The following is a 72,089-nucleotide window of genomic DNA, read 5'->3' on the forward strand; positions in this document are numbered from 1 at the left end:
TGGCTTAATTTACGTTAAGCCGATCAGTTATGATGCTTTAAGCACAGTTTACCTATATGTGAAATCACCGAGTAAGTTAGTTCATTTTTGCTTCTACGATGGTGCGCTGCTTTCTCGCGCATTGAAGTTACTCCTCACCGAAAGAAGCGAAACGTCAAACGCGACTTTGTTTACTTTGTGATTTTTGTGGTCAGCTCAGTAGTAGCAGTTCTAGTCTAGCGTGAAAGTGTCGAAAAATCTTTTGAATAGCAACGAAAGCATGGCAAACGAAAAGGAAAGTGACCAATCGAAAGTGGAGGACATACAAAAAAATCGCAAACTAAACAGAAAGTTGCTGGATTTGAGGGCAAGCTCGAAAGTTGATCAGTAAGTGTTCTTTCGAGAAGTGTGATTCCGAAAAGGTTCTTTAGTTTCCGTAGTAAATGGTAGGCAACTAGTTTCCTTCGGCACAAAACTATGCATTTCTTAATTCCGTATCAAAATGCACCTATTTGACTAGCCGTCGTTCGTGTGTTACACAATCATTGTGTTGTGAAGATGTTACGCGTATTAAAGTCTTTTAACGCGGCCCATACAGTGCAACAAGGGCACGAGCAAATTATGTAGTTGAATACCGGTTTTCCGCTTAGCTACTAGAGATGACATTTACACACAACGAAGCATACTTAGCAGGTTCCCACTGTTGTTATTTTTAGCAATTGGTGGCTTATTTTTGGCGTTATATTGGCGCTAACGTTTGCGACGAGATTCTACAAAGTGACTGTGCCGGATCATGTATGCTGGGATGAAACTCATTTCGGTAAGATGGGCAGCTGGTACATCAACCGGACGTTCTTTTTCGACGTTCACCCTCCGCTGGGAAAGATGTTGATCGGATTGTCCGGCTATCTAACCGGATACGATGGAAAGTATCCATTCGATAAACCTGGTGACAAGTATAATGGGACGCACTACGAGGGTATGAGAATTGTGAGTAACACGGTGTCTCAATCAAAGCATTTGATTTCATCGTGTCTTTTTTTCGTTCCCTTTACAGTTCTGCACCGCCCTAGGTGCAGCCATAGTGCCAATGTCGTTTCATACGGTGTGGGATATGACGGGATCACTGACCGCCTCGGCTTTTGGCGCGGCATACATTTTGTTCGACATCGGTATGCTGATCCTGAATCGTTACATTCTGCTGGATCCACCGCTGATCTTTTTCATGACGGCTTCCGTGATGGGAATGGCTCGTGTAACGAAACTGACACGAACCGAACGGAGCTTCACGCGCGGCTGGTGGGCCTGGTTGAGTTTCACAGGGGCTATGCTGGCCTGTACAATTAGCGTCAAATTTGTGGGATTATTCGTCGTGCTGTTGGTGGGCTTGCATACGGCCAGTGATCTGTGGGATGTACTTGGCGATCTAGCCAAACCAATAACGTACACCGTTAAACAACTATTAGCTCGAACCATAACGTTGATTGTGCTGCCAATTATTTTGTACGCAACCTTTTTCTACATTCATTTGCACGTGTTAAATCGCAGTGGTAGCGGAGATGGATTTTACAGTTCTGGTTTCCAATCCAATCTCGTCGGAAACTCGCTGTACAATGTTTCCATGCCCCGTCAGGTTGCTTACGGTGCGGTAGTCACACTGAAAAATCATAAAACAGGTGGAGGCTATCTGCACTCTCATAACCACCTTTATCCGAAAGGATTCGGCGCCAGACAGCAGCAGGTCACTACATACAGTCACAAGGACGATAACAACAAGTGGTTGCTGAAGCCGTACAACAAACAAAGCTTCGACAATGTTACACTAGTAAAGCACGGTGATCTAGTACGGTTCGAACACATCGCAACGAAACGAAATCTACACTCACATCGGGAACAAGCACCGGTTACGAAAAAGCACTTGCAAGTAACGTGTTATGGTGAGGTAAGTAACGTTTATAGCAAAGACACGAACCACACACGCACTGAGCTTGTTTTCCGCAGGAAGGACAGGGTGACACAAACGATGTCTGGCAAGTGCAAATGATTGGCGGTAAGGATGGAGATACCATCGAAACCGTAACCAGCCGATTGGTTTTCTACCACTACATCGAACGGTGCGTGCTAACGACCACGTCCAAACAGTTGCCAAAGTGGGGCTTCGAGCAACAGGAAGTAACTTGCAATCCAAATATACGTGACCGAAGCGCCGTTTGGAATGTCGAGGATAATCAGTTCGAAAAGCGTAAGTAGGAAAGGGTAAAGCCCAAACTTTCATTGTAGGTGGCGCCATTTTTATTAAGCTTTTTTGTTCGTCTGTCTGCAGTGCCAAGTGTAAACTTTCAAGTGTATGCACCCGGATTTTTGAGTCGCTTTTTCGAATCGCATGCCGTTATGCTGCAGGGAAACTCCGGACTGAAACCGAAAGACGGAGAAGTCACAAGCAGACCGTGGCAGTGGCCGATCAACTATAGGGTAAGTTGATTGTTGAAAAATTGCATATAAAACATCTTGTGCGTATTATGCGTTCACCCTGCACCCCTGCATTTCTCAACTGTGGAAGCTTAGATTAGATCATAATCTTCAAGTTAAAAGCTTTCAGTCTGCAGTTAGTTCGCTTCTTAGTTATGGAAGATTTTTGACGGAGGACTACGTCTTACAGAAACGTAACGAAGGTAGGGTGTTATTCCGAAAAATCTAAAAAAGCGAGCGTCACGAAAAATGATAGGTTTTGAGTGTTAATAACTCGGTTATTTCCCACCCAATTCGAAAGGTGTTTATGTCAGTCGGTCAGAAATCTTTCTACGAATTAGACAAAATAGTAAAAACAATTCATTTTTCACTATTGATAAATGTACATTACGTATATTTAATTTAATTAACCAACCACATGCCAACACATTTTTTCTTTCCAAGTCTGTGTCTACAACCGAAAGGCTCTTAAGCTGAAAGTGCAAAGTTAGCAGAACATAAATTGCACAATTCGGTAGATTGAGGCTCAGTTGATGCTAATTAATGCTCCTAATAATGACATTCTATCAACACCTAAATTAGAGATAGAAATACAAATGTTAACATTTTTCATGTCTTTATCCTAAGTAATCCCCATAACATGAATAGTGTAGAATAAGTGCAGCTCTAAGCTGCAAAGCTTATTACTGCCATGTTTCCCGAATGCAATCGGAACTTATTTGAGTTGATTGGAGCGGCAGCCTAGAAGATGCACTTTGAATCAATTACACATCATGCTTGTTTGACCGTGCTACGAAACTGCGAAACATTTCACTACTGCTTGATCTCTATCTTGATTTCGAACGGCCCGCAGGTCAAGCATTTACATTATTGATAGAGCATACTTTAGCTAGCTAAACTCTCGATGCATCAAACTTCAGTTTGCAGCCGAGAATTGAACAATATCTAAACGTAATACAATTGCACACATCCATAGTCGTAAGGAACTGTATGCATTTTATGTTAGAGTGATCCGAAAAAAAAAAACGATTATTAGATTATTTAAAGTTTAACGACCTAGAAATTGCAGAAAAATTAGTCAGCTCAAACAGTCAAGTTAAATAGTCGGATTGCACTCTAAAACCTTCATCAAAATTAGACCACTCTAGTTCGCTATGCTCCGCATGCAGGATCTCGTAATTGCTATCAACTGCAACTCTTCCTGCTTCACGCCGCCCGGTGATACTGCGAGCATATTATATCACATTATATTATAATCAACATCCTCATCATTCGCTTCGTCGCCATGGCGCTAAAAGGTGCGCCACCCGGTAGTGCGATGCCAGAAGCAGGCGATTAACGATGATTAAGCGCATGATGTTTAACATTGCGATGATGTGAAACATTACCGGTGTCCGTCAGCGTAAAAGCGATGAGCAAGTCTATCCTTAGAGAAACGTCACCGCCGCTTGTGGGAGCCCACTTATATGGTTGAAGTGTGTTAGAATGAGGAAGCACACCGTTGACAGTACTCACCCAGCGAAGAGCATTCTAAACAATGCCACGTTATGCGGATCATAAACAAGCAACGCTTCCAATTAGTCTTACTAGTTTGCTGAATGGTATCGAGCCGCTTTGCTTGTCGAGTAGCATTAACTTTGGAAATAATTATTTAAAAAAATACGTAGAGCTTAAGTGAAAGGACTAATTCCATTCCAAGCGGCTCCATCGTTATTAGTGATAACAGACATCACAACTTCTGAGGATTCTATCCCCTCATGGTGACATATCAATGCAACATTTACCGAAGAATTATTATTCATCATTCATTCTAACCTACTATTATAATTCATTAGAAGATTCATCTAGATTAAATTAGAAATATCCATCTAGCCAATTTTCACATTTTCATATGCGCCAATACACTGCTGGTAGCCTTTTCCAATGAAAAATGAAAATGGGAACCCATCGCATTCCACGCTTAGGAGCAAGGGGTTTCCAGTAAGGCGTATAAGTGCGTAGTAATCAGAGATTACTTTTGTAATAATTTACGAATTAATTAGGTAATCAGTATAGTAATCAATGATAATCTTAAGTAATCATTGGTAATCATGATTAATTTATATTAATCACAAGAGATTGATTACTGGTAATGAGAGGTAATCAGTAAAGTAATCAAAAGTAACTTTTTTTCAAAGATGCGTAGTAATCATTGCTGTTGGAAACCCCTTGCTTAGGAGTTACCGTTTTATCTATCCGGAGAGCTTTCCTACACTCTTAAATGATTCTACCTGTAAATTGGTCGGATTTAGTTAAAGTTAGGTTGAAACTACTCAAAATGCCCTTAAAGTGTACAAACTCAGATTTTGAGTAGTTTTTCAACCAAAAAATTGGTAGTAGGAACTTAAAATTGCGTTATTTGTCATAGAGAATAATTCAATTATCGGTAGCAAGTAGCCAAAATTGGTTGAAATTTTTACCCAAAGTTTGAGTTTGTACACTCTAAGGGCATTTTGAGTAGTTTCAACGTAGCTTTAACTAAATCTGACCTATTTACAGGTAGAATCATTTAAGAGTGTAGGATGTGGTGAAATTGGACAGTGGGCCCTGTGGAATTGCTCTAAATACCACAGTATTGTAGAGCATCTCCGTCAGAGCAGGTTAAAAGTGCCACTTTAAGTTCAGCTCCCTTCCAAAGGGTGTCGCACATTAAATTGCTTCACGGAACAAACACTGTAGAAAATTACCTAGTTGGCCGATCCTTTTCCACCTTGGCTGCAGCCTGCAGCTTCTTCTGTACGGAAATTCATTTTTCTTCATGACTTTCTTAGATTTGACCTCCTTGGAATGCTTCCGTAGTGTCTGCTTCATATTGACCCAGTATTTTTCGATGGGCCTTAGTTCCGGTGCATTGGGGAGTTCATGTCCTTGGGTACGAAAGTGACCCCGTTGGCTTCGTACCACTCCAGGACATCCTTTCAATGGTGATACGAAGCTAGATCCGACTAGAAGATCGTAGGGCCCTTGTGTTGCTTCAACAGAGGAACCTTGATGTAGATCTGCTCGTTTACAGTCCCGGTAATCATGAACGGCGCACTCCGTTTGCCACATGAGCAGCTCACTTGCCAAATCATATATTTCTTGACAAACTTTGGAAGATTCTGCTTCCTTAATTCCTCTGGAACATCAAACTTGTACTGTACGGTGAAGAACAGTAGCCCCGAAAGCTGCCGGAAGTCCGCCTTGACATAACTCTCATCATCCATGTAGAGACAATGAGGCTTCGTCAGCATCCGGGTGAACAGTTTCCGGGCCCGTGACTTACCCAGCGTATTTTGCTGTTCTTTTACGATTTGGAGCTTTTCGCACTTTGTACGTATACAGTCCCTCCCGGTTCTTGGCTCTCTGAACGAAAGACTCTGAACTAAGAACAGATTCAACTTTTTGGCTACATCCCTAACCGAAGCAACGCTTTCACGATACGCTTATAATCGTGATCACTCATAGAACATCAATTCTGACCGCATTTCTCCTTCCGTTGGATGCACACGGACACGAAACGGAACATGGAATATACTGACCCTTGCCCAGCAGGGCAAGCGGGCTCAACTTGCAAGGAAAGCTGGCTGCCTGAAGCTTGAAATCCTGGGACTGAGCGATGCCCGCTGGCCGGGTCTACTCTGGCATCGAGGTGAAAATGCTACTCGAGAAAGAGGAGCTGGACCAGTACATAAAGTCACGTGGGTTTCCCGCGACGGCCGAACAGAAAACCAAATCGACCACATCTGCATCAGCCGAATATGGCGAAGGAGTCTTCTTGATGAACGCAACAAACGTAGCGCTGACATCGCATCCGGCCATCATCTTGTTATCGCTGGAATACGCTTGCGCTTGCTCGCTTTCTACAGCGTATTTTCCGTGGTGCAATTTGATGTGGGACACCCTTAATATTCGAGGAAATGAAGCCACACTTGAAATGGAGTTACAGTCATCAGGATTTAGTGACATACGAGCGCTTGAAGAGGGTCACCTGGCTAAAGTTGGACCTGGAATGGGGAGAAGACCAACGACCCACGGTTGGAAGTTGAAGTGTAAGATCGGGCTTCCGAGCGAGTTTAACCCGAAAAGTCACCGCCACGGTGTTCAAAATACCATTATTAAAAAATAAAATGGGCCATTTAAACGGCAAATGCCAGTTGGTTTGTATTGCCAGCCTACACCTCTGAGCCAATTTTTTAAAAAATCGATCGACGAATTTTCAAGTTACGCCCTTTTAAAACTTTCTCATTTGAAATTTGCTCATTTGAACGTAAATCACAGCCGGTAGAAATTTTTTATGCAACATATGCTCGCCGACCATTTTAGGAGTTTTACGCTGTATTGGGACTAGCCGGAAATGCTCCGGATTAAGTAAGCGCTGTGGGAAATAGCCAGTTTCGTCCATGAACAAAAGCTTATCGTGCGACACCTTAAATCACACTAGAAATTCGTCGATCGTTTTTTTAAATTGGCTCAGAGGTGTAGGATGGTAAAGGCAATACAACGCAACTGGCGTTTGCCGTTTAAATGGCATATTTTTTTTTTAATAACGGTATTTTGAACACCTGACCGCTATATGGAGGAAGTAGCAATGAATACCACTTAAACACCGCTGCACCTGTAACGAATGTCGCGACTCGAAAATTACGTTATTGATAGAGAAAGCCTCCATCCTACCACAAACGACAACGGCTTGAGGCTAACCAACTTCCCTGCAGCCAAAAGAATGGCTTTCTGTAGTACCTTTTTTGCACGACGGACTATTCGCAAGCATACCTGGAAACGCCCCAACGGAAAGGCCTGCTTTCAGATCGACCACGTTCTAGTTGAAAGCCGACACTTTTTGGATCTCGCAGACGTACAATCCTTCCGGGGACCAAACGTCGACTCAGACCTTTGCATATTTCGCAGTAAGCAAGATTCGCATCCTGTTGTCCAACGTATTCGAATCGATACCAACGAGGAAGATACGACTGAATATTCGGCGATTATCAGCGGAAGGCGTTGCTGCAGCGTTACTTTCGGAAAACTGGTGAGCGGTTCGGTGAACAACTTAGAGAGGCCCTAAACGAGCAGGGGAAGCACATCTACGATGCGATCCGTAGTACAGCGAGAAATCTTGAGTAGGGTACGGGTTGGTATTTCCAGCCCATTAAGCGGTAGCCTGAACAATATTCAGGAACTACGTTGAAACTATATTTATTCGAGACAAGATTTTTATACCAGTTGAAAGAATAATATTTACTGAATATCGGCGTGTATTTTGGTCTTAACAAAACGGTATTGAATTTGAGTTATAGTCGCGAGAAATGATGAAGTCGCTGCGACTAAATTGAGCCCATTTTCTATAGTGGTGTCTGTGTTTTTTAAATCCGACAGGCCGAAATAGCTAGCACAGCGATTAAATGCTTTTCAAAAACAGATCAAAAGAGACAAGAAAAGAGAGACCGATGGATAACTTCTCGCTATTGCCCTCATTCCGGGCTCATTGAAGATAATTAGTTTTGCAGTGACAACAGCTTGCTGCTGGCGCTGGTGTATCATTGAATCGTTCATATACACTAGCGCCAGTTGTCACTCAAATACCAGATATGTCAGCACATATATTGGTAGTAGTGAAAATAACGCACCATATGCTGGAATTAAAAACAAAATGCTGCTAATGGCTAGTGAATGAAAATTGATTGAGGAATTTTTGTGTTCTTCCGTGATAAAAAGAAGTAGAATTGTTCTGTGATAGCATATTCATAGCTGTTTAGTTTCTAGAATAAGTAAACGTGATCATAATTGTGTGTTTTCCAAACCATCATCAAGAGCGGATACGCGTAAGCGATTGCTGCTGTTTTTTCAGCTTGGTTACGTGCTAGTGGAAAACCAGTGGTTTTGATGTTTATTGAATAAAATTAAGCAAACTACTTACATTTTTATGAAAATAGTTATAACACATTAAAGCCTATGAGTGCTACATTCGTTTCAGTATTGTTATATAGCGGCAAAGTTTTTATTTGGGAAACTGTAGCCAAAAAAGGTAATGTAGAAATTAGTAGCGTGATGGGAATACCCTCCCATACCCTACTACTGCAGCTCCAGTGAGTGCTTCTACGCAGAGTGCCAACGAGTGACTGACGGGAAGAATCGAGCCAGAACTTACCTTTTGGCTATAAGTGTGATACGCCATATCAGAGAGATACCGAGATGCTAGAGCTGCTGAAAAGAGACTTCACCATCGTAAGCAACGCGAGCACTGGGATCGCGTTCTTGCGGGAGCGGAGAATTGCTTCGAAAGGCACGATACGAGAAACTTTTTTAATACGATAACGGTATCAGGAACCGGATCCTGCCAACTTTTGCTATGTGCAACTACAAAGATCGGATTACTTGATTACCGACAGATCGGAGATGGCTGGACGTTGGAAACAACATTTCGATGTGCTGTTGAATGGTGAACAAGATGAAGCTATCAGCAGAAATAAGATAACGATTGAGCATGATGGACAAGCAATGGACCCACCAATTTTGGACGAGGTTAAGAAACCAGCAAGTGAGTTGAAAAATGGTGAATCTGCTGGAAAGGATGGCAACCTCGCCAAACTTTTGAAAGTCTGGAACGAAGGGCTGTATTGTGCAAGGCATAAACTGTAGAGGAACTACTTACGGATTGGTTGGAAGGTCGCATATGGCTTATTTCCAAAAAGGGCTATCGACTCGAATGCAGCAACCATCGACGCTTAACTCTCCTCAATTCTGCATACAAAATTCTCTTCCGCATTCTGTTTCATAGCCTGAGGCCATTGCAGGAAACCTTTGTTGGTGAATACAAGTGCGGTTTTCGAGAAAGACACTTCACGACGGACGGATTGTCGGCAAAAATAGGCAAATTTAATTTCTTGGTGTTTCAAAAATGCACTGTTTGGATGTAATTGTTCATAATAAACTTATTACCCAGTTGATTTTGATACCTAACTTAGATATGTTTCAATACTTTATTCAGTTGGCATCTCGATCTTACAGTGCAGCAGCAATTTTCAATTTTAGAAGCAGTAAATGAGAGAAAATACAGAGGGAAAGATCCACAGAGACATTAGGCCGTATGAATAAAAGAGTTAGAGCAAAATTTGCTCTATACGATTTAAACGGGAAAATCAAAGTAAACTGTTTTATCCATACGGCCTATTAAAAAATAACAAAGTTCAAATATTCTTGTTTTGTTTTCATCAAGTCAAGCAAATCATTTAAACCGTTACTATAAGCCGATTTCCAGTTCCAGTTATTCAATTTTCTCGTTGTTTTGTCTGTATCCTGTCTGAATGTGAACTTTCACTAAAACCAAACATTTTAGACTGACTGAAGCCATTCACCATTCATTTAATTACTGCATAATTATTTCTTATTTACTGTGACCTGCATACAAAACAAGAAAGCAGCGCTTTCCCTATTCATGCTCTTCGAAATGTTTTCAATATTTTTTTTCCTTAAACACTTTTCCCTGACCTTGGCGCACTCGTCCGGTCGCGGTCGGTGCAAACGCGTCATGCAAAAGCCTTCGATTCACGGTAGAGGTACGTTATGTTGCGTAAAGTAATGAACCGGCTTTTCTCATTCCAGTATTTACCCTCTTGTGTCATTCTTTGGAAACCACTCACTGAGAGAATGTTGAAAATCCATTCCCATTCAAGCAGGCATGGTAGGCAGTCGGCGGCGGCAAAGTGTTGTAAGGCTGAACAGTTCACTGAAGGACCTCTTAATTACTTCTGCTCTCGTTAGCACCACCATAATGGCCGTCATAAGCAGATTCACGTATCCACTGCCAACTTGTTAGCAGCCTGCGTGCCGGTGAAGTCGATGCTGGCTGCAACAAGCGGTTCATTACGCAGCGCGGCTTATCTGGAATTGAAGTAAACTGCCCACTGGCATCCTCGCCACCTGGCGACCTGGCCTGGCGAACCGAATCAACGAGAAATGCAAAACAAAAGTCAACTATGGCAACCAAGCTTGAAGTGTTGTAACTCACTTCTACTATTTAGCCTACGCTGGGATGCCACTGCACCACTGCCGGTGATGGCGAAAGACGCATTTGTACTAATGAAATTAATTTAAAAGCTGCAATCATTTCCATGTTTAATGATTCATTTATAGCAACAGTAGAGGACTGTTAGGTTTTCCGCGTTTTGATATCGAAAGTAATCAATTGCATCAATTTCCAATGTTATAATTGAACTGCTTTTTTCGAAGAATGCATGACTTGAAAATATCACAAAACGAGGTAAATGCAACACACCTGCGTTTCGAATGCAAACTTTGACACTTCTAACCATCTATTTCGATTATATTTCCCTTCAGTAGTGTACACTGATAGTATAAACACTGACGAACTGACATAACACATAGAAGAAAATCCTTTAAAAACCATCGTCCTACACATTTTGCTTGCACACTAGCACCCTCTGTTATGCATATTGCGGATTAGCTTGCATTTACAGGGTTTTATGCTGTAGGATTTTTACATTTGTATGGTTTTATACTGAAAACTCGAAGCAACACTCGCGCGGCGCGGTGTGGCCGTGTTGCGAAACATGCTTTTTTGAAAAATGAGTGGTTTTTTATTGAACGTTGGAATTAACTCGAGTGTCTCGTCTGTTTGTCTGTGGTATAAATTCAATCATTTGAAAAATAACCTAAGCACAAAAGTATAAAGCGGTCTTAATTCAACGCGAAACTACATAAAAAGCACACCATCAGGTTAATTTTTCCCACTTGTTTGGCGTTTAGTTTATTTGCTTTCTTTTGCTTTTATTTTTTGGCTTTCTTCAGGGTCAATTTTTCTCTGGTTCTGAGCACCGCGTTTATCTGCTGGGGAATCCCATCATTTGGTGGAGCAATCTGGTGTTTCTGGCATTGTTTGTCGTCGTGTTCCTGGTGGAGGTAATTAAAAACCAGCGGAATGCAGCATTAACGACTCGAGATGGCGGTGGCGGCGGCGCTTCAATGACAGCAGACGGTAAGTTGGTGAAACTAGATGTTGTCTAGTCAGTGATTTTTCTTTCTTTTCGACCCAGATTTCAAATGGCGTTCGCTGCGGGCATCGGTTTGGCTTTTCGGGGGATGGCTTCTGCACTATTTACCATTCTACGCGATGGGCAGAGTGCTGTACTTTCATCATTATTTCCCAGCGCTGGTGTTCAATTCAATGCTTGCAGGTTAGTTATGTATTATTGAGGTGTATTGGTGTATTTTCTTATTATTTTTTTAGCATTTGGTCAACAATGCTAAAGATTTTCTGATCATTTTATTTTTCGATTGTGGCGCGTTCAATTCAACATATTGCAGGTCAAAAATTTAAAATATCAAAAACACGAAACTGATAATTTTATTGTGGGATGGTTTGCCAAACATGAACGAATAGGGGAAAAACGTGTATAATGAGATAGTTTTTTCCATCAATTTTAATTTTCAGTCGTTTTGGTTTGAGTTTCAGTTGTTTTGGTTATAAGCAAAATTAGTTACAACTACAAATGTGAAGGAGCACTGTCTCAGTGTTACTGCGCCAGTTTGTCTCACTGTTCCGAATAGGAATATTTTATGAAAAAACGTCAGGAGAAATATAAGGGGCGATGACCTGATTTTCGAAGCTAAGGACATACGTACTACGCAGAAATTCTTTGGAAAGTGAGAGAATACCTGAAACTGCGGGAACTAGGGGAGAGTCTGGTGAAGACTAGCTGGGGCCCACAAAAAGGCGAGACGTTCTTCAAGCTGATGAGAAACTCGTTAGTTAAGAGTTCGGCCTTCAAGGAGCTCATCGAGAAGTCCTTGACGAATGAGCTGTTCGAGCCCTATTCCAAAAGACAGTGATCGAATGTAGAAACTTGGATGAGCTCACCACGCAGGAGGAGCTACAGATCGCGCTTAAAGTACAATGCGGGGTGGGAGACGTCCCAATTACAATCCGGATGCGTAGAACACCTAGTGGAATGCAGACTGCATCGATACGATTGTCAACGGCTGTTGCGAACAGGCTGTTAGAGGTGGGCAGCATTAAAATCGACTGGTCAGTGTGCTCCCTGAGAACCACTCAGATGATTCGGTACAGTGTAGGGCAAGATGGAGCCTTAGCAGTAAGAAAGACAAACAGAGTTGGATGGGAATGGAAAACGTAAAACTTCATCGAAGCACTTAGAACGGACGGTGAGCCTCAGAATCGAAGTGCGGCGAGCCTACAAACATGTTGGTAAGGACTGTGACACGTCCATGCCAAGAAATCTGATACGCAGGAAACAACGTCGGTGGAATGAGCAACTTAGCAATCTCTGCAGTAGCTGCCTCAGAGCCAGAAGACGAGTACAGAGAACGATATTTGCGTCAGACGGAGAAGAGAATAGGTTGGTGTTCCAAGCAGCAAAAACCGTACTAAAAAGAGTGATTAAAGCGAGTAAAGCGACCTGCTGCAAAGAGCTGTGACGCTGATACCAACTCCTGGGGCACGGCGTACCGTATTATGATGGCGAAGGTGAAAGGTTCGGCGATAACAGTGGAGTTATGTCCAGAAAAGTAGAAAGTCGTCGTAGAGAGGTTTTTTCCGAGACATCAACACCGTACTTAGGCTTCGAAGACGCCTAAAAGGGTATAACTTTCCAACGAGGAACTTGTCGCAGTGGCAAAAGGACTAAGATAAAGAAAACGCCAAGTCCTGCCGGGATTCCTAATATAACTCTAAACGCCGCAGCTCAGGCATTCCTGGACGTATTTAGGACGATGCTACAGAAATGTCTAATGGAAGGTCGCTTTCCGGGTGTGTGGAAGATGCAGAGTTTTACTACCGAAGCCTGGAAACCCCCTGAAGATTCAGCATCTTACAGACCAATCTGTCTGTTGAACACACTCGGGAAACTTTTAGAAAAGATGATCTTCAATAGACTGACGAATTTTACGGAGAGTGCACACGGTCTGCAATTTGGTTTTCGGAAAGGCAGGTCAACGCTTGATGCCGTAAGTACTGAAATGGAGTAGGCCGAAAAATCGGTCAAACAAACACGAATGAGCGACAGCGATATTGCGTTGTGATAACGATCAATAATGCCTTCAATAACACCAGCTTAGAGGCCATCACCGCATCACTGCACAGAATGAGGGTACCTGTGCAAGATCTTGAAGAGCTCTAGAACAGAGTGTTAGTCTACGTGACTACCAAGGGCAGAGATCGTTGAACATCACGACGCGAGTTCCTCAAGGTTTCATGCTCGGACCTCGAACGCAAAATTTACCCACAGGGTCAGTGATGTTTGGTTTTACCAGCGACATAGTACTGTCGGTAGTAAGAGAGACGTTGGAAGAGATTGCAATGCTGGTCACTGAGATGACCGGAATGATAGAAAATTGGATAGAGAATTAGAGTGAAGCTGCAGTGAACATCACGTTTTATCTTTTGACCATCTTGTCACGACGTTGCAGGTGGACACCAACTGTCCAATGCTCACATTGGGAATTGGTTCTTTCCACTTCGTTCGTTGTTGCAAATGGCTGAGATAGTGTAGACGCCAGCAGTTCCAGAGGGCTTGGACTGCCTTTTTCATCTCCTGTAATCGTGAGAGTCGATGAGGATTGCAACTGATCAAATCAGGTTTTGTTATGGCTATCAGGGATTCGCCCACAAGTAAGTGACCAGGAATGGACCATCTGCAGAATCTAAAAGTGAGGAGAGAGGACGGGAATTGAGGACGGATTCCTTCTGGACAACTATAGTTAGTAGTTGGTCTATGCTGAATGAGCGGTTGCCTATGATACGTTAGAAGTGGAACTTAAACGATTTGATTCCAGCTTCCCAGATTCCGCCGAAATGCCGAGACCGGGCCGAAATATAACGGAACGTGATTCCATTTTCAATGCAGTAGCCTTTCCAGTCCTCGGCATGAAAATGACGGAGAAACTCCTTTCGCATATTTTGAAGGTCGCGATCCGCCCGACGAATGCGGTTGCATTATCGCAATGCAGTTCGAGTACCCGACCGCGACGTGCCACGAATCGCTTTACGGCGTTTATACAAGCAGACGACAACAGATCGGCGATAAGTTCAAAATGCACAGCCTTCACCACTAGACACACGAATAAACCGACGTAAATCTTGAATGGCTAGCCCGTCCACTTAACGGACGCATGAAAACCGGCCCACAGTATTCCAGCCCAGAACACAAAAATGGTCTTAGTAGACCTGACACTCACAGCAGGTAGTGGAGCCATGATTTGCTGTGCTAGCCGTGGTTGACTCCGGAAGCATGTCGTGCAATTGCGCACCACTTGTCGAGCTAGTTGACGACCGCGAAGTGGCCAAACCGCTGACGCATGGCAGCGAGAGTAAGCGAGGGACCTCCAAGTAGAGTGCGGACATGGTTGGACCGAGCTATGAGCTAGCTAAGCTGATGATCGACTGGTAAAATGATCGGGAAACGTGAATCGTAAGGCGCATCCATGTTCGACAACCTTCCGCTGATTCGAAGCAAACCCAACGGGTCCATGAATAAGTTCGAATCCTTGAGTAATGATTTCCACAAGTTTCTGCTAGGCTTCGTTGTCGGGTCGTCCACCTTTTGTCAACTGTGCATACCGAATGAGAACCTTTGTTCCGTTTGTTCTTGGTACTTTTAGCATTGTGCACGAATCGAAAACAGTATGCTACGGTTCTGTTTAATTTGGAAAGAACCGAGAAACGTCCAAACAATGAGTTAATAGTGGTGACAAGAAAAGTTACAGCAGGCTAGATTCAATTTATAGTTCCTCTGCATCCGGAGGTGACATCACACCCTCGGGCCAAGGGTCGATGGATTGTGTCAGAAAACTTGGACCATGCCACCATAAATTGTTTGCCGAGAGCGCAGTCGCCATCATTCCTCGAGATATACAATGAATCGGATTCTCCGTTGATGCGACTTAGTTAAACGTACAATTCTTGGTCAGACGTTGTATTTCTGAGATGTGGTTTGAAACGAACACCTTCCAAATGTTAGATGACGATTTTATCCGCCATCTTTTCACTACACTTCCAATGAAACGGTAAACATACGCATCCATACAGAATTATATTTCTACCGAACATTACAGTTGTAGCGCATTTTTCCAACACAGATATCTAATTCGCCTAGGTTTAATCGTCTCGTCGTAAAGAATTTGCGATCTGTTGATTCAAGCGATTTTTGTCATTTTTTCTGGCACACTTCCCTTACACAGACATCAAATTGGACTATGTTTAATCGCGTTCGTGATTTTTTTGTGGCAACGAGAGGGCTTTGTCACTATTTCTGGCGTACTCGATAGAAGAATCTCAATAGGTGTACTAATAGCGATAAGAAGCCGGCGTGACAATAAAAGCCTGAGAGGGTGACCCAGAAAGTCATGTTGGTCGCCAGTTCTGGATCGGTACACGTTTCGACAGGTATGCGGGGAGCACCCAAGTAACAATCCTATAGCAAATTGGTTTTATTCATTTCTTATAGTAGTTTTATCAGAGCATTGCAAAATCTATCGGACGGAAAATCTATCTATAGCGAAGACTATCAACGCGTTAGCCAAAATTATGCCGTATAGGTATGGACCTAGTACCAGCAATCGACGACTACTGACCAGCGTATCAGCGTCGATACTACGGTATGGAGTCCCAGCCTGGATCGCAGCGTTGCGAACCAAGTGGAATCGCGCAACGCTTATTTGTACCTTCCGGCTCATGGCTGTGAGAGTGACCAATGCTTACAGAACCATATCATCGGAGGCAGCATATGTACTTCCCCTCTGAATCACCCTGGATGATGCAGGATAACCCTGGATAACGAATACTACAGACGAAGACAAATCAGAGGAATTTGGAAGCTGGACTCGGCCATTCCAAGCATACTTCTTATATTATGCTTACTTACCTTACTAAATATTGATCGACGCGCACACACGAGGTTACTAATTATCGTCTGTGCACCGCGAAACTCCTGTGCTCCTGGGTCCTGTGTAAATCATGGCATGCTCACTAATCTTGGTATGCAAAGCACATACAGTAATATCAGTTATGCGAGTTAGCGGTACGGTAACATCCATAATGATTAAATGGTGAGACACATGCCTCACAGAATCTAAATGGCTAGATGGCAGCAAAGTTGGGCTAGGACTGGGAATGATGTTCTATCGACCTAGTTAAACAGGACTCATGGGCAAGGCAACTCTCACTTGAGGCAGTCTCTGTCGGGGCACGACAATACAGGCAATACTTGTGCCGATTCGGACACGCAATGACACCTACCTGTTTAGAATGCGGAGAGGGAGAAGAAACAGCGGCACACGTTGTCTTCGAATGCCCAAGATTTGCCGCAGTGCAAACGTAACAAACAAAATGTGTCACGAAAAGAGTACTTGGAATGCCGTCAACATTACACTGCACAAATAAAAATGGAGAGACAACCAACGGACGAATAACGCTAACTATTAGCTACGGATAGACGTAGTGGAAGCAGAGAGGCAAGAGGTGGCCGTAAAGAATGGAAGTCATATAGGTCGCCATCCCAAGATCGGTACACGTCTCGATAGATGAAGTGGAAGTGAAGTGGCGAACTCGACAGAGGAGTGCAGAGCTTGATAAGAAACCTTGCGAGGGTAGTCGTGAGGAGATGGAAGTCATGACGGTCGCCATCTCTGGATCAATACACGTCTCGACAGGTGCCGAAAGTGGGCGGTTTAGCAACATGGAGTAGCATTTAGCATAAAAAAAAGTCCTGCGAGGGTGGATGTGAATGAAAGGACGTGTCCGGATCGGAACTCCTCTCGACAAGTCTACGGAACAGTATACAAACACAGCCTCCCTCCGAAGTAATATTTTACGGCAGTTCCGGGGGGTTTACCCAAGGAGCAAAACGGCAGCACTTAAAAGAGCAGATGTCGAATAAGAGTTGTGTGGTAGCATCCGGTGCTGAATAAGCGAATTTGCTGAAGTACGTGTTGTTTAAACGTCATATCCCACATTTTTCCTAGCTTCTAATCAACATCTACATGTTGTTATGTAAGTGTGGAATGAGAGTCGAATAGGCATTGTGCAAACGTATCAGTAGCACAGCTAAGAGCAGGTGTGGAATACCGGTCGCTTAAAAGCTACCGTATCAGCTAAGAGCAATTGTGGAGTAAAAGTGGAATAAGAGGGGAATCAGCATTGCGCAAACGTATCAGCAGTATTACAGAAAGCACGTGTGGAATAGTAGTGGAATAAGGATGGAATAAACGTGGCGCAAACGAATCAGCAGCATTGCTGAGAGCAAGTGTGGAATAGTGATGGAATAAGGGTGGAATGAAAGTTGCCCAAACGCATCAGCTGATTGCTAAGAGAAATTGTGAAATATGTGTCGATTAATCGTCGTACAAACGTATCAGTAGCACCACCAAGAGCAGGTGTGGAATAAAAAGTGCTTGATGGCAGCCAATAACACAATAACTTGAATGACACTTTATACTTTACACTTTATAATTTATATAAATAAATTTGTATTAGGTACACTTTATTTCTTTTTTTTACAGATTAAGAATAGAAAAAATTTCCATAGCCACTTTTATCTGAGACAAATCTTTGCTGGTCGTGGCAATCCTTTTATTTGTTGTTGTCTGGACGATCTGTATCTTCTCCCTCGGCGTGTCTTTATCCCTCGTCCAAGGCAACCAGCTCTACTTGACGCTTTGCACAGGGAGATGAATTGCGTCGGGCTAAAGCCGCCAGAATTGTTATGACCGGGTGGCATAATGGCAATACCACCACTGTAATCGCGTGACCAGCTCCCGCTGCCGGTGCGCGAAAACCTCACTTCTTCTCGTGCCATCCACTGCTGCTTTTTGTTTTTTGGATGAAAAAAACTAAATCCGACCCGTTGACAAATATACTTGCACAGACAGCAAGCAGAAGCAGTACTATCTGCGTAAACTAATGATGGGGTGACAAAGGTACTAATCCTCTGCTGTACTAGCACGAACCACTTCTGCTGTTAACTAATCACTGCTGCTGCTAACTAATCACATCACTGCTAACTAACTGAACAATTGCACACAATGTTCGCAGCTAGACGAAAGTTCTGGATTTCCAGTTTCCAGTTAATTTCACTCAGTAGCACCGCTCACCGTCGTCAATATTCAAGAAAAAAAAACCTTTGCGTTGTGAGTGTGTTAAGGCCCAAACAGAATGCTGCGTCAACGCATTCGTCAGCGTCAATTTGGCAATAAACCCATGGGAAAACTGTCAGAATGACGCCGACGGACACGTTGACGCAGTATTCTGTTTGGGCCTTTATGTTGCTGTCATTGCTGGTGGTACAAGCGAAATACTTTAGCACAAATAGTTTATTAAATGTTTAACATGTGCAGAATAAATACTTCTAAAGCAATCTTGTACAGCAGATGCCAAACATGATTTAAGAAACTACTCTTCAGCGCTTAAATGTATTTTAGCCCATTTTTGTTCCACGCTTGACAAATTTAAACAGGTAAATCCACATCGGCTAAAAACTCGGCGCCTGTCATATGTCAGATTATCTCAGATGTGTTCGTCGATGGCTTCCGACCGTCAGTATGTAAGTTCGAATCCGGATGAATGAAAAAAGTATAATGGCAGGCTTGATAAATTTTGAGTCAACCAACGATTTCCTACTAAGTCTCTCATTAAATTATAAAAATACGAATACAAAAGTGAACATAAAAATAACGAAACCCACAAAATAAAATAAAAATACTTCCTGCATATTTTATTCTTTTTGCTTGTCTAAATGCTGAACTGCTGTGGAATAAACGTAATTTCAGTATCATTAGCAGCAGTTTAATAAACATCTCTATACGTACTGAATAAACATTTTACTATACGTTGCATAACAGTCATACAAACGCATCTTCCACGCCCATATTCAGCACTGTGCTGTTTAAATTCTCCAAAACCAACTGTATAAGCATTGAACAGAGGTGTATAGATATACTTTAAAAGCAGCTATACAGCATGTGCTGAATAAAAGCTGTCGGTGAAACGTTTAATAAGCAAAAATTGTTCCTTGGGTAGGTCAGACGTCCGTGCGGTTGGGATAGAATCTCACACTTATGCCACGTGATGTAAATATGCATCATAAGTATGCCCGGCTTCGAGCTTTTCATCATGTAAAAACACACACGTTTTGCGTCCAATTTGAAACCTTTGTTACATTTATAGTATAACAAAGATAAAAAGAAACACCGATGATGGTAATTTACAAGACTTGCCGACCGCGATGACGGCAACAGACTGCCGTTTCTACCGCACCGACCGAGCAGATAACCATCTAGCTTCTGGAAAGCAGCAACAAGAGCATCCACACAAAAACAATGTTGTCGCTCAGTAAGTGTGTGGAGAATGATAAAATTAGAAGAGCGCAATAAAAGTAGATATTAGACTTCCTAATAGAGGGCGTGGCGGTGGTGTAGAGGTATTACATCGATCGATCCGTCAATCGAGAGAGTTGGATAAGAGTTTTATGGTCGTTTAATCATAGTTAGTGTACGTGTACGTGTCATAGTGTAGTTGTAGAATTATAAGTTTTATGGTCTTATCCTATGCTTATGCTTATGCTTATTATAAGTTTTATAATCGCTTTTAAGGAGCAAATGCTGAAAACCTCTTCAAGTGCAACTTAAAACCAAATTTGTTACTTAGAAATTAATATTTTTTGAAACGATGGTTTTACAATTGATGGTGAGACGGTAGGGGAAACAAGTGAAAATTTTTTGGGAATGGAGGTGAAAGAGTGGCGGGTGTTGTGGGTTCAAATCCGGTTATAATCTCTGATTATAGCTTGGCTCGACCCATGCACCTTCCAGCACTGGACAAAAGGTAGGAGTCACAACGACAACTTGTTAAGCGTAGCTACCTATTACCCCTCCCCCTTCCTTTCCACTCCACTGGAGGGGAAACCATTCCCAAAAAATTTTCATTACTTTCCCCTACCGTCCCTCCATCAATTAGTTCTACAAAAATATTCAAAAATCGTTTCAAAAAGTATTAACCCTAGAGCGGTCGCGTTAAAAAAAGTTACGTAAGCGGTCGTGTCGTGTACTGAGTACACGGCGAATAATACTGCCTATATCTCAGGACTGACATGAGATAGAAGGTTGCGGTTTTCGACAAAGTTGTTTATCTATTTAAGACGCATCTGGAAACGAACAATAAAGTTTGAGAACTGATCCGCTAGATGGCGCAAATGTCGACCAAAACAAATGATTCTAGAATCTTGATGCTAGATTCTCTAATATCTCAGGACTGAGAAGAGATAGAAGGTTGCTGTCTTTGACAAAGTTGTTTATCTGGACGAGATCAATCTGACTGCGGACAATAAAATTCGGAACTGATACGATAGATGGCGCTTATAACGAGAATATTGATTTTTTTGGAATATCTCAGAGTCGTGACGAGATAGAATGTGATTGTGTTCTACAAAGTTAATGTTTTTTGAAACGATGGTTCTACAATTAATGAAGGTACGGTAGGGGAAAGAAATGAAAAATTTTTTGGTGAAGGAGGGGAAGAGCGGAAAGGAAGGGGGGGGGGGTATTGGTAGCTATGCTTGACAAGTAGTCATTTTGACTCCTACATTTTGTCCGATGCTGGAAGGTGCATGAGTCGAACCAAGCTGTAATCTGAGATTATAACCGCTGGACCAGCGCCTCTATGGTTCAAAGGTACAAGTACCAGCGAACCACATGCCCTGGCGGGTGTTGTGGGTTCGAATCCGGTTATAATCTCAGATTACAGCTTGGTTCGACTCATGCACCTTCCAGCATTGGACAAAAGGTAGGAGTCAAAATGACTACTTGTCAAGCATAGCTACCAATACCCCCCCCCCTTCCTTTCCGCTCTTCCTCTCCTTCATCAAAAATTTTTCATTTCTTTCCTCTACCGTCCCTTCATTAATTGTAGAACCATCGTTTCAAAAAATATTAATATATATGTATGACCGCATTTCAAGGTCAAGACTAAAAACTTGAGATTAGTCTTCTACAAAGTTATTTGTTCGAACAAGACACATTTGGTAATGCATAACAAAGTTTGAAACTGTCTCACTAGGTGGCGCACGTGGTCAAATTATAATCTTATGATGCTATCTCATGACCATCATACGATAGAAGGTTGCGGTTTATGACAAAGTTGTGTGTCTAGACAAGACGAATTCGAAAATGATCGTTCAAATTCGGAACTGTCCCGCTAGATGTCGCAGTTGGCAAAATCATATTTCTTTTTGCGATATCTCAGCTTATGTCGAATAAACGGTAAAATGGCTTATTTGGTCTGGAAGAGAACACCAAAATGTTTGCAAATAGTATCCTTTTGGCGATTTTCCTAAAACAGAGTTTGTGAATCATCGACAATGTTGACAAACTGAATAATGCACATATCTCACCTAGAGATACATGATACTTATTCAACTTACCCAAGTAGCATACTTACGATACTTTCATTTATATCAATTTATTAATGACTCACATTAGTTGTATAACAATCAGTTGTACAGTTTTATAATGAGTATGTTATTAGGGAAGTTTGCTATGGTATGTTGAGGTAATGCTTTAAACATTAGAATGTTAGAATTATGTTGACACTTACCATAAAACGATACAAAACGAGCATTTGTTTGTTTTATTTCCTGCTATGATAATGAGAATGAAAAATGTGCATTAGAACAATCCCGTAATATTCTTATTACGGTCACTTATATCATACAGGAAATAACACACACGTAATACAAGGAAAGAGTAAAGAATTCGAGCCCAATGAAAAAAGTAAGCTGTATACAAATGAGTATCAAGAGAGTGCACTTCAGTCGTGTTGTCGCGTTAGCAAAACAAATAGCTTTGGTTCTATCATCACGCACACCTTAATAATTGCAAGCATCAACGTTGCCATTAAGCCTGCCCGTCAAGTTAGCTCCGGGCTACGATGCTGGCCCAACAAGCCAGTCGTCGTATGTTCGAGTCTCGACTGGGTAGTGCCGCTACAGAGTTAATAGGATCTTTGCACTAGCACAAGTTCTGAAGGACGTTTATACCCATGCATGGTTTTGCTTTGCTAATAAATCTAGAGTTTACCAGCTTTTTTTATTGCATGCCAGACAAAGTTCAAAATCTTCCAGATATTTGGTAATGTCCCAGATTTTTGCCAGATTTCTGTTTCTCCGTTCTGCAAAGGAGTCATCACTCCTAATTTCAGACAACATTTTATATCTACGTTGAACACAACTGGCAAGACGTTTCCCGAAAAAGTCCTCCCCATCGGTCAAATTGATCGCCAGATTTTGGCCAGACATTTATTCGTGTTTACCAGATTTTCGAATAAACCTATTAGCGACCCTGGGAATAATAGGGATTCAAACACTCTAAAATTTGTTTGAAGAATGTGATGGAAACGCAGCACGGGTTTCCAGGAATCTTTTCCTGGTGATATTTCTATATAGACGATGTAGACGACGAAATTGCTTCGTCAAAATCATTTTGATCCGTCTGTGCTCTTCATCTTGTCTTTTGATAAAAGTTGAAGCAATATGTATTAATTGCTTCTGTCAGCAAACCATAAAAATAGCTGTTGATTGGCTGGAATTGACCACGCAATCAATGATAAAAAGGACAACGATAAGTTATCTAACGTGTTTTGAAAACCACTTTGTAGCGAACAGCAGTGTTCTATGCCATCATGGTTCCGCAATATTCCGAAAATAATTTGATTTTCTCATCATCTCCACCTACTACTGACTTAATTCCGAATTTTATTTACCATCGGAAGTATCTTGACCTGATAAACAACTTTGTTGGAAACATCAACCTTCTATCTCGTCATGGTTCGGAAAAATCGCCAAATGAATTAAATTTCACCGTATACTCCATCTAGCGGACTAGTTCCAAATTCAGAGTTCATTACCAAATGCGTCTTGGCTTTACAAACAACTTTGTAGTAAGTAGCAACTTTCTAGCTCATTACGGTTCTAAAATATTCCAAAATTAATTTAATTTCTTCATTATTAGCGCCATCTTGCGAATCAGTTCCGAACTTTGTTGCATATCACCGGATGTGTCTTAACTAGATAAGCAACTTTGTCGAAAGTCGCAGCCTTCTATCTCTTCACAAACTTGAGCTATTGCCCGCCGTGTACTCAGTACACGACGCGACCGCTTGTGTAACTATTTTCATTTCAAAAAAGTTACGTTAGTGGTCGCGCTGGTGTACTGAGTACACGCGCGCAGACACACCATTTTCACAAGCATCTTTCGACCACTTTTTTTATTTCTTTTTGCTATATTTTGGCATCATTAGAAAGAGGAAGAGTAGATCTTCGAATACAACCAAAACCTGGTGTGATTTGATTAAAATTTCGAAGATTTTTTCGCGTTTTTCGAAAACGCGTGTACTCAGTACACTAGCGCGACCGCTCTAGGGTTAATATTAATGCCTGACAGCATTTCATGGTCAAAGACTAAAAACACGAGTTTGGTCAATTACTTAGGAATGTTGGATAGGTGGTGAATACGTCAACGAGGAAATATCCCTGAGGTGCAACTGCACTGCAATCTACATCATAGAGATTCGCAGGGGTACTCATATCAAAAGTCCTGCTCACTACGAACTCCAAAAGACCTTATGCTCTGCTAAGTTTTATCCTGAGTGGACGATTGTTCGAAGAACTTTGGACAAATTGTTTCTTGCAATTGTGTAGCAAGCAGCAGATCGTCTTGGTTGATGTCTAGTTAAATATAGCAGTTAGTCCAGAATTACAAAAAATCTCGGCAAGGATTTCAATCCGTATCAGCCAGACTTACCGCAGTGACTTTCCCAGTATCTGGAAAATATGCTGTAAATTACTAGAAAATGGAGGACTCAATTAATTTCACTAATTTTTTTTCAAATTAAAACATTTTAACAACGATGTATCTAAAGCTGCGTGAAATTACTTTTTCATACAGAATCCAATATCCACACGAGTGCATATTTATATTCATTCGAAGCAGACTTCGCAAAACGTCCGTTAATGAGGGCTTGTTCGGTTCATATGGCGAGATTATTATCACTCACTGGAAGGATAATTTAATTTCCATCGTGATCAGGTGTATGTGTGTGTGTGCAACGTGTGTATGGTGTAGTCCCATGATGATGTGATAATAGCGATTGGATTCGGTTCAGCGAGTAATTGACGGCCGGAGCGTTCTAATTTAATTTTACGGAGCACTTCTTGGCAGCTTCGGTCATTAGATAGGACTTTAGCTGATACGAGTGACTCGCTCGATTGCTATCTCGAATGGTTACTTTTCTTGTGAAAAGAAAAACAAGTGTAGCACTTATTGATTGCCATTTCAGAAACCAACTGGCATTCAATTCCAATCGATTGAGTATTCATCGAAACGTCAATCAAATCACCGTGCAAAACATATTTAAAAAAAACTTAAAGCTTAAAACAAGAAATTGTGCACGCTACATATCAAGCTTCAAAATTGTCCAATCAATTACTATAATAATATTGTTAGACTGCAATAATAAGCACATCACAATAGAAATATTAATGTCAGCTTTTGTTTACAAATTTCCATAAAAACTTAACTGTTCAGAAGCAAACGATGTCAACGATTCCGCATCCCATCCTCATACACGCAGAAATTCCACCGGCTCAGGCACGTCGTTACAACTTCATAAAGGAGCCCAAACAACTGCCATTTGTCGGGTTTTCGCATCTATTCAGAGCAATTTTATCACCCAATTGAACGTTATTATAACTCGATATAGCTAACTTTATCATCTTCCCGTCGTTTCGTCCCTTCCACTCTCGGTTGGAATGCCCAGCGTGTCTGAGCTGTTCCTGGCCCTGCACACCCAGCCACCCAGCCGGCAACCGACGTTACGGAATCGACAAGAAACTCTTCCTTCTCTTCTTCATACTTCAAGCGGTCAACGATCAACACGCAGATATGCTGCCAGTATCATCAACTCGCTCTGCTTTCCTCGCCGCACGACCCATTTTCTTTATCCACGCAAGCGGTCCTGATCCATTTCTCCATTTAGCCTGAATGGCTCAATCTGGCAGTAGCAGTGCCGTGCACTTAATGCCGCCTGTCAAGGCACAAACTTTCTCGCGGTGTCATCGACGTTCTCCTTGCCTGGAGGACGCGGCGGTAGGTATATCAGTGCAATCGGCCTCCGTTGGAAGTGCGAAAAATAGCTCGAAATTCCTTGAATTCTTGACACATTCATGCTTTCACTCATGGTTTCTTAACAGGCAGGGCTGGAAGGGTAAAACTTTTGAATGGAGCAACAACTGGCAGTGCAGTGCAATAAAAGTGCTACTGCAGCATTTTTAGTTTCTGCGGGAGTTCATTTTAGACAATTTTCCTCTCGAACTCAACTGCATATAATCGGGGACTGCCGAGGCTCTTTATCTTTTATGAGTTCGATGTGGTGATTCTTGAAGCTGCCACAAACAGCCTGCCTTCATATCGAGCTCACTTAACCTTACCCAACTCTCATTTAACGTTAAATGTCTTAAAGTATGACGATGCTTTCCGTATCCTCCACCCCCCGGTTGTGAAGGTGAGGAAGGTGCGAAAATTAAATTGCAGATACGTAAGATTAAGATCAGATTTCGAAGGAAGAGGAACTGCGGCGGAGCGAAGTGGCGAAAAGTTTTCCCATCTCTGCTTCCCCCTTCGCTGAGCTACGCTCGGTGTGTGCTGTTTAATCCTGCTCGATAGGCGAGTGCAAGGTTCGTAAGATGGTGCTGCAAGAGATTGGCATTCGGACGTGTGTGTGTGTCGTGCCGGGTCGGGTCGGGTTGGGTCGGGTCGGGTCAGGAATGCACACGTGCGGGACGAAAATGCTTGGCGGTTTTCCCCGACACACGGCTGGTGCTCGAAATGGCACCTCATCGTCGGTGTCGTGACGGACCGTATGGTTTTGATGATACATTTCGGAAGCAATCTGTATAACTTTTCGACATTTATGATACGATTTTCCAGACTGGTTTCGATGAATAAGATTAAACCGGAAATTTACAATTAGATTAGATGCAATTGTAGTTATATCATATAGAAAACTTTTAAGTTTGTATTTAATGGTGGGTTTTCACCAACTTATCTTGTGTTTGGCATGACTCTTAACTGAGGACAGTCTCTGATTCTACGTCTTCTATTTATTTCTTCTGACCAGTGTGCTCTCTGTCCTTGATCCTAAGTTACCTCTTTTAAAGTATTGAAACCAGAAACCACCCGGAAAACTATGTTCTGGATAGATTGTTGGCGCTATGAACTTTCGCCAGCAAACGATGAGTTTCATTCCAAAATTATCCCCGCAACTCTTAAGAAGCTGTTTTGGTTCCAATTTGCAAATTTAATTCGTTATTTAATGATATTCGTTATTGACAAATGTTTTAACTGATTGCGAAGTTTATGAGATTTCAAATTCGCATCGTCATTATTTACTGGAGCCTATTTTACCTAATACTAGGTAAAGTTTTGTATACCTTGTATTCTTCATGTGAGACCAGAAAAGGAACAGGACTAGCTGGCTCTTCGTTGAGTTGACTGATAATTCATAGCGTCTCCAGCAGTTCAAAAGAAAATATCTTACGATTCAAAAAAAAAAATATGAATAATAATAAATCCCTAGATGGCCCATATTTTATTCGGTATATAATCTCTTCGGTATACTAGTTCACTTTTCACGATATAGGTATTACATATTTCAGCATAAAATCTGACGTACATTTCAATCCAGCGGCATTCCACCGGATTTCGCTGGAGTACTCTTCCTAGTAAAATTTATTATTCAATGAATTAGTATGATTTTACCTTAGCCATCTATTTTTTGCCCTCTTCTGGACAATGTTAACATTTTTTCTCTCTCTCTCTCTCTCTCTGCTTCCGATTTCACAGGGGTGATGATCGACTATCTGACAGGAAAGCTGCCCGGCTGGCTACGGCACGCGGCATTGGGTGCAGCCCTGGCCGGGCTGGTCTACAGTTTCGTCCTCTTTGCACCGCTGGCATACGGTATGAATGGACCGTTTTCGCACGAACCCAACTCGACACTGGCCGGGCTCAAGTGGATGGATACGTGGGAATTTTAAAAGAACCCGAACATGACCATTTTGCTTTTTTACGCTTTCATCTCTAACATCGGCAGAGTTTTTCTGCACTTCTCGCTTCCGCGTCGCTTTGCATACGACTTGTAGTGTATAACCTAGCTCTCCAGTGAATTGATGTTACGTTCGGTTTTCTGGAAGCACCTACGTTTTAACGAAAATTACTCAGCAAAAAATATACTCTAGTATTCTGCCATCTTCCGCTGTCTTAATTTACTTTCTTCAAGTGAATTCCCCATTTTCAGCGCAATTTTGATAAGTTGGTAATTCTCAGCTGAATTTTATCGAAAAAAATGAAAACAAAAAACACTTAACGGAAAATTGGTGTAAGAGTTACTGTTTTCGACAGTCAGAACAAATACCGTCTTTTACAAAGCTGTAATATGTATTGATTTACTTACTTACTTACTTACTTACTTAGGTGGCTTGCCGTCCTAAGACAAAGCCTGTTGAACAAAATTTCTCCATGTAACTCGGTTGAGGGCTACCGCTCTCCAATTCCTCGGACACCGAGTACTCTCCGCCAGATCTTGCTCCACCTGGTCTAACCATCTTGCTCGCTGCGCTCCTGGTCGTCTTGTTCCTACCGGATTTGAGGCGAACACCATCTTTGCAGGGTAGTTGTCCGGCATTCTTGCAACATGCCCTGCCCATCGCATCCGTCCAGCTTTAGCCACCTTCTGGATACTGGGTTCGCCATAGAGCTGTGCGAGTTCATGGTTCATCCTCCGCCTCCATACTCCGTTCTCCTGTACGCCGCCGAAGATCGTTCTTAGCACTCGTCGTTCGAAAACTCCGAGCACTCGCAGGTCCTCCTCGAGCATTGTCCATGTCCAGAGAACAACCGGTCTAATAAGCGTCTTGTACAGGGTGCACTTTGTACGGGGACTTAGTCTGCTCGACCGCAATTGCTTGTGGAGCCCATAGTAAGCACGACTTCCGCTGATAATACGCCTCCGAATCTCACGGCTGGTATCATTGTCCGCCGTTACCAGTGAGCCAAGGTAGACAAATTCATCGACTACCTCAAACTCATCGCCGTCGATCAATATACTACTGCCCAAGCGGTGTCGTTCGGCCTCGGTTCCTTGATTTAATTTGGCTAAATATAATGGGTAAGTAAAATAACCTTTTTGACCCCTTTCTTTTGTCAAAGTCGGTTGCACAACTGCAATCGGTTTAAATGCAAGAGAAACGCATTCCCTTTTACTTATTTAAATCTCTCCCCCTTTGTAAACTTCGCAGTGCTGCTGTCAAGGAACATGTGTGCCAAGTTTGGTGAAGGACCATCCAGGCATTTCGCAGTTCTGCCCCTCCCCCCCCCTCACCTTCCCATTTTGTCAACCCCTGAGTTTAGATTCCCTTATGTCAAGGAACATGTGTGCCAAGTATGATGATGAACCGTCCAGGTATTTCGGAGTTATGGCCTCCCCCTGTTATGCCAATTCGCTTATGTCAAGGAACATGTATGCCAAGTTTGGTGAAGAACCCTCCAGGCATTTCGGAGTTATGACCTCCCCTTCCCCTGTTACTAACCCCCCCCCCTGTCACCAATCCTCCAGTGCTGATTCCCTTATATCAAGAAATATGTGTGCCAAGTATGGTGGAGATCGGTCAAGGCGTTCTGGAGTTGTGGTGGAACATACATACGCATATGGGTCACGTCACGTCAAGTGTCCGAGTCACCTGTAATCGACCTTCTCGGATTATCACCAAACTTTCCCTCGATTTTTGGGAACCTAGCATAGCATAGCATAGCGTAGCATAGACAACCGTACACATCATGGGTGGCTGATATGATGTACCCGTAAGTACACCATACACCTGGCCATGTCCTTACGATTGTAGAAATGGGTACGTTAGTTGACCACCTACTTTAAGAAGATACGCAAAAACTCACGCAATCTTCATAGGTGCTCTTGTACTCAGTAATATACGATATGAATTAAATATTAAAAATAAAATGAAATGGAGCATATATGGGAAAAATAGAACAATCTCACCATCAATCCGTCAAATGAAAAATAATTGCGTCAGTTTTCATCCAATAATTAATTTGATTTTTCCTTACGATATCCATGTGCATTATTTAAGCTTGTTACGGTTAGAGTCTTAATTGTACAATAGGAGGTGTTTGATGAGCTAAAACGAAACAAATAATTAAAATAACATATTATACTTACCTGCTACCAAGGCCGTGTGGCTCAGCCGTCTGTATCTGGGAACCACGCGACATCGCACCTCCCAGCTTAGCTACTCAATAGTTTGACCACGTGGAGGCGCTAAGTAGGAGCTTGGGCTGGCAAAAGCTATGTTGGTCGCTTTCTCGTTTGCCTTCCCCATTTCATACCCTTCCCAGGTAACCAATAAGCATTAAAATAAGCAGTAAATCAGTCGTTTATTAGCATCCCTGGCGTTTTATACTGCAGGTTGTTGTTTATCAGCTTTTTGACTGCATAACTGTTGTAAATTGGCATCCACAATTCTACTTAAATTCTCCTTGTTGGTAACTAGCTGCAAATAAGCATTGTCAGCACTATAAGAGGGCTAGCAGTAAAGTAGCCGCATATTTTGCCAAAATAGCATTTAGGTAGCATTTAAGGCAACTTAAATGCTTATTGGCTTGCTTTTAAATTGCATTGGAAATGCTTATTGGTTACCTGGGTTTCCCTCGATTTTTGGGAACCTCCCCTTTTATTAGAAAAAGCATCATTTTCGTCAAATTCGCTTATTTTCTTTTGCTTATATCTTCGTAAAAATTTAGAAAAAAACTCTGTTCTACATTTTCATGGGAAATCATCTGAGGAATCCGACAAAAATATCAGATTTTTGCGGCAGCGCTGCCAAATACTTTTATTTTTGATCTGAAAACTAAATTTGTATTTTTCTCTCAATGAGTACAATTTGATCTCAAAAATTTCAACACCATCGTATTCCTCAGACATTTTTACATAAGAATCACTCAAAACCACGAGGTGTTTGTCTCGAGATATAGCGTTTTGAAATAAACAATTCCCAATTTCTCATGTAAAACTGTCAACAAAATGAAACTTCCTAGTAATAAGCAAATAACAAAAGAAGCAAAATTAATTTGGTTTAATCTAAAGCAACATTGCGCTGTTGTGGAAGCACATAAACAGTATATAATATATCAAAAGTTTTTTTTGAGCGTCTTAGCAGAATACGAAAGTTGAGTGAAAGAAAAGTCAAACCTATTTTCACAATAAAATTCCATTATTAATTTTAATTCAACAGATGCGCTTTTCACCTTCTACTTGAAGGCTTCATAAATGTCTGTTTTTGAAGTGTTTTGTAGTTTAGATTTTTCTTTCATTCAAGAATATAAAATAATTTTTCCTAACAGTGATGCCGTGGTTTTGAGTGATTCTTATGTAAAAAAGTTTGAGGAACACGATGGTGTTGAAATTTTTGAGATCAAAATGTACTCATTGAGAGAAAAATACAAATTTAGTTTTCAGATCAAAAATAAAAGTATTTGGCAGCGCTGCCGCAAAAATCTGATATTTTTTTCGGATTCCTCAGATGATTTTCCATGAAAATGTAGAGCAGTCCAATCACTGTCCAATCTAATCCAAGTCCAATCGGCACCAAATTTAGGATTTTTTCTTCTTGACCCAAAACGAACAATCTGGCCGAGTTTGGTGAAAATCCGAGAAGGTCGATTACAAGTTTGTACTTTTTCTCGGTCACTTGACGTGGAATGACCCATACTTACAAACATGCAAACATACTCACGCTCACTTTTATATATATAGAAGAGAAGATATACACCAGCGTCAGAGCCAAGCTGAAAAGAACCGGAGAAAGCTGGGAAACTATAGTGGTAAATCTGAACCGATCGGTTCAATACTGTTCGAACAATTCTTTAGCACCATCGATATATCATTGATATGGCAGCAGAAAAGTAAAAGGCCAAGTGTAAAGCCTTGAGGAAACCGGATGATACTTTCACACTACGCAAGTGCAATCACCACCAGGCTTCTGCCGTGCTCTGCCAAAATCTCAATTTTTAGCGTTTTACTGGCAAATCGTAGAATCGATCGAATCGATTTGCTCTCTCTCAGTCGGATATGTTACCTTCTCCGACGCGATGAGTTTTGTTTTGCTTCTGCAGTGCTTTGCTGCTTGCTCTGCCGGCGAGTGAGCATCACTTTAGTTTCATCTTTCTTTTTCTGCCGGAGCGCTACCGAATGCATGCTCTCAAGGTCACGGAGCAAATCGTTCCAGTCCATATAATCGCCTATCGAATATTCTCTTTGTAACACGGAGCGAATAGTGTCGTGTCTCCAGTGTGCGGAGAAAATATTAGCTCTGCTTGTCATTGTCAGGGTGGCAACTGGATACGAAAAACCAAATTCCCTGATTTTTCCAGGTTTTTCCCGGTGTTTAATAAAATTCTAGGTTTCATATTGCGATATAATTTTAACTGAAAATGTGTTTCGATCATTGATATTTGAATTGTTTATCAATCTACGAGGTATTGAGAAAAATTTCCCCACCTACTCTATTTCCCTAGGCGAATTCTCCAATCACTTTCTCTTATTCTGCCGACCAGTAAATTACACTCCTCCCGTGAGTTCCTCATCTGTTCTTTTTTCCGCGGAAGTTTATTCGCAAACTCAGGCGCAAGCGGAGTTTTAGTGCCCATTGCGGCTAGCTCTCAAACCTGCCGTGGTGCTTTTCCTGCCAGCCACGCGGAAATGTTCGTATGTTTAATTTTCGTTCTTCAAGCCATAAGCCATGCAAAAAAGCAGTTTAATTGAGCTAATTTATTTCGCTTTACCACTGGTGGCGGTTCTACTTTCTGACCAACGCGGCTTATTTCACTTTGCATTTGGATTTGGACTTTGGATTGATCGGGATTCGTAACGTGGAAGGTAGGGTCGCTACACCCGCATTTCGGTTACAATTTGTTACAACAGTATGGCAAGTTTATGTACTGCCGTCAGTCAGTGGAATTTCTCCAACATTTTTCTCGAAAACCGAATTTCGCTGCGGTGCCACTGGCATTTATTCCGATGTTCTGCGAATTGTGTAACATGCCGCAAAATGTCCGTCCTGAAACTTCAATGTTATTCGATTCGACTTGACTAACGCCAAACGCAACGCGCAAAGTGAGTGCAAACTAAATTTGTTATATCACTTCACTTGCCTCGCAGAATAAGGCCCTTTGCAAAACACTGAGCTAATTATCGATAACCCAATCTATCGCTTGTGTGCCGTACTTCTTTATCTATTTCTAAGTGTTCTTGACTACTCAATGAATCGATCATTGTTTGAAAAATTCCCTGATTTTGTTAAAAATTCCCTGATTATTCCAGGTTTTTCCAGGTAATTTCAAATTCCCTGACAATTCCAGGTTTTCCAGGTTTTTCCAGGTAGTTGCCACCCTGATTGTGCTCCATCTGCGCAAGATGAGTGGTCGTAAGAGAAAACAGTATTTAGGCATCGTTCGGAGGGAGAGGAAACGGTTGTACAGAAAACGGAAGCACTTGATCGTTGGAAGAAAGAGCGGAAAAGTGACAGTGGCGGGGGAGGGGGTTTTATTAGCAGCTACGCTTAATAAGTAGTCGTTGTGACTTCTACCTTTTGTCCAATGCTGGAAGGTGCATGGGTGCATTTGTTAAAAGCGTAGCTGCTAAACCCCCTCACGGTGTTCAAAATACCGTAATTAAAAAATAAAATAGGCCATTTAAACGGAAAATGCCAGTTGGTATGTATTGCCATCCTACACCTCTGAGCCAATTTCAAAAAAAATCGATCGACGAATTTTTGAGTTACGCCCTTTTGAAGTTTTAAAAGGCATATTGCTCATGAAAGTAAATAAAAATTTTCAATGACACTTCCAAAATGAACGTAAATCACAGCCGGTATTGATTTTTTATGCAACATATGCCCATTGCCAACCATTTTAAAAGTTTTGCGCTGTATTGGGACTAACCGGAAATGTTCCGGATTAAGTTATCGCTGTGGAAAATAGTCAGTATAGAACATGAACAAATACTTATCATGCGACACCTCAAATTACGCCAGAATTTAAATACTAGATCACTGACAGTCAGATCAACTACCTAGCACCACGTTGGTTATATCTGGACAAGTCCCGGGGACTTCCGAGAACACCTAGACAAGTGGCCAATTTCGACCATCAACAAAAACCTATCGTGCGATACTTTAAATGACACTAGAATTCAATAACTAGATCAATGGAAGCCAAATCTGCTATCTAGGGTTAGATTTGGTCATATCTGGACATATTTGGGGGACCCCGGGAAACCCTGGGAAGTCAAAAACACAATCTGGTACATTTTTGATAATAAAGACATGTTCGGAATTGGCCATCGTGGTTCTTGGTACTCAATTTGGCTTACTTTAATCTATTTTAAAAGTTTTAGTGTGATTTAAGGTGCCGTCTGATGAGTTTTTGTTCATGTTCGAAATTGGTCATTTCCTGGGGTTTTTCCGGAGTCCCCCAAACATGTCCAGATATGACCAAACCTGAGCCTAGATAGCAAATTTGGCTTTCATTGATCTAGTTATTGAATTCTAGTGTGTTTTAAGGTGCCGCACGATAAGTATTTGTTTATGGACAAAACTGGCCACTGGTCTGGGTGTTCCCGGCAGTCCCCGGAACTTGTCTATATATAACCAACGTGGCACTAGGTAGTTGATCTGATTGTCAGTGATCTAGTTTTTAAATTCGGGCGTAATTTGAGGTGTCGCATGATAAGTGTTTGTTCATGTTCGATACTGGCTATTTCCCACAGCGATAACTTAATCCGGAACATTTCCGGTTAGTCCCAATACAGCGTAAAACTCCTAAAATGGTCGGCAATGGGCATATGTTGCATAAAAAATCAATACCGGCTGTGATTTACGTTCATTTTGGAAGTGTCATTGAAGATTTTTATTTACTTTATATGAGCAATCTGGCCTTCAAAACTTCAAAAGGGCGCAACGCAAAAATTCGTCGATCGATTTTTTTTAAATTGGCTCAGAGGTGTAGGATGGCAATACAAACCAGCTGGTATTTTCCGTTTAAATGGCCTATTTTATTTTTTATTAACGGTATTTTGAACACCGTGCCCCTCCCCCACCTCTGTCACCTTTCCGCTCTTTCTCCTTCACTCTAAAAATTTTTCATTACTTTCTCCTACCATCCCTTCATCAATTGTAAAAGAACTACCGTTTCCAAAAATATATTAATTTATATACCTGACCGCATTTCAAGGTCAAGACTAAAAACACGAGTTTGGTCTATTCAAAACCAATTCAATGATCGAACCAAGCTATGATGCTTATTATAGCTTGCCGTAGAAAGAAACAATATTATAGGCAAAAAAATACAAAGTAACAAAATTTGCGCTGCAAGGTTGATTTTGAAAGTAGATAGTATTTTGAGTACAAATTAGCTGAAATCGAAAGCTGTCTTCTATGCTCGGATATGATAAATTGATCTAATAACACCAGCATCAATAGAAGAAAAAGATCCTAGAACAATTTAAAACTCCAGCACAGACCTTGTGACTCCAGTTCTGGCAGGTTTGCTGTATTAAAGTTGAATAAAGTTCTATTCACATAAATTTTTTGTTGAGGGTGCTGGTAGGGTGGTTTCGAAAAATTAAGTGTTTTCTTCAAAATCTTATATTTTCCTGTCAAATTTAAACTGTTTCGAACAAATAACTTTATCAAGCCAACGTTCAGAAGTATTGCATCTTTTATTCATTAAAAACATTTGCAACTGCGCTTGTATGAAATTTACTCGATTCTCTTTGTTTTAATGGTTGAACCGTTTGACAGTTCTCACTTGTTTACCTTTTGAAACAAAGACGTCATGATTGGGAAACCATAAAATTTTGCAATTTACTATTGTTCCATGCTATCCGAATATTTTTATCATTATCATTTTATTATTTTTTTTTTTGAGAAATCTTTGTGTCCGGCCATAGAGACTGTCCGGCCATAGATGACTTTCCCCTATTACTTCTAACGTATTAGTTTCACGTTCAGTTCAGGCTAACTCAACATACTTCTTAAAGATCGATTAAATCAATTAATTCGATTTGTTCAATCAATTGAACTATAATTCAATGATAGAGTACTGGGCTATAGTACCTTTTAACGAATCAACGTGAGAATCGATTCAGCCGTTTCTGAGAAACTGAACGAACACAAACTTATGGCTCAATTTATCGGACTAAATCAAATGCTATACGCCACTTGACCTTCCGGTAGGTACTCGTATTAATTTAATGTTTCCTGACCTGACCCATTTTCCTTGCATTAATGTAACAATAATAATGATGGTACGACTCTTTGCAATCTACACAAAGTAACACATGTTACATAGGATTTCAAGTAAACTCTACTAATCACTGTCAACTAAGCATCTGCTAGAATAAACAGCTTTCACTAAAGGGACTCAGAATAAATATGCCTATGCCTCACAGTTGACTAGCAGTGCTGTTGCCAGTTGACTGAGGCTGTGCATTTAAGACTGGCTTAGAATAGCACAAAGTTCAAGGGTGCAACACGAGTGTATGAATAGCAAGTAGGTAAAAATCTGGCTCCATTTCTATCTCCCTCGTACCCATTGTAAACAGAAGGATGACAACTGCTGTGCTGCTGTACCTTGTGTTACACTTGTATGTAGTACGAGGTACAAGCATGGAATTGTTCTTTTCCCGGGATAGATGTATAGTTTACATCTATGATGATGATATGATACTTTCTGTAGCCTACCCGGGCTTACGAACTGGTTGAGAATAATGTTTCCAGCGAGCGCTTTCACAAAGCTACACTTCACACATCCCGTTCCGGTTTCAGTTCGGTGTGAAATGGTCGCTAGAAGATTACATTCTGAAGAGGCCCGGCTATACGATATCAGCAAAAGCTTACCACTATATTCTACAAAGTGTAACCGGCAACTTGATACAGTGAACGCATTTTCGCCTGCTCTGGAAGCCGGCGCAGCCAGACCGACAGCCTTGTCGGTGATATGCTTATTGAGTTTCCAACCAGTTGTGGTGCAGGACTTCTAACATCGTTGTAATGTTGTTAACTTCCGGGTCATTTAGAGAGTATTAGTGTAGATTGCTGGAAATAATAGTTCTACAACCGAATTTGGATACGTGATTTGCTGCCACTTCTCTGCTTCTGTCTACGCTGATGACCATTATTTACACTTGTGCTTTCTACGTACAAGCATTGTAAAACTTTTTACTGTGACAGCAAACTTTTCACAATATTGTGAGCTTCAATCGTTTATACAAAAAACGCGTGGAATCAGTGACTGACCTTTACAAAAAAAAAAAAAGTTTTCCAGACGCAGTGAACTTTTCTTCAAGGAATGATTCATATAAATATTGAAAATGTATTAAGTGTCTTGTGCTTCATACGAAAACCATAGAAAAATCCCGTTCAGAAAGGTCTTTTGGTAACGTATGGTGAAATGCTTCAAAAGCGCTTATTGTAAAGGTGTGTAGTCATGGTTGGGCCAGGGCCACCATAATTTTAAGCACAATATTTGCTAGAGAGCGTCAGTCACGTGAAATGTGATGAAATAAAGCAAAATTAATACGATAAGAACCAAATTTGTTGTTGTTTTTTCATTGTAGTAGTACACTTCGGAAAAGACAAATGCCTATAAATCGACAAAAATCGAATCGTTTTTGAACCTGCCCTTTTTAATGGCCATCCTTTTCCCCCTTTCAGAAATCCAGCAACGTGTACAACTGCTATCGTTCAAAATGCAAGAGGAACGTACCCCTTTACCCATTTGAACCTTTCTTTCCCCTTGTAAATGACCATCTCCCTCCTTTGTCAACCCCCCTGCGCTGATTCTTTTATGTCAAAATACATGCGTTTGACAAACGACGTTTAATGAAGAACAGTCCAGAAGTTCCGGAACTATGGCGAAACATACATTCATACTCACGTTCCTCGTCCCCCTACGTCGTCGGTTCTTTCCCAGTCAGCTACCTCTTCTGCCACGTAGCTAATTATGCATTATTTGCTCTATGGAAATTCCTATAATGGAAATGAAACAAAGGTTTTTTTTGCCATATATTCCTCTTCGGTGGAACCCCCCTTTTTTCTCAAAGTCACTTGTACAACCACAATCGGTTTAAATGCAAGTGAAGCGCATCCCCTTTTACTGAGTCCCTTGTTAGGGCTCCCCCTTTTGGCAACCTCCCAGTGCTGATTCCCTTATGTCAAGGAACATATGTGCCAAGGTTGCTAACGAAACGTCCAGGCATTTCGGAGTTAGGGCTTCCCCTCCTTTTGGTACCCCCCCCCCAATTTTTCAACCACCCAGTGCTGATTCTCTTATATCAAGGAACATGTGTACCAAATTTGGTGGAGATTGGTCAAGGCGTTCTGGAGTTATGGTGGAACATACAAACATACTCACGCTCACTTTTATATATATACTAGCTGACCCGACAAACTTCGTATTGCCACAAATTAAACTGTGTTGTACATAAATCGTGAATGTCGGATGACCTTTCTCACAATCTTGAGTTTTGCAAGTTTCTGGGGAGTTCATGGGTGTTTTAATATACAAATTTTCCTCACAGTAAAGTAGAAAACAACTCCTCCCATTGCTTAGCCTAATAAAATAAAGCGGATAGCATTTAAATATTTGCCATCATTACAAACCATTTCGCCGAATACCATTTTGCGGAACACCTATTCTCGGTTGACCATAACGCGGAATATAGAATTTCGTGAAAAACTTTTCGCGGGATGTTCCATTTCACAGAAAATCTTTTCGTAGAAAGTACTATTTCGCAGGGGTGACCCAACTGAAGGAAAGTAATAGAGGTCAGTAGATCCAGGAAAATACATAAACCTAGATAGAGGTGATCTCTACGGGGGACTGTCTCCCCGTAGTGGCCGGCAAATCCGACGGCAAGTCACCGGCAACACTTCCGGCCTGTGGCCGACTCGCGCTGAATTAACTAATGTTACTATTGATAGTTTTTGGTGGTCTTGTTATTGATAAATGCTTTATAAAAAAGTCTAAAATTTCTCGAGTTCGATTAGTTTTTGAGCTACGCAAAAATTTCTGTTTTATTTGTATGATAGTCCTTATCCCCATACCACAGGAGTGAGGAGTCTCAAACCATCATTAAAAAAATTCTCCTCCAAAACCCCCCACATGCCAAATTTGGTTCCATTTGGTTGATTACTTTTCGAGTTAAGGGAAAATTTGTATTTCACTCGTATGGAAGACCCCCCTCCTAAAAATGGAGAGGGGTCCTAATTCATCATATAAAAAATTCATGCCTCCGAAAACACCCACATGCAAAATATGGTTCCATTTGATTAATTAATTCTCGAGTTATGAGGAAATTTGTATTTCATTTGTATAGGAGCCCCCCCTCCTAAAGTGGGGAGAGGTTTCGATTCATCATAGCAAAAATTCTTATCTCCAAAAACAACCACAAGTCAAATCTTGTTCCATTTGCTTGATTAGTTCTCGAGTTATGAGGAAATTAAAAAGTAGAAGGGTCATTATTCCCCTCCTAAAGAGGGGAGGATCTCAATTCACCATAGAAAAAAAAATTGCCTACAAAAACAGCCATATGCTAATTTTGGTTCCATTTGCTTGGTTAGTTCGCGAGTTATAAGGAAATTTGTATGGGAGCCCCCCCTCCTAAAAAGGTAAGGGGTCTCAATTCATCAAAGAAAAAATTCATGCCTCCAAAAACACCCACATGTCACATATGGTTCCATTTGATTAATTAGTTTTTGAGTTATGTGGAAATTTGTATTTCATTTGTATAGGAGCCCCCATCCCTTCCCCTCCTAAAATGGGAAGGGGTCTCAATTCACCATAGAAAAAATTCTTGTCTCCAAATACACCCACATGTAAAATTTTGTTACATTTGCTTGATTAATTCTTGAGTTATGCAGAAATTTGTGTTTCATTTGTATGGGAGCCCCCCCTCTTAGTGAGAGGAGTGGTCTCTAACCATCATAAGAACCTTCCCTGGCCCCAAAAACCCCTATATGCAAATTTTCACTCTGATCGGTTCAGTAGTTTTCGATTCTATAAGGAACATAAAACAAACAGAAATTTTTTAGGCATAGATTTGTATTGGAGCCCCCCTCCTAGTGGGGGGAGGGGACTTTTGCCGTCGAGAGAACTTTCCGTAGCCCCAAAAACCCCTACAAGCAAATTTTCACTCCGATCGGTTCAGTAGTTTTCGATTCTATAAGGAACATAAAACAGACAGAAATCCATTTTTTTAGGCATAGATTTGTATGGGAGCCCCCCCTCTTAGTGTGGGGCGGGGACTTTTACCGTCGAGAGAACCTTCCGTAGCCCCAAAAACCCCTACATGCAAATTTTCACGCCGATCGGTTCAGTAGTTTTCGATTCTATAAGGAACATAAAACAGACAGAAATCCATTTTTTTAGGCATGGATTTGTATGGGAGCCCCCCCCCCCCTCTTAGTGGGGGGAGGGGACTTTTGCCATCGAGAGAACCTTCCGTAGCCCCAAAAACCCCTACATGCTAATTTTCACGCCGATCGGTTCAGTAGTTTTCGATTCTAAAAGGAACATAGGGACAGACAGACAAACAGAAATCCTTTTTTATAGGTATAGATAGATATAGAATTTCAATACATATTTGTTGGATTTTCAGCGCTGGTTCAACCTGTACAACTTTGACGACATTTTTTGTCTTCAAGTAAATATCTATAACTTTAATAATTTTCAAGCAGCAATCAGTTCCGTTTAAAATGCAAGTTATTGTACCAATAAAATGCCCAATGAGTAATTTTCTACAGCATTTTGTTTCGTGATGCAATTTAATATGGGACATGCTTTATGGAACTTGCAGCTACCTATTCAAAAGGATATAAAAGGAGTCTCTTAGTTATGAGTTAATCTGTTGAAAGAGTGATAATTCGAATAAGTAAGCATACTATTACTCTATAAAAAGCACAACATGACAGAGCAAACAATCGTTTTACCGTAGTGCTAAACATTAAAAGCATTTCACTCGTAACGGCAAAGCATGTACAACTCATCCTGATCAAAGGGCAAAAGTTTAAAACGATAAACCGCACTAAAACTCAGCTCAGCATCCGCCTGTCCATGTACTTGGAGCCCGCAGCTGCTACCATGATATCAATTATGGTGACATTCGATATGGCCAAAGTCCTGAAATGTACGACCAAAAATTAACCTTCCGTTGTCATTGTCAAATTTTTCCCGGTTTTCGACACTTTGTTGTTGTTACTTAGAAATTATTCATGACTGTAAAAAAAGTTCATGTTTCCATGTCCTGTGAACTGTTTCGTAAAAAATAACTCATGGGCGTCAACGGGATAACCGAACGGACTTGGTAGACTCAAGCAACGATAACGACACGTCTTGCTGAAGACAGCAATTAATTTGCGGAAATGTAGCACATCCTGTTTATGAGCTAAGATGAGTAAGTTAGCAAAAGGAAGATGCTGCTTTCTTCGTTTTCAGCTTCACCTCTCACCAAAGCCTGCAGACTGCTGCAGGTCGTCTGAAGTGGACCAGAGTTGATCCTAACGGGCCACTCTCGAAGAGAAATTCTGACCCGATTCCGTTTCAATTCAGATTTCAACAAAGAGCCTTTTCTAATATGATGGTATACAATGCGAACGACGGCCAACCCGGAATTTGTTCGAAGCAGCAATTGAGATTTGCTAGCCGTGTCCCCTGCAGCAGGTCAGGGTGCGTCCGAGCGTCCACTCACGGGTGCTCCGTTTGGGCGAAGTGAAATAACTTCGACTTCTCGAATGTGCGAGCAGCTGCTGCCAGTCATCGGAACCCAGTCGGTCGGTAGCCTGACGGCATCGAACGGTGGCGCGCACAGGAATGTAATATCAAACTTTTGCAATGACAGCTGTGCGGGTGACATGTAGCGGCATTCCGGCTGGTACTGCTGTGACATTGCGGTGATGTGTCTGTTGTGTGTGGCACCATCAGGATCCGAATCGGACTGTGAGAAGGAAAGTGATAATGGGTTGTCGTTATTATCGGTTAATTTGAACGATCAAATGGTTTCCAATGTGAATGCCACTTTGATTGCGGGCCCGTTTTGTTTTGATGTGGCATCGGGTAATTGCTGTGGCCACGGTCACAAGGTTTTACTTTAGGTCCTGCAGTGTTGAGTCCAGCACGTGGTTCGCGCTAATGAATGGCTCTATCTTCACACCCGTAATTGAGTGGAAACCTTTTGATCGAAAGTTTATTTATAAATATATTCATATCATTACTGCGTTAGTCTGCAACGGTCGAAAGTCATATCAGTGCACCAATAAACTGATATCAACCAATTTTTCTGACATTTCGGGAACATACTCGGCGAAAACCAAAATAGCTCAATATACGCAAATAATTCGGAGAAATATTAGAATTTTCCGTAAAGTATCGGATTAGTTATTAATTGTAGCTTACAGATATCGTTCCTCCGATATGTTCCTCTAAAATGGCTAAAACTTTTGATGGGCTAACTCAGAGCAAATCATGAGACACCCTGGAGTGCGTAAAAATGACTTTATTAGGAGTTTTGCTACGTATACTGTATCTATGCATTTCAGAATTAGCTAGTGAACCATCAACCTTACACATGTTAAATGATAAATACACACGAGCGCAACTCATGCAAGATTTATCTACTACTGTTGCAACTGTAGCAACTGTACCAACTCATACATGCACATGGCGTTGTGTGTTGATGTATTAACATCATAGCGAAAATACATTTCGTTTATACCTTTACGTTTTTGATCAATATTCCCTATTTAATTAATGAATATTTTTCATAACGGTAGTTTTTACAATCGACGAAGAAGACGGCAGAAGAAAGTAATGAATAAAATATGGTTATAGTACCTCAGGGGAGGCAAGGCGTGGGGAGGACAGAGCGGAAAAGTAGGTAAGGGATGATGCCTTCCTGTTTCCATTCGAGGGCCAAACGTTGACTTGAACGACTATCTCGCAGTAAGCAAAATTCGCACTCGGTTGTCCAAGGTATTCGAATCGAGACCAACGAGAAAGATACGACTGAATATTCGGCGGTTATCGGCAAAAGGAGTTGCTGCAGAATACTTTCGGAAAACTGATGAGCGGATCGGTGAATTACTTGAAGAGAAGCTGAACAACGAGCACTGGAAGCTCATTCATGATGCGGTCAGCACTTCTACCTGTTAGTGGTTTGACGCAGAGTGCCAGCGAGAGACTGACGACCAGAGCCCGGCATCGTCGAAACAAATAAATGAAACTGACTTTCTCTTACCTTCGCTTCATACACGAAGTGACTTGCTTCATTTGTTGAACATAGAGTGACTATATACAGAGTGGCGACAATGTCAAAATTGGAATGATAATTATCTGTCAGTGTCATTCCAATCGAGCAGACGACGTATCCAACGCGTATGCAGGAAAGAGAAAGAAAAACCTTGGGAAAACCGCATTGCATACATTTGGGATGACTTGTCGCCACTCTGTATATAGTCACTCTAGTTGAACAGAACGTTTCAAGCAAGCTTCAGTTGAAGTTGGTTGCTATTTCAATTGACGACGGCAGAAAGTCAGGCACGATTTGTCGACATTGACTAGGTTTACGTTAATATGCGTTGCATTGTAGGAAATATTACTCAAATTTAATTTATTTGCATTCAAAGTTGCTGGCCTTCTTCTGAATATTTGATAGAAAAGTACAAACGAAAAGTTGAAACCGATAGTCAAGACGAAGTGAAACCCGTTTCGCTGACGCTGCCTGAAGCCAGTTTGAAACTGAAGCGGTGCTGCTTCTGTTGAAACCGAAGCTTCACTGCTTCATTGTTGAGTGACGCTATGCAATTGAAGGTGACGTTGTCGGTCCCTGCTGACGACAAAAATCTAGCCAAAACTCGCATGTTGGCTGCAATTATTACACCCCAGAGCCGAGAGAGAGAGAGAGACGCCGAAATGCTAGAGCTGTTAAGAAGAGACTTCACCGTTGGAAGACGCGTAGAGTAGAGTTCTGAATTGAGAGACTGGTCATGGCAACTCAGTAGCTCGCGAGAACTTGTCATCATTAAACCAGCGACACACGTTTCACGTAATCTGTGAGTGTCGTTGGTTTAATGATGCGAGTTTTGAGTGACATGGCCAGTCTCTCAATGCAGAACTCTAGCTCATGGCCAGTCTCTCAATTCAGAACTCTAAAGCCGCGCCACTACTAGGATCGCATTCTTGTGGAGGCGGAGAATTGCTTCGAGAGGCATGAGAAGCTTCTTTAGAGCAATGAACGGAATCAGGAACTGGATCGTGAAGACTCCTGTCAAATGCAACGACAAGTAGAGGAAGTTGGTTGAGGATGATGGGCAAGCTGTGGATTCGCCAGCTTTGGACGAGGTTAAAAAAGCAGCTAGTGAGCTGAAAACGGCAAAGCAGTTGAAAAGGATGGCATTCCCGTCGAACCTTTAAAAGTCGGGAGCGAATGGCTGTAGTGTGCAATCCATCAAGCTATACTGAAGGTATGGACTTAGAGGGAACTACCTACGAGTTGGTTGGAAGGTCTCATATATTCTATTTACAAAAACGGTCTACCAACTCTAATGCAGCAATTATCGGGGCATTACTCTCCTCAAGAGCCGGAAGGACCGACTCCCGGCAGAGCTCTACAAAAATGGCCAAGAACCGCTAACAGCGGCACTTCATTGGATAATTTTTAGGATTTGGAAGGAGGAGAAACTACCGGAGGAGGGGATGGAAGGTGTGGTCTGTCCCATGAATATATGAATATGAATATATGGTACTACCACCTGCCTTAGCAGAACATCCGTTCATAGCAATGAGCCTATCATGTCAAAAAGAGTTGAACATATTCAACGATTGGTCATGCTTCCCAACTCTTGTATGAAGGGCCAAAAGGGAATTGGTCGATAAGCAACATCACTTACACGTACCAGGGATTTAGAGAATCTCCTTCCAAGGGCTAAGTCACCTGAGTCAATCGTTGAATAAACCGTCTTAACCCACCGGCACCAGGAATAAAGGGGTCCAACGTGCTGGATGGCTCAACCAGGTTGAAGCCGACTTGCGTGTGTCGACGCGAGCAACGAATTGGTGACGAGTAGCCCAGGACCGAGTACAATGGAGAGGAATTCTTGATACGCCAAGAGCCACCCCGGCTCTTGGCTGCTAAAGTAAGTAAGTAAGTACTCTCCTCAATTCTGCATACAAAATTCTCTCTCGCATCGTGTTTCATAGATTGAGGCCGTTGCAGGAAACCTTTGTTGGCAAATACCAGTGCGGCTTTCGAGAGGGACGCTAAACAACGGAGCAAATGTTCACTTTGTGACAAATTCCCGATGAATTCCGGGAATTCAAGTTGCAGACTAACTAATTGTTTATAGACTTCAAGGCGGCGTACGATTCAATTAAACGGAATGAGGTGTAGCGGATATAATGATTCAACCTGATTTTGCAACAGAACTGATTAGGCTGATACACGCTACTCTGGGTGGTTCAAAATCAACCGTCATAATAGCAGGTGAGACATCGGACACGTTTGTGACGTTAGATTTGAAGCAAGATGACTTTGCTGTTCAGTATTGCGTTAGAAGGTGCTAATCGCGCAGTACCATCATGACGAAATATCGCATGCTCCCAGTATTCACGGACGACATCGATATCATTGGTGTTAACCGTAGAGCTTTGGAAAGATCTTTGAGATCCCCTAGCCTGCAACTCCGTACGAAACGTGCTCTTTAAGATGCTAAATCTTCCAGTGATAGTCGATGTGTAGACGTTGAAAGGAAGCGACTCACGAGATCTTGTCGTTTTTGAGCGGCATAGTAGAAATAGGAGTGTGGCACAGGAGCATGATTCACGAAATACCCGCCCCGTTGGACGAACGTTGTTGACGAGGATGCTAGAACAACACCGACAAACGTGGAGACTGCTAAATTCGGCACTGATTCAATTCCAATATCCGCTATTATTTATTATTATTTATTTATTATTTATTCATTTTAATTTCAACCGACTCGTGGTCTGCATAAAATAAGCTAAGAAAAGCCACCTGGAGTTGCACAAACTGTGCATTCTCTAAGTCGCGTAAAACCTAACATCTTTTCTTGTGTACAATATACATATAACATAAATCCAATACAAATCAAAATTACATTGGTCAAGTGTCAAAAATTAAAATTCTGCCCTTGAGGGTTGTATTCAGTTGCCAAATGACGGATCGGTTCGTGCTGGCCGTAGTTGGTGCGAACGGCTGAAGCGGAGCAATACCAATTAATAGACACAAGTTCTCGTACGATGGCAGATTATCAGAATTCCTCCAAGGTAACATGCGGCATATTTTTCGGACGAGTTTCTGGAGTCTCACAATACAAAGAGACCAACTCTCAAAATGGGGGTCCCAAATAGTGCAGCTTGTTTCCAAAACCGAGCGTACTAGCGAGCAATATAGAATACGTAATGTTCCAGGGTCCTGAAACTCATTACCAATCCTAAGTATCTTTCCTAGCAGTCGCGATGCTTTGTTGATAATCAGTTCATAGTGAAGTCTAAACGTTAATTGTTTATCAAAAACAATTTCAAGATCGGCAACACTATCGCTACGTTGCAGAATTTGACCATCAATGCGGTAATTGTACAACAACGTATGTTTTTTTTTCTTTTTTTTTGAGAGAAACTGATAACGGCACATTTTGGAACGCTTATAGTCATACAATTGCACTCTGCAAACCGATTGATCATTTCTTGAAGTCTCAGGCAATCGTCGATGTTACAAACAATCATGTAGATTTTGGCATCATCCGCGTACAGTAATCTCGTGCCCGGTGGAAACAGATGGGAAATGTCGTTTGCAAACAAAGAAAACAATAGCGGTCCACAAATGCTACCCTGAAATACTCTAGTTTTGTTTAGCAACCAACATGACAGGGATGCAATTTAACAGTCATTGTGCGATCTCGTAAATAAGATTCAAATCAGCGGAAACTCCTCAACCTTTAACCTTAACCATGCTTAAACTAGCAGAAACACCCAATTTGTTGAGCTTAGCGAGTAAAATTCCGTGGTCGACTCGATCAAATGCTGCCTTTAAGTCTGTGTAAAATCTGCGTCATCCTGATGACGCTGGTCCATTGCACGTAAGCATCAAGAGGTAAACTCCAACTGATCTTCCAGGAAAAAAGCCATGCGACGTAGATATATAATTCTTAGCATAGAACACGAGATGCGTATAAACAATTGCCTCCAAAACCATCGAGCAAGCACACAGAGAAATAATTCCGCGGTATTACTGGTAAGTCTACTTCAGCTCTTTTATCCATTCTACTGTGCCTACGCCCGGTTTCTTGGATTGATAATGATGAATTATAGGCTTCTTTTACTTTCTTACTCAAAACACTAACAGGCAGATGTCTAAGAAAGTGAATGTTCAACAACCAACTTTACCAAAGTAAAACGTTGCAAAAAACTCAAATGCAGTGCAGATATTCTGCAGGTAAACATTTGACGACGACAAAAAAGAGTCACCGGCGTTTTCATGCGGAACCTAAGTGAGCTAAAGTGTATTGGAATGAAATGGGGAAAGAAACTAGGAAGCGCAAGCCCATACCTAGCGCCTCCAAGTGGCCATTCCTGGAAAGACTGCAATTTATATTTTTTAGTAGAAGCTAGAAAGCTAGAAAGTGCGGGTCATGTGGTTTTCAGTTCCTGATCTTACAACTGCAGTTTTAGGGAAACCATTGAACCACACGACTTTATTTTCAGGTGTTATATTACTTATTCTAATAGCTTAGGTAGTCTAATCTATTTTCAGAGAACGTAATGGGGCGCTATATCCTTGACCAATTGCAGCCTAGCTTCTGATCCAAATGCCATTAGTTCATCCTCGAGGGACCGGAGTGTCACACTTAACCTTTATTAGCAAAGATACTCGCAACGACTGTAAATAAATCATTAACTATATGGGAAATGTTTGATACGGGAGGTCCACGCGTTCTTCCTTCTCCTTGATTTCAAGAAGTTGAATGAAATTAGGTATTCTTTCTGATTCCACTTGATTCCTTGGAATGCTCTCTGCGGTACATACTGCGCAGTAGGCCTGGCTGTTGCCAAGAAAAATGATTGATTCATGTAATTTTTCAGAATGCTTTCAAGAATTGGCTGTATTAGTATGAGATAGTATTAGTATGAGAGCTGAATATTATCTGTAAACATCTGTAGGACATTTCTGCTCAATTTATTCTTGTCGTAGTTTAAAACTTACGTTATTTCGAAATAATCATCCCGCAGGAATAGAAAATAAATAAGTCATTCCAGTATTATGGGCCAGTTAAGCATGATGATGCTCCAAAATTATTGGTAGAAACACAGATTTAAATAATTTACAGTTTAATAATAACTTAATTGGTTATAAATATATCATAATTTGATGTTCTGTAGGCAAACTTATTCCAAAAGCACACACTTTTTTGCAAAATAACAAAATGTAAGCATGTTCCATTTCCAGTATTATGGGCCACTTTTAAACCTGGTCAGAATTATGGGTCAATACTCTCAAAATTATGGGTCAGTAAAACAATATTGGTTTTATTTAGAGAAAAGCGGGCACGGCAAGCCAACTAAGTAAAGTAAGTAAGTTCAAGAAGAAGAAAAGTATTTGGTCCTGGCTTATTAGTTTTGGGTGGTTTCCAAAAATAACGCGGAACTGTACTGTACGGTAGATTGTGATCCTTTGCAACTCATCGGCAAAGGATCATGTAGCTTCGATTCCTGTAACTAGATTTTCCTTGCACGTTTTTTAGTTTTACTGAGAAAAAAAATTACAATTATAGTTCTAAAACAGCGAATATTGTTGATCTATATGCTTGACCCATAATACTGGGAAAAGTCAATTTTGCTCCCAGTATTATGGGCCATTGTTTAATTTCGTATATTAAAGCGGAAAATGCATTTTTCTATGTGGTTTTACCGTAATTCCATGAATACATACCTATTCCCTCGATTTCCATCCATTTTACGCTCAGACACACAAATTTACGCCATTATTCAGCTTATAATTCACAACCGACTTTTTATAACAACCGCAAAAATAACAACAAATCGAAAGTCGATTGGAGCCAACTGACAACTATCGGAAAAATAAGAAAATTAACGCATTGGAACTGAGTGTTGCTGCTATCTATTGAACTCATACTCGATAGTTAAATATTAATTTGTTACGTATAAAACTAACGTAAAGTATAGACTGGCCCATAATACTGGGTGGCCCATAATACTGGGGTGACTGTATTTTTTGTTTGTATTCCTTGGTAATTTCCTTAGAAAATGTAAAAATGTTTCCTTCCTAAACCTAATATTTCCAGAGATATAAGCAGAAAAAAATAAGAAAATTCAACAAAACGGAACTTTTCCGTAAGAAAACACAGAGGGTCAACCGGCATCAAACTTAGGGTTTTTGCTGACATGAAACAAACAATCTGACAAAACTTAGTTCAAACCCGAAAAGTTGAAATATCACGGGACTGGGACACTTCGCACGGAATGACTTATAGCGAAGTAACGTTTGCAATGTGCTTTACCTAGAAAAAGTAATGATATAAATGATAATATGATGTTCAGGTTTTGGGTTAAATGCTCATTCGTGTTTGATCGAATAACCATTTATTTAAGTATCAGTCGATCTTACATTCCTATTCGTAAACCCAAACATGTGCTCGGCTGGACAAGCTGCATATAAACAACAATCTCTCGATTTGAAATTGTTTTCTCTTTGATATCCGTCTACGAGATCATACTACCAAGAAAATATTCATACATGTAAGAGAATATTAGTACAGATTCATTACGGCGAAACCACATGTCCTGTAGAATTGATTCTCCTCTACAGTAATCAGCTTCGATGTGAGCATCTCTCTCCAGACGACACCGTAGTATTGGTTTTGTTTGCAGAAACGCGAGTCCCTCCGTCGTACGCCAGACACGAACAATGTCCTCCCTGAGGACATTGAATCAATTTGTCTAGTGTAAATTATACATTTTGAGCAGCTGTAGTGAAACTAAAATAAAATTACAATTCCGATTCCGGTTAGTGTGAGTTTCAAAGGCATTAATAAATGCCACTGCACATGGAAATTCACTTTCCCAGTCGCAAACTCTAATCGAGTGAAAAATCAATTGAAAAATCTCCCCGTTCTCTAAGGTGAAAGGTACGAAAATAAGGAAAACTGTGATGAAAACACAAGGTGAATAAAACGTGCATTCCAGTAAAATACTGTCAAAGCAAACCTACACAGCCGTAAATCTGACAAACAGCACAGTTGCATTACGCATGCCCAGCGAGGAAATTCACCACTCTCGGGAAAAACACATGTGTTGAACCCTTAAAACAGAGCAATCAGGAAGAAAAGGCTCTCAGTTTTCCGTGAACTACCGATCTGGCTCGAGAGCTCCGACACAAAACCATCGGGAAACTCTTGGCTGCTAGCGAGAAAAAAGTGAAGATTGTTACTTTTTTCCAGTTCTTTTTTTTTGCAGCAGTGCAGTGCTTAAAAAACGAAGAGATTAACTTGGATCAAAGCCGTTTCCATATTTATGCAAATTGATACCCGCACAGGGAAGTAAATCCGTCCTTGGGTGTAAGCGAAAACCTACTTTCGGGCATTTTTAAACTCGTCCGCAAGCACCGATTGGGGTCGACAGAACCGCAGTGGCGTGAAACTTCACAGCAGAAAGAAACTATTTCAAGGATTAAATCGCTTTTCCGTGTGGTACCCCGACGCTTCACAGGCGCCAGACCCCCCTATCCCCTCCCACCCCTCATAGTGACGTGTAATTCCCAGCCTTATCTATACTTTGGTGCTTCGCTTTATCCACTACCCGAAAGTGGTTTGTAAAGGTTCTGTGTGTATACGCAGTGAAATATTAGTATTACCCGAAAAAATAAAAACGGAACCGAAGTGAGAGGCAGAGAACGAAGGAGAAAGAGAGTAGGAGGAAGTGAGCAAGGACGAACAGGCAGTAAATTATAACCACAGTGAAAAGCGATGCACAAATTCACCGTCTCTGAACCGCAATCCTGGTGAAAATGTCGAACAAGGTTTCAACAAGTTATTGCCATGCAACTGGCTGCAGCATTCCACGGTGGTAGTGCTTCCGTTTGAGGGTGGTGGAAAATTTGTCACTACGTGCGGCGGAAAAAGTGCATCGTTATTGCGTCCAGAATCAGCTGTCACTAAAGGGGTTAGTAAATCATTCAAAACCGGCCCACGCGAACTGCCGATGCGAACTGCGACAGGACGAGCGGTAAATGTGTGAGTTCGCTTAGTTCGGAACGACCAGTTTCTCCACGAAGGATTGGTGCGGTACGGCCGAGAATCGAACATCAGTTCAGCGGTTTAAGCTTTTTAATATGTAATAGAGTTGGATACAGAGTTCGATCCTTGCGAAAGTTATCTTTTCGGAACGGTTAACCCGAAATAGCTGCCGAGTGACGGACAGTTTCCAGCTGGGTTATTACGTGAAGGTAAGCACTTTTGGACTAGCGAAATTTGGTCCCAAACCCTGGGCACGGGTAGTAATTTCAATGAATAAATTACATGCTTCAGAATCGAATGCGGAAGGTATTCAGGAACATTTTCCGCCAACCACTTTTATCAACGAAGGGCGAAATGATAGCAGTTTGGGTACATAAATAATTCACTGCTATTTAATCAAATCGCCAGCTGCTGTTTGACCTACCAATTCGGACATATGATTATCATAAATTGTCCTATATAAAGATAGGTACTTATTGAATGTCAATTTTATCACCCATTACAGTGCACAGAATGAATGCGTTTCATATGTAATAATAATATTGCACGAAAGTGGGGATGCGTTCTACAAAAGAAACAGCGACAGTGGTGCGTGGAAATTGCTGATTATTGCTGTGATATTTTTCCAATTATGAAGGAACGAAATCGTATGTTTTTTTTGCTATTACAGGCAGCATACGAAAAAGGAATCGCTGGCCATAATCGGTAAAAATAATTAAATTGTCAGCACCTGAATAAAACCAGCACCAGATTATAAATTTAAAAAATAAGTGCATTTTGTATTAAATTTGATTTGTTCACTTCGAACTTACCTGCTTTGTGGAAATACTTAAAAACACAGTCTCGACTGTGAGGAACAACAATCAAAACAGTATCAAGTGAGTTTTTAACCAGTGCAATAAAGTTCCATTTTGTGGAAATAATAAACAAGCAATAGTCTAGACAAAAGGCTGTAATGCTACTGATGTGATGTGAGTATTGGATTCTACTAAGCTATCTAAAGAAGCTAACGGCCAGGTTCAAATATCATTTCGATGGTACAACATGATATGATAATAAAATTTGTTCATTCAAAACACCTGTTCAACGATTATATAACATTCAGGTAGCGGTACATTCTTCATGTCAGTTGGAAGATTTAAAGCTTGCGGTTCTGGCCTTTTCATTATATATGGTTGGAGTTAGTCGTCGCGAAATTTATGTGTACCTTTCGTTAACTTTTGCGATGAACAAATGTCCATCCCACATACACGACCACCCTAGATGTCCAATCGATCTCCACTGTAATGCAGCAGCTTGTTTTGTGCTAGCATCTGTACTAGCGCAGACTACTGCGGGCCGAAGAATTGCTCAACGCTGAAAAACTTTACAAATATATTGATACTAGCGGACCCGACAAACTTCGTATTGCCACAAATTAACCTGTGTTGTACATAAATCATGAATCTCGGATGATCTTTGTCACAATCTCGAGTTTTGCAAGCCCCCCAGTGGGCGGCGCTTCCGACGGCGGGTCACCGGCAACACTCGCGACCGTCTCGTCCTGAATGATCTAGTGTTACTATAGATAGTTTTTGTGGTCTTGTATTGACTAATGTTTTATGGAAGAGTCTCGAATTTCTCGAGTTCGATTAGTTTTTGAGTTTCGCAAAAATTTCTGTTTTATTTGTATGAGAGTCCATATCCCTCTACCACAGGGGTGAGAGATCTCTAACTATCGTAGAATAAATTCAAGACTCCAAAATCTCCCACATGCCAAATTTGGTTCCATTTGCTTGATTAGTTCTCAAGTTATAAGGAAATTTGAATTTCATTTGGAGCTCCCCTCTTAAAAGGGGAAGGGGTTGTAATTCACCATAGAAAAAATTTCTGCCATCTAATACTCCCACATGCCAAATTTGGTTCCATTTGATTGATTAGTTCTCGAGATAAGAGGAAATTTGCATTTCATTTGTATGGAAGCCCACCCTCTTAAAGGGGAGATGGGCCATAACTCGCTTTCTAAAGAAGAGAGGTCTCAATTCACCATAGGAAAAAAATCTTGCGTCCAAAACCACTTACATGTCAAATTTGGTTCCATTTGCTTGATTAGTTCTCGAGTTATGAGGAAATTTGTATTTCATTTGTATAGGAGCCCCCCCCTCTTAAAGTGGGGAAATCCATAGAAAATATTCTTGCCTACAAAAACACCCACATGATAAATTTGGTTCCATTTACTTGATTAGTTCTAGAGTTATGAGGAAATTTGTATTTCGTTTGTATGAGAGCCCCCCCTCTTAAAAAGGTAAGGGGTCCTAATTCATCATAGAAAAAATGGTTGCCTCCAAAAACACCCACATGCCAAATATGGTTCCATTTGCTTGATTAGTTCTCGAATTATGAGGAAATTTGTATTTCATTTGTGTAGAAGCACCCCCTCTTAAAGTTGGGAGGGGTCCTAATTCACCATAGAAAATATTTTTGCCTCCAGAAACCTCCACATGCCAAATTTGGTTCTATTTGCTTGATTAGTTCTCGAGTTATGAGGAAATTTGTATTTCGTTTGTATAGGAGCCCCTCCTCTTAAAGTGGGGAGGGGTCCTTATTTACCATAGAAAATATTCTTGCCCTCGAAAACTTTCACATGCCAAATTTTGTTCCATTTGCTTGATTAGTTCTTCAGTTAAGGGGAAATTTGTATTTCATGTGTATAGGATCCCCCTCCTAAAACGGGGAGGGGTCCTAATTCATCATAGAAAAAAATTTTGTCTCCAAAAACACCCACATGCCAAATTTGGTTCCATTTGCTTAATTACTTCTCGAGTTGTGAGGAAAATTGTGTTTCTTTGGTACAGGAGCCCCCCCTCTTAAAGTGGGGAGGGGTCCTAATTTACTATAGAAAATATTCTTGCCCTCGAAAACCTTCACATGCCAAATTTGGTTCCATTTGCTTGATTAGTTCTCGAGTTATGAGGAAATTTGTATGGAAGCCCCCCCTTTTAAAGAGAAGAGGAGTTATAATTCCCCTTATAAAGAGGGGAGGGGTCTCAATTTACCATAGAATAAATTCTTGTCACCGAAAACACCCACATGCCAAATTTTGTTCTATTTGCTTGATTAGTTGTCGAGTTATGCAGAAATGTGTGTTTCATTTGTATAGGAGCCCCCCCTCTTAGTGGGGGGAGGGGTTTCTGACCATCACTAAAACCTTTTCTGGCCCCAAAAAACCTCTACATGCATATTGTCATGCCGATTGGTTCAGTAGTTTTCGATTCTATAAGGAACATACGGACAGACAGACAGACAGACAGAAACCCTTCTTTATAGGTATAGATTTGGAAGAGACTTTTATAATGCTCGAGTTTTGTAAACAAAACACAATCAGAAAAAAATAATTCTTGTCATCTTCGACGAGCACGCTGTGATCCATCGATTCTAGTGCCAGAAGGATTTCTGAAAATAACCCCCATTTAGATTATTTATCTCTGATGGCTCAGGAGGACTCATTGCCTACAGTACTAAGGGTCGAGTTTCCTGATACTTGCTGTCCGCCAGAGGTGGGCACCGCTAATCAGCTAACCGCTAACCTTTTAGCCAGCGAGTAGTGCGTTCGCTAGGTTTGAAATCTGTTAGCGCTTTCATTAGCTTTCGATAAGTTAAAGTGCCACTAAATAAACTACTAGCCGCTAATTTTTGAAAATAATAACAAAAATAAGTGTGCGGTTTCTTACAAATTGATAAAATTGCTCGCTGCTGTTCGCGACGCGAGCAAATATAGTTCATTCATGGCTAGTTGAAGTATTTCCAAAAATTATTTTCAAAAATTAGTGGCTGGTAGTTTATTTAGTAGTACTTATGTTTATCGGAAGGTAATAGAAGCGCCTATACATTTAAAACCTAGCGAACGTGCTACTCGCTAGCTAAAATGTTAGCGGTTAGCTGATTAGCGGTGCCCACCTCTGCTGTCCGCTTTCAGCTCGTGTCAACTATCTCCTGGACGATCATCACCTGGAGTTCATATGGGACCTACTGAAGTTGACATTATAGAAGCACTCGAGTTCCTGCCCGCGTCTAGCAGTCGTATTCCCTACTAGCACAGTTGTTACAAAACAGTTGTGGCAACCGATATATGACTAATTTCAGTCATAAATAAGTTGCTGCAACTAGAAGTGTCAAAAGTTTCCCACTTGGGTTGCTTTTCCCGGATGCAGCTCGGGATCCCCACGTGAAAAGAGTCCTATTTCGGAGCTCTCAACACACACCAATGACACGGATGGCATAAGAGCGTACTATCAGAATTTGCGAGTCTCAAGCATTAAAGTAGACGACCATCTAATGACTGCAGCTATAGTATGTTATTTAATCATGTTAACTGAGACCGGAATAAATGGCTGCATCAATTCCCTTCAGCTGTTTGGATCCGCTTTCAACGTTTATCAATGTGATCGTAGCTCGAAGAACAGTCACAAAAGCTGTTTTGGTGGCGTATTGATTGCCGTTCCTAAACAGTTTTCTAGTTCGATAGTCGATCTAAACCGTGAAGGTTGTCTCGAACAAATCTGTGTTTCAGCTGTTATCAGAAGTACGGAGTTTTAGCTTATAGCAGTTTACACCCCTCCCGATAGAAGTACGGTAGTCAGGTTCATAGACGAGCATATCCTCTCAATCCGTGAGTTACGCGAGAAAGGGGCTTCTGACCACAGAGTTCTGATTTGTGGTGATTACAACCAATCGAAAATTTCCTGGTTAAAAGGGGACGATGGAGTACAATACGACAATTCCCTCCTGTTTCCTGCTGCTAATTCTGCTATGGTTGATGGGTTCGAATTCCTAAACTTATAACAAGTAAATCCACTGCGTAATTACCTTGGACGAAATCTCGACCTTGTTTACTGTCTTTCTGAGCAAGAGATCTCTGTAATTTGCGCAATATTTCCGCTGCTTCCCGTCGATCCGCACCATCCCCCACTTTCACTGGATTTATTTTGCCCTATAGTGGTACTTCCCATTGACGCTCCAGCTACTAATGTTGGAATGACGCTTCTAAATAATCGCCGTATAAACCAGCGTTGCCAGTACAGATATTCGTGTATGCATAAATTTGGGACCCTGCCATTTTCTCAGTTTGATGTTTTGTAATACGTAAATAGCTTATGGATTACTTTAAAATACAGTAACATTAGTAGCACCTGAACTCACAGGTACTAAAATATTTTATGGGTCCCAAATTTATGCATGCACAAATCCCAAGCAGCACATATTCGGCACTTTTAGTTGCAGCAACTCATTTATGACTAAAATTAATTACAAATCGGTTGCCACTACCGGTTTGTAACAACTGTGCTACTAGGAATAACTGTACTTGTGGCAATGCTAGTGTCAACTTTGAAGCACTTGATGAATACATTTCTTTCTTGGACTGGGCTGCATTGTTGGGCGAGAAGGACGTGAATGATATGACATTGCAGTGTTGCGCATGCGATGCTGTCTGCATAGAAGTCTACCTAGAGTTAAACCTCCTTCAAACCCTGCCTGGAGTAACAGTAAGCTACGTAGATTGAAACGGCATCGGAACGTAAACTAGAGACTGCTTCGTAAGTTACGAACACCACTAAATAAATGCAGTGACGCTTACCGTAGGGTGAATAGTTCTCTCTACAAATCCTATGTGTAGCAACGTTTTGCCCAATGGCCAACTTTTCCGCAACTGGCACATTTTGTTCGTTTCGCAGGACAATCCAGACTACCCTGCGTGTGACCGCGTTTACCGCAGCTATAACATATAAATCTATTATTTTGCGTATTTCGATAGAATTTTGATTGTGCCGCTCCTTGATCACGACTATAAGGTCGTATATCGCTTCTTCCTTCATGGGCGCCTCGTGAAAATGATTGCCGTATTACATTGACATGTTGGTTTTGATTATTCAAATTTTTAGATTGTTGTGTAGATTCAGCCATACTTGTTCCCAAATCAATCATGTCTTCCAAGGTCCTGTCTTTTTGAAGTAGTTTAGCACGTAGATCGTCTGATTTGCATCCTTGGATTATGCGATCAGCAATTAATTCTTCCTGCACTGATGAATCATAATTACACCTTGCAATTTGTTTCCGAAATCTCAATACAAAGTCGGTAAAGCGTTCGTCAGGATTTTGGGCGATCTGATTGAATAAATGACGTTCAAAGGTTTTGCGTTGAAAAGGTTCAAAATAAGCGTTAAGACATTTTACTGCCACATCGTAATAAGGAGGATCCATTGCTACATGTGGCACATTATCTACACCAGGGAGATGTCGTAATAACTCTTGGAGGCCTGGTCCACCGAGATACGCCAATTGAGCTAGCTTTTCGTATTGCGTTTCAATTCTCTGAGCTACAAAAAACCATTCCAGGTCATATTTCCAAATTTCCCATTCCAAAGGTAGCTGACTGGCTTCAAGGGTTACTTCAAATGGTTTTATACGACTGGAACTCATCCTGTATAATAAATAAATAGAACAAACTATTTTCTTCCATACAAGTTCACATAGGATTTTTTTTTATTATGCTGACGTGCCTGTATATACTTGTATATTAGTTGTGAGAAATAATAATTATTCACTTGCAGCTTAAAATTACATTTATTTTTTTTAAAAGAAAATCAAAACAGTTACCTCATATACTGATTATTTCAATAGTGATACGTTCACTATTTTCAGAAAATATTATTTATTTTGTTTTGAAAGAAATAAAAGTGTTTTCCATACCTTTTTCAACAAAGTGTCACTTTTTTCTACCTTTTCTCCTTGTTACGTAATATTTAGGTACTCAACCATATCTTGCTGTGATAATTTCTGTGATCCAAATTGGTACCAAACCATTCACTTCTTCATTTACAATGGGTACACAAGACACAACCCTTGCGCTTCTTCCAATTATGGTACACAACCAACAAATACATTCTGAGCATCCGCGGGTACACAACCCATCTACAATTGTAAAAAAAATACACAACCATAACCTTAGCATCTACCCATTACTGCAAAAAAAAAAAGCTCCATAAAAACAGCTACTAGGAACTTAACCATCAACCATCAACCACCAATATCCTTTGTTCTTATTTACTCTGATGTAGGCACACAACCTGAACATATAATATGACGAACACTTCCTTATTTGGCTGGTATAGGTACACAACCTAAGCACAAAGCACAAACGCAATTCCAATTAGATATTTATTTTTTTGAGAATTCTTCCTCCGCCATTTTGGTTTTTCATTTCTTCTATTGCCATAATAACAATACATGCACAACTCTTAAGATAACTTTTTCTTTGATACCTGATAATCAAATTTTCATTTTATTTTTTTGCTTGAAAATTTTTCAGCATGCGAAACACATAAATTAAACTTCCAGGCACGTCTAGCATAATTTGAAAGTGAAGCACTCAGCAAACTTACGCTCTCTCCTTCGAACTAATTAACTGTAAAAACCTTTTCTTCCAAAATATAACTTATTTATCGAGCACTTTTTCGTTTTGTCGTTCGACATCCAAAATAATAAACCAATTCCAAATCACCGACACACAATTTCATCCACCGTCGCCAAAAATGTAGTAACTAAATGAAACGCGAATACTGGTTTTAAACACTTTATTCGTACTCTCCACTTATCGACCGTTACGTCCGAAATTTCAAACAACAATTCCTCGAGCATAGCTCTCGTTTACGATACATAACCGTTTGTACAGAGTTCCCAGATATTCTTTCTATATGATTATAACTTGCGCACAGGGTTGGAACTATGTCGAATCCTACACTATGTACTGCGGGTGCAATTTGGTTTCCGAAATAAAAGCTTTTGGACATTCACAAACTCAAAGAGGAAACGCTCTTCCATTCCTACTAGTGTGATCCTGGGCGGAACGGAATCCTCAATAATTACCAAATCTTGCGAATTGTTCGCCGATCATTTTTTCTCTGTATTCGCTAGTAGCTGTACTGCACAATCTGATGCTGGATGTTTTTGACATGGTTATTGCTGGTGCCAAGAAATTGAAGAGCTTCTACTCACCTGATCCCGATGGCATTCCAGCAATTATTTTCTGTCGCTGCGCTACTGCTATGGAAACAGTCCTGTATGTTTCCCGTATTCAAGAAGCAAGGAAAGCACAAGTGCCTGCATCTTATAAATAGTAGTCGGAACGCAACCCGATAAACAGATATTAAGGCCGCGTTTGACACAGATAGTTCAGCTAATACTCTTGCAAAATCTCTCTAAACTGGATGTATGTCTATCAGTCTAGAAGTCAGTCTATCACTGCATGGTTGAGCTCATGTGTCAAGCTTTACGTGTCAAGCTGAATTCCACAGTGTCATTCAACAATACTTCTGGTGTCCCACAAGGTAGTAACTTGGGGCCTTTGCTTTTCGCCTTGTACTTTAACGACATTGCTATTCTGCTGGGATCCGAATGCATACTGCTATATGCCGACGATCTAAAGATCTATCTAGCCATGAAATCTGTCGACGATTGCCACCGATTGTAAACAGGGCTGGACAACTTCGCTAAATGTGTGGCTGTAACATTTCATCGTTGTAATGTGCCTATCTCATTTGACTATCGGATAAACGAAGCTGTTCTCGAAAGCGTCGTTTAGATTAATGATGTTGGAGTTCTGTTGGATAACAAGCTCATGTTCAACTATCTCTAAAGTCTCTAGAGCTCTGCTGCCATATCTAGAGCTTCACAGCAACTGGGATTCATAAAAATCTCTCGTGACTTTGAAAATTTTTCATGTAGATAATATCAATAGTCAAATGAATCGACCAATAAACAGTATACAATACAATAACAAGGCGATTGACGATGTAAAAACATTGACTGCCAAGTTGACTGTAAGTTTGCTGAAAACCCATGGTTGCTTAACGTGTTTTTCTTATGAAATTTTTCATTTCACGTTAAAGCGAATGGGAAAACTTTTGCTACGCGAATGATTGACATATAAAACAAAATTAATAATATTTGCATATTAATATTCATGTGTCAATTGCTTTGGTAACGCCGTGTCAATTATTATCGGTGTAGTCATGTCACTCTCGTCGTTTTCTCTAGAACCCGCTTACGAAAAAGTCGGATGCACGGCAGAAATCGCACAGAACCAGTCTTCATTTTTCGCTCGATTCTCTAATCATTGCAGCTTAGGATTGGGCAAAATTCCCGAAAGTATCGATAATTGAATATCAATATCAAATCCGCCGCTTTATCGATACCGTCGATATATCGTTCGTGAAGCATCGATATTAGATTTATTGATACCATTTAAGGCGGCATTCTGGGATTAGGAAATGCTACACAAAAAAAGGGATTCATAAAAATTGATCAATAAAAAATCAGAGGGGTTGTGTACAAGACACGACCGCATATATAGGTGACGCAGGACTACGTAAGTCTCTTTGTAGTGATAGTAGCATGTATTCATGCTTGTAATTATTCGATTCTTCATGTATACATGCTATATGCAACATATATACATGCTACATGCGTTGTATGTAACATTTATCAAATTAGAAACATTGCATACATTCAATTCTCAAAAGATTGTGCATTTGAAAACAATTTAACAAAATCAAGAACAAACTATTGCTGTCCTGCTACCTTACTGAAATTAAAGATTGTTTTACCCATGGTTCCCCACGTTGAAGGGATTTTACCAATTCAATCCCATTTTATCAACAGCACATCTTTTCAATACACTTCTAATGAAACAGTAAGCATGCGTATTCACGGGAAACTAGCAGTCATTGACTTTTCGTCGGAAAGCCCAATTTCGGAAGAAGTTTTTCGGCCCAAAAGCGAGATTGTGTTTATAAAAATGTATATACTGCATTCTTCTTGCCAATCTGAACACAGCGAATGTATTTTCATAAACCGAATTCAAACAAAAAAACTGCTTTTGAAATTGGCAGAATCGATGATGACTAATTTCACCTTCATACAGAGTCGTATTATAACCGAACACTACAGTTGTAGAACATTTTTCCAACACAGATATCAAATTCGCCGTGGTTTAATCGTCTCGCAGTAAAGAATTTGCGATCTGTTGGGGCAACGAACATGTGTCGTTTTTTCTGGCACACTTCCCTAACACAGACATCAAATTGGACAAGGTCTAATCGCGTTCGTAAGAAATCTGTTGGCACGAGGAAGCTTTGTCACTCTTTCTGGCGTACTTCCCAAGCAAGGACATCAAAATGGTCTAGGTTTAACCGCGGTGTTAAGAAATCTTGTTGAAATGAGGGTACTTGGTCACTTGTTTTGGCTTACTTCCCAAGCACAGATATCAAATTGGTATAGGTTTAGATCATCGCAAAGAATCTTCCAACCAATCACGAAGCGATAATTCTGGTAAAACATAGGTTCATTATTTTCAATTTTTCAATAGTTCGACATCAAGAATCCTTACTTTTCTTCATTTGGGTCAATTCTTAGAAGATTTTCCGATCGATTGGTGTAAGAATATTGAAAATCGATAGGAAAACCGCTGAGCTATTAGCGCTCAAAACCTTTCATTTTTCGTGACGCTCGCATTTTTCGATTTTTTGGAATGACACCCTATCTCAAAACTTGCCGTAAGACGTAGTCCTACGTCAAAACATGTTGAGCAAAGAGAGTGCCCTCAAAACACGCACGCAACACATCACTCGCTGTAGTGCAGCTCTATTTCGGACACGCCGCTTTGTACGAAAAACCGCACTCGTGCACCACCTGCCACAGCTGTTCGCGTGGTACTGCCCACCTGGTACTACCCTACGAACTCTTCTGCCACCGGGGCCAGACGACGTCACAAAATCTGGGAGAGCACCCTCTTGGTGGCTTATTTGACCAGCGTTATGCTGCGGTAATGACAGCAATTCATCCGAGATGGGACAAACCGCACCCTCAATCCACTCGTTCGGCAGCCCTCTCTCAAACCCCTGAAACTTTCCAGTGATGTGTTGTTGCTGGCGGTTCTTGGCCATTCCTGCAGAGTTCCGCTGGGAGTTGCTCCTACTCTCTGTGCTCTCTGGTCAGTTCGGAATTGCTTTAAATCGCGTATCGTATGCACTTACTGTTCAATAAGCGTTAAACATGTAAGTGACATTGCTAAAGGATTTGCATAAGAGTCAATTCCAATAAAGTAAATTTAAGAATAAAGCTTAGTAGATACCGTCAAACGGGGTAACTTGTAACAGTTCTCAACTATGAGTGCAGGTAAAAACCTGTCTGTAGCACAATTGAGGACATTGAATTAATACAAAGTTATTAAGTCTAGAATAGAACAATTTCACATATTGAGAAAAAATATGCGATCAATATTGGCTGTTGTAGAAGTTTTTAACTAGATTGTGACTAGTAACCCCTTAAACGGGGTAACTTGAAACAAGCAATGTGTTTTGAAAATTGAATGAATTTAATGATTTGTACGAGTTTCTTTTAACTTGAATATGCAAATGATAATCCGACATGCGATTTTTAATGCTTTTGCCATGAATATACGCATAAATGTCCTATGTCACGCTGGTGAAAATAATTTATGAGCCCCGTAATGGAAATTAGGAATGAAACTTTTTATATTATTCATGCAGTTGATATTCCGTGTCTGGATCCGATAGAACTGCCTTCTTTGAGGACCATTCACATATTACGTAATGCACTTAGGGGAGTGGGAGTTGTGTAACAACGCATTACACGTCGTAAATCCACTATGCAAAATCGCGTTACGAAGAGGTGCAGGGGAATCAAAAAGCATCGATATCTTGGTTACGTAATATATTATATATGAATGTTCATAACGTTACGAGTGATCGTAATTAGACACTATCATATTGCTGGTCCATTTCTCTCAATGAGGAAATTTTGTTTTTAGCCTCTTCTAGGCCATTTTCAGTACACCCAGAGAAAAACTGGCATATATCCGAGTTACCGAAAGTATCTTACGCTCTTGAGGTGTGCTTTAGTATTGTTTGATGCAAAATCAAATGATAATTTGCCTCGTGAAGTTAACTGAACACAGTTTTGTATACCTACCAGCTGTTGCAAGTTACCCCGTTTAACTACTTGTTTTACGAATAATGTGGTAACAAGCAGGATAAACAAAACTAGTCTTCATAAATCAATTATTTTGTTTCCTTATTATTCATTTTACTATAAAAAATGTATGTTAGGGTTCTTTTATTTGAAGTGCTTGTGGGCTACACAAACGTTTTATAGACGAAAAATTGATAATGAATTTGACACCAGGCTGTGTGATTTTTTAAAAATCACCAAAACAACAGAAAATCAACATAACAGTATCTAAGGCTTCTTTTAACTATTATCAACAAGATTCAGTGACTGATATAGATTAAAAATTGAAGTAACAGATCAAAAAATACAATAAATTGAATCGAAATAGCCTTATTGCATGTTACCCCGCTGTTGCAAGTTACCCCATTTGACGGTACTTGAAAAGAAAACAGCGCCAGAAAAATCCTGAAAATATTGCTTTCTTGATCATTTCCTGGCCAATTTCAGCTTATATTTTTTCAGCTGCATATCCCGCTTTAACAAAACAGTATCGGGATGAAATTATCGATTTCGCATAATATCGACGTCGTAAGTATCGATGAAATATATCGAAATATCGGCGTTAGAGTATCGATATCGCAGGTATCGATACGGTATCGCCCAATAAATGCAGCTCCCTAGCTTGATATATAGAGATGCCAATAGGGTGATTCATGGCGTCATCACTGCAGATGTCTTCATAACTGTAAGGATCCTGTATCAACCATTCTCGAAAAATACTGCTCCTTCTATTCACTGCGTGAAGTCCTCGATAACTCAGGGTTTCGTAGTTACTTGATGTTGATCTGCAGTGTTATGGCCAGGCTTGGCATACACTTTTCGCTTAGATTTTGCTCTTTTGATTACTGCATCTCAGCCAAGCAAAATTTGAAAAAGTGATGTATGGGGCAGGGTTGCCACATGCACAGATTATTCTGTGCAAAAGAGCGCTCTTTTTGCTACCAACGGCATTACTGCCCTACAGCGCCGTAAATACTAAAGATAAAACTTCACTTTCTTCAGCAATATTATAGATAATTACTAGCTCTACAAATGCCCCATACACCACTTTTTCAAATTCTGCTTAGCTGAGGAGCAGTAATCAAAAGAGCAAAATTAAAGCGAAAAGTGTATGCCAAGCCTGGTTATGGCCCGTCTGCCCCATCTAGAGACTGAAACGGTTGATATTTTTTTCTATACATTCACCAGTATGTAATGAAAAATGCTCAACTCTCTCATCGGGACATCGGAAAACAGCTCGAAATCGTGCAGTCAACGGTGAGTCGTGTGATTAACCGTTACTACGAAACTCTGAGCATCGAACGGAAGGAGAAATGCGAATTCCAAGATATGGAGTGCAACCAGAAATAATACCTAATTCCATTCATTTTGTCGAAATTAAGAGGAAGGAAGAACGCGTGGACTTCCTGTACCAAACCCTAGGTATACAATACAATCGTTGGGAGTATTGCTAATACGAGTTAGGTAATACTCCGGACCCCCGGGCATGAAGTAATGGCATTTAAACCAGAAGCCAGGCTGCAATTGGTCAAGGATATAGCACCTTTTTTCGCTCTTTAAAAATATATTGAAGACACCAACTACTAAAAATATTAATTTAAATAATATAATACTTGAAAACAAAGTCGTGTGGTTCAATGGTTTGTCCAAAACTACAGCCGGAAGATCAGAAACTGAAAACCATGCGACCTCGTACCTCCTAGTTTGAATACTCAATTAAAAATTGGAGTATTTTCGGAATGGCCGCGTGAAGGCGCTAGGTAAGGACTTGGGATGGCTAAAGTTATATTGAACGCTTTGTTTTAGTTAAATACTAAATTGATTTTATCGCGAAATCGTTGAACGTATAACTCGTATAAAAATAAAGCATTCTGAAAATATTTTGGCAGCTTCTAGCGCATGCAGTACCATCCATAATAATTAGTCCAACGTACCATCGCGACTAATATCTCTAGAATATAAATCCCATTAATGATACATTAAAGATAGCGCTACCGTTCTCACACTACTGCCTGCTCCTCGTGTGTTGTATTTTAATGGCTTTCATTGCCAGAAAGTTGCGCACGCCAACTTCATCCGCATCGTTCGGCAGTCGTTTCATCTTGCTACTCCCCAAAATCGATATCCCATTCCATGTTTGTACTACATGTTATTTCTCAGCCTCGTAGATGTAAGCGGCTGCCACCATGACTAGTGCTTGAATTGGAGTTAGATTTTACCGGTACTGATGGCCGATGATCTGCAACTGTTTGCATAAAACATGACACCCGGAAAAGGGAAACTACGCGAACGGTGTAGTTCACGGTATGACCTACACAACTTGGCATTCTATCCATCAGGAAAACAGGCAAACGTGAAATATCAAATCGCTTCACTTTCTGCAATGTTTCAATTCCAACAATCCATCTAATGCAACTCAATTTCGTGCATTCCGCATTCTGTGCCGTTATCTATCGAAATTAATCGCTTGAATCGTTCAGGGCCATCGCATGGAACCGCTGACGGTTGTTACCGCCCATAAAGAATACGGTCCAATCTCGACCTATCGATACAATGCGATTCTGTACGGATTCAACCCGAACCGCAGCTGAATATGCATTGCAAATAAACACACATTCACACGTACACCCATGCATACATTCATGATGCAAAGCCGAGCCTTGGCCTGGGCCATGAATAAATTAAGTTTATTACCACTGCACATTGTAACGCCGGTGGTGATTTGTACACGGATCCAGGCGCTATAGATTTTGTTTGCCCGAGCTGTTTCCAGCGGATAATTGACCCGGTTGCCAAACGCGGCAGACGTTGACCACAACTAATGCTCATAGGTAGGCACGAGGATTTTCCTCTAATCAGATGTGCGACGTGGCGGCTTGCTTGTACGTATTTGTTATGTAAAACCCTTTGCCAGAGTATTTTGTGACCGCCATCAAACATTCAACATAAGTAAGACAAATTTAAATCTTCAATGCAATATCTGAGTTTCACATCACGTGTTAAGACGTCTAAATTTAACTTTTCAGAAGTTCAAACAACATGAAACTCAAAATTTTATTTTAAAAAATAATATCAGTGATCTCGTGTGGTGACGGAAAAGTGTTACTGACCACACAATTGTCATAACTCAAGTCAGTACAATCGTTGTGACCAACAGCGAAAACAGTTAAGAGATTTTAGCAAACATTTACCACAAAGCTTGATCTACCGGATAAATACTTTAAACTGTAAAAAATGTTAACTGCTTTATCTACGCCGCTATCAATTATTTCGGATGTGCCACAAGGCTCAATTTTAGATCCTATACTTTTCGTTTCATATATTAATGTTCATATTTACATACTTGTAGTATTCACCTGTTTGCTGGTGATGTGCAGGTCTACTTTTATGTTTCGAACCTTTCGAAATAAGGAGCTGAACAGTTAACCCAGTGCCCAGGTACCCAGTAAATTTTAAATAACGTATGCATTAAAAAAATCGAATTTATTTGGATGGTGATAAAAAAATACTAAGACAGCTAATTGAGTTTGATAAATTTCCCATGGAAGGTAATTCTATTAGCTTACTTGCCAAAAATTCTTCGCCCTTGCGTGCGGCCTTCCGGCAGTTAACCGCAATATTCGCCATGGCGGACGTAAACATCCGTGTGGGCATGTTTTGGAATTCTTCCGTCGTTTTATTTATCAATTCCTCCTCAGTTTTCGTGACAAAATTGCTAGTGTAGATCTTACACTTCAGGTTTGCCAAGAAATTCTCGATAGGATGTAGCTGGGGAACGTTGGGCGGGTTCGCCGACCTTGAAATTCAGCCGCTCCATGTCCTCCAACGATCGCTTCGAGTAGTGGGCCGACGCCAGATCCGGCCAGAACACTCGCCCTTATGGCATTTCTTGATGAACGACGCAACTTCCGGCAGGCACTTCGTATCATAAGTTTTGATTGATTATTCATGAACATGACTACAGAAGGTTAATCGTAGACAATAACCGCTATATCTGCATTCAATGCTACTTTATATGAAAAGTAACCAAAGAAAGAGATATGATTCACAACCAGGACTAAAAATAAATGCGTTGAAGATAAAATACGTGAAAGGAAGAGGCTCAAAGGAAACAAACGTGTGCATCCCACGGACGGTAACCGTTGATGGCAACGAACTAGAAGTGATATAATAGTTGTAGTGTAATTGGGATCGCTGGTGATCGTGGACAACGACACTGGGAAGAAGAAAAACGCAAGAAACTTTCGCAAAACGCTGCGATCAAGAAGCATACGCTGCCGTACGAAGCAGACAATGTACAAAACAATGTTGCGAATCGAGCGAGAAGCCAACCATGCCTACTCTCACGCGAAAGAGTATGAGAAACATAGCATTCAACGCTTACGCCGCACACGCAGGCCTAAAAGAAACAACCGGCGCGCCGGTGCTGTGTACAGACATTCTGCTACCCACACACTCGCGCCCGCATATCCTCACTTTGTCTTGCTGCATAGCTTATTCCCGAGTCAAAAACATCGCGGGAAATCAGCTTTCCGCGCCCATGTCGTATTCGAGCGGAAGGTATTGTGGATGATATTTGGCGGAGTACAAATTGAAAGCGTGGAGTGGCGGAGGCATATGAATTACGAGCTACAGGCACTGCTTGCAGTGATTTCCATCCTACATCTGAGGAAATTCGGTAGGCTACGGTGGATCGGACACGTCACAAGGATGCCGGACGACAGTGTGACGAAAACAGTTCTCTTCAACAACACCACCGGCACAAGGAAAAAGGCAAAATGGGTCAAGCAGGTCAAAAGTGATTTACAACTTCTGAGACGACTGGAAAATTGGCAACGGATGACTCCCACTTGACCAGCTCCGGCTCTAGCCTACTGACGACGACGCTGGCAACTCCTTTGTGCATCATCTTCAACAAATTGTTTAGTGAAGAGATCTTCCTCATTTGCTGGAAAACCACTATTATAATGTTATTAAATACTCACGACTAGAAAAACTACAGAGCAATGTCCACCCTTAGCTGTCTCTCAAAAGTGTCTGAGCAACATGAGTTTATACTAAACGGTTGAACGATTAACAACTACCAATACATCACTATATTGGTAGTTGTTAATCGTTTTTGCATAAACTCCTCACATATGTAAGGTTAAAAAGAGAGTGCAAGTTGACGCTGTATAGACTTCTTTAAAGTCTCGATCGTATACCGCATAGACTCACTATGGAAAAGTTGAAACGGTCCGGTTTCCCTGGATGTTTTTGTACTTCTGTAATTAAAGTGTGTCGGTAGTGGAGTTCGAAATCTGCTCAGGCATTCCTCAAGGCAACAATCTGGGACCGCTTGTCTTCGTACTACTCGTAAAGGTTTTATGCACCTTGTTCAAAGCACCGCATCTTATATTTGCAAGTTCTTCCCTGTGACAACATTCGCTGTTGATTATATTGCCATTTTGGAAGGCGCGCCTAGTTTTTTCTGCAAAAGTGCAACATGTGAAAAGCGCCTATGTGCAAATGAGAGATTCTCTTCGTGTCTCCTCTCTTACGTTTATCACGGCGACATAAATACATTCCGAAAGCAAGCTAATATCGCCAGCAACAGTTTCATGCAAAATTATTCCGTTCAAGTGCATTGGTATCGCCGTGATAAGTGGAAGAGAGAAGACGCGAAGAGAATCTCTCATTTGCACATAATATGCCCTTTTCACATGTTGCTCTAGATATAATAATTGCACCCAGTACACCCTTGGATTTTTCTTTTGATAAATGAAAACTGGTAACTGATGTTTAAATTATAGTTGATTGAATTATAGATATTCATCCACTAAAAACTTGAAAATATAATGACAGTAGAAAGGCCAAATCACACCGATAGGTGGATTAATTTAGGGTTTTCTTAATAGAACTCATCATACCCTGAATTGTTGAAAATGCGACTGAATCAGCATGTTTCTTCCACTTTGTAAGCATTTCTTTCGAATGAATGGCTAAATTCGTTTCTTTAAGTATTCTTCCATACAGAGTAGGGCGGGGCATAAGTGCGACGTTTGAAGTTGTCATAAATTTTAATGATATAATGAAGCTGAACAATAAAATATATTTCATATTGATGCAGTAACTCAATAACTTCACATTCAACTATAAATCATCTGGAGTAATAGTGTTATACAAAATAAATGCTTTATTTTTCTTTGCCGAATCGCACTTTTACCCCACAAGAGAGGCAAAAGTGCGAATACCGCGGGGCAAAAGTGCGAAGCTTGAATCCATGAAATTAGCACAACAGTAGAAAACAAAAGCATGATATTTTCAATCTGCGATATGTTTCGGTACGGAATATTCTCAATTTGCACCTCCCCTATTCTTCGCTGCCGTACTGCAGCCTCCGTCAGATCGAAACCTTACCAAACGGTTTTTTGTTGTTTCACCAGCGGATAGAAACTGTTTTCCTTCGGCCAGCACCTGAAGAGCACACAGTTTTCTGCAGATCTTCCTTTTCTAGTATCTGTAATATAGTGCCTAAAACTGTATATAATTGAGTAATTCTCGCTGAAACGGGGCCACTGAAACGGGTCGACTATTTCGAGGTATCAAAAGTGTAATTCTTATTTTTTAACCATTTTCAACCAATTAAGCGCAAAAGTCCCAATATTTGAAGACCTCGTGTCAGTAGTGGCCCCGTTTCAGCTAGTATTACTCATTACCCATGCATTTTTGCTTCATCCATGAATCGCACTTTTGCCCCATCCGTGAATCGCACTTTTGCCCCGCTAGGCGCTTGACGGGGTTTGCTGAAATTATGGAAAAGCGAAATATATTTTGTAAATTCTTTTCACCACATTTTCAAAAGAGATATGTGAGTGATGTAAAACACTGTTACAATTTTCCAACAAGTAATATCCTTCGTTGATATCATATTTGCCGTATAACAAAATATTACAGCCGCTCTCAAATAGCATTTATACATAACTCAGTAACCATGCTTCGTAAACAACAAATGTTTACGATAGATTCAAGCTATCAAAGTAGTAACCCATCCATGCCGATGTAGTCAATTTACTCGGAATCTGTACTGATAAACCAACGAATCGCACTTTTGCCCCTCCTCACTCTATATAAACTTGATGTCATTGTTGAGAAAAAGTTTAGAAGGCTCAGTATTCGGTCCACAGCTACATATTCCTTGCCTTGATGATGGCCTTCTTTGAGAATTTATCAGCAAACACGAACTTATACCTGCCTGGAACATCGCCATTCTCAGTTGAAATTTAAAATGTTTGACTGAGAATTTGCTTGAAATCCATTTCCAAGTAGTCAAAACGCGCTCGTACAAGCATGCCTAACATGCTTCTTGGCTACCAAATTCTGCTGCAAGTGCCGATTCGTATGTTTACTGGCACTGTAAGACCCATAGTCTTCTCGAGGAAAGATATTCCGCATGGTTTGATATTCGGCGTCGTACCTTCTAGCCATATCCCAGATGGAGATGCGAGAATTGGTCTCAACGCACCTTAATATCTTCCTTCTCAGCTCCCTAGTTCCGCTTTTTGTGGACAGTTCTTTGCCGTCTTTCTAAACCTAGGTTCTATTTATCCCAAGCAGAACACTTTTCGAACTTTTGATTGCAGAAACTTATTTATGACTGAAATTAGTCATAAATCGGTTGCCACAACTGGTTTGCAACAACTGTGATACTAGGGATAACTCTTCACAATATTACACACTGTTGATATTGACATTTTAAGCACTTTAACCAACTTTAATCCAGACTCCAGACCTTTGGATTTTCCAGGTTTCCGGGCTACTCTCGTGTAAAAAAAACTCACAAACGGCAATATCGTTTGTTTACTTACGACTTGAAACATTAACTCGTAGTTTGTTCGCCATGACCTTAATAAAGAAAATTTTACCATATTCAATTCTTTCGATTTTGGTCCGAAAAATTAAGCCTGCGATCTAGCCGATCCTTCGGGAGTAGCCTTCTTTGTGATGGGTTTATTTTTCTGTAGTGCTTCTATCAAAGCCCAAGGAGGATCAAAAAAGGGCAATGAAGCTGGAGGCCATCCGATACTTCTTGCGTAACGTAGAGATCCATATTGGCACGCAGTGGCATGTTGGCTTCAACCCCCACTCACCAACTATGAAATCAATAATATAAAACAAAATGAAATTGAAGTTTAGACTTTAATCGTCAAGGCAGCTGTAGTCAGATTTGAAACTAAATATTTAATCAAATATAAAAGTTAGGAGTATCTATACTATCTATAGTCTCACATTCTGGCAACAATGTTCGAACCTTCTACCGCTTCTGCTCGCAGTGAATTGCGAGAAGCCGTTTATGATGGGGTAAAATTCAGTCGGTTTTACGTGATCCTAGTTCGGGCCATTAAGTATGCACGGGCGGCGGAATGGATTACATGTGCACCGGGATAGGATATCGAAACAGGATAAATTAGCGAACAGGATGTTGCAAATGGCAGACATTTTTAGTGCGTTTCAGCATTCATCGGCGCATACAATGTAAGGTTTCGCGTGGCTGTGGGATACCATGCAAAACGGACTATAATTGCTGACTAAACTATGCCAACGAGAAGCCGGTAAATCAAACCGACTGCAGATGATGTTTGATCGAGTGAAGGCCCTAATTTACTGGGTGAATGAAGTGGCCCGACTGAAGTTGGGTCAGTAAATCAGTCCAGCCGGCTGAACAGTTAGTCAGGGCCCGATTTATTTCGGAACAGCTGTGCAGAACACATTTGAATTGGTAAAATTCGGAAAACGTCGGCCAAGGGGAAAGTTTTCATGAGCTAAGTCCCGGGCTCGGAGCTGGTAAACTGCAAACTTTTGCATAATAAATAGCGTTAATACAACGACTATAGTTGCATGGAAACGAGGCCGCAAGCATCATGACCAGACCATGGCCCCTTGTTGCTGCTGCCATATCGTGCCCGTTGCTGAAGTTTTGCCCAAAGGTGCTATGTTAGTACAAAAATAAAATGCTCTAGCGAATAAGTACCGATTTAAAAGCATTTGTTTTTCGCCGTTACCTTTACTTGCAGAAACAAATTGGAAATTTTTAGC

General features: G+C 40.9%; 1 protein-coding gene across 1 annotated transcript; it reads left to right on the plus strand.

Annotated features, from left to right (window-relative positions):
* Window positions 1–257: 257 nt before the first annotated feature.
* On the plus strand, window positions 258–27,587 carry LOC128733194 (protein O-mannosyl-transferase 2). Its single transcript, XM_053826870.1, has 8 exons — window positions 258–366; window positions 696–969; window positions 1,037–1,921; window positions 1,981–2,221; window positions 2,303–2,451; window positions 11,278–11,464; window positions 11,523–11,663; window positions 27,394–27,587. The coding sequence occupies exons 1-8, from the start codon at window positions 260–262 to the stop codon at window positions 27,585–27,587; spliced, it is 2,178 nt and encodes a 725-aa protein (XP_053682845.1). The 5' UTR covers window positions 258–259.
* The last annotated feature ends 44,502 nt before the right edge of the window (window positions 27,588–72,089 follow it).

Source organism: Sabethes cyaneus, chromosome 1, assembly GCF_943734655.1.
Source record: "Sabethes cyaneus chromosome 1, idSabCyanKW18_F2, whole genome shotgun sequence".
Taxonomy (NCBI): Eukaryota; Metazoa; Arthropoda; class Insecta; order Diptera; family Culicidae; genus Sabethes; species Sabethes cyaneus.

Coding starts and splice junctions, on each gene's coding strand:
- LOC128733194 (XM_053826870.1), top strand. CDS start 260: ATGGCAAACGAAAAGGAAAGTGACCAATCGAAAGTGGAGGACATACAA. Junction 2,452..11,277: donor AGTGGCCGATCAACTATAGG/GTAAGTTGATTG, acceptor GGCTTTCTTCAG/GGTCAATTTTTCTCTGGTTC. Junction 11,664..27,393: donor GTTCAATTCAATGCTTGCAG/GTTAGTTATGTA, acceptor CCGATTTCACAG/GGGTGATGATCGACTATCTG.